This window comes from Bacillus rossius, chromosome 1 (assembly GCF_032445375.1).
Source record: "Bacillus rossius redtenbacheri isolate Brsri chromosome 1, Brsri_v3, whole genome shotgun sequence".
NCBI lineage: Eukaryota > Metazoa > Arthropoda > Insecta > Phasmatodea > Bacillidae > Bacillus > Bacillus rossius.
Genome location: NC_086330.1, coordinates 269,320,842 through 269,381,789, shown reverse-complemented (window position 1 = coordinate 269,381,789; position 60,948 = coordinate 269,320,842). Strand labels below are relative to the sequence as shown.

General features: G+C 36.9%; 1 protein-coding gene and 1 long non-coding RNA gene across 2 annotated transcripts; both read left to right on the top strand.

Moving 5' to 3' along the window:
* The first annotated feature begins 1,041 nt into the window (after window positions 1-1,041).
* On the top strand, window positions 1,042-4,029 carry LOC134527591 (uncharacterized). Its single transcript, XM_063360407.1, has 2 exons — window positions 1,042-1,172; window positions 3,677-4,029. The coding sequence occupies exons 1-2, from the start codon at window positions 1,057-1,059 to the stop codon at window positions 3,885-3,887; spliced, it is 327 nt and encodes a 108-aa protein (XP_063216477.1). The 5' UTR covers window positions 1,042-1,056; the 3' UTR covers window positions 3,888-4,029.
* Window positions 4,030-17,375: 13,346 nt separating this feature from the next.
* LOC134527590 (uncharacterized) lies at window positions 17,376-22,047 on the top strand. The gene is made up of 2 exons (XR_010074225.1): window positions 17,376-17,466; window positions 21,695-22,047. It is a non-coding gene; the product is annotated as an uncharacterized LOC134527590 (long non-coding RNA).
* The last annotated feature ends 38,901 nt before the right edge of the window (window positions 22,048-60,948 follow it).

The following is a 60,948-nucleotide window of genomic DNA, read 5'->3' as shown; positions in this document are numbered from 1 at the left end:
GAGAAGAAATATAACCGAATTGATTTAACACTAAAGAGACATGTAAACACTTTCATGAGAATCGAATATAAGGTGATACCTATCATACTTTACATAAATTATCAGGTTTCACATTAATTAATTGTAATGAAGGTTATTTCTTAATGGTTCTCTGTTTTGTTCATAATTTCGTAATTTTAAAGTAAAATTGTGTTATTTAAACAGTTTTAAAGTACTCTCAAGTGAATTAAAAAAGTATTTGTTTGAAAGTGTTTTACGTGAGAAAATTAGATCGATGTAGGAATAAAAGATTTAGAGGCAAACACTACGGTTATGCGTCACTAAAAGCAATTTTATTTGGAATTGGTTTATTTCAGCAACTGGTTACTCGCATTCTGAACATATTCTGATATGGGTAATTGTTGTATTTGATTTGAGATTTCCGAAGAATCGTTGAAAAGATAATCGCAATTAGACGAATACAACTCACACAAAGCAAGGAAATCGTGTTTGATACTCGCACCGAGTTCAAGCGTTGCAGCATTTAATAATCACATTAACAATTTTTGTTTTTTGTTTTGGTGCCGATATTTTGCAATCACGCTGGCCTAGCACTGTAGCGCAATCAAAATGGAAATAAACAACCCAGATCGATAAAAAAAAGTATCATTACCTGATCCCTTTTTTTTGAGATAATTTAAAGTTTTCAGTTTATATACCATTATAGAACATACCTAATTAACATCTATTTGGAACTTACACAACACAATAAATATTGTTTTTTCAGCTACAAAAGGCAATTTTCCCCCCCAAAAGATATAAGATGTAAAGATGTTCTCTATGGTATTGATTGTAAAATTAAAATAAATAATTTAGTTATAAATATTAAACAATCACTGACAAAGTACTGAGTTTAGCAAGCGATAAGAGACCCTTGTCATACTGCACTTTTCCTTGAAGTTGTTATTCGACCTTAGAAACACACGCCTATGGTGTGCCATTGTGAAAGAGTCCACCTGGGGCGGCTATCGCCAAGTAGGTACTGACTGTAAAGTCCCGAGGCGGGGTGTCACAGACATGAGGTACCTGATAGTGGCTTGCTATAAGTACCTGCCTTCAGTCGGCCAACCGAGTAGCTCGAAGAGGAACCTTTGCGGTTGGCAGGTCTGGTCCCTTTCCCGAGCTAAAATAAGGTAAACTTATCATCGACATTCTCATTTTAATCTGACATTGGCTCACATTTAATGCCAATTGTAACAATTAGAATCACGTTATAATGTAATCATGTAAACAGTGAGACGTGTATTTTTTTGTAGAACTCTAGTTGTAAAATTTATAACATTGCAAGTCACATTAAATAAACAACTTACTGTCAAGTTTCCTTTTCAATATTTAAATCGCTAACTGTAGAATGGCAACCATTTCAATAAAAATATAAAAACAATTTGAGCGTGTCTTTCGGTAATCGCCAGTGATGTGTAAACATCTAACCTCGGTAACGAACAAACTGAAGTGATCTCATGTTGTTAATGTTGCAAAAAAAGACTTGGATTACGAAACTTGGACACAAAATTTAACGTAGAATTCTTTATAATAATGTTGAGTGTGATAAATGAATTTATATATAAAATAGTCGCTTTTTAAATACCAAAATTTCTCTATGCTAATCACACATATACTTTCTGGGGTAGCCGCTAGAATTCGCTGCCTGAATCGTAAATGTTGCTTGCTACCATCACGCGCAGGTAGCGGAGCAGCGCGAAACAACCGAATACTTTAAACTATTATAAATGGCTATGATGAAACCCCGGCTTTGGAACTAAATTTCGGCAAGGAATTTTATAAAATAGTGTTTATATTTTTAAAAATCACTAAATACTATTACGTTTCAGCATACGTAAGATGTTATACTTCTATGGCACTATTAAAATATTAATCTGAAACTTTTTAAAACATATATTTTAACAATAAGTATTTATTTATACTATTTTTTTGTTCAAACGACAGAAATAATTCCGTAAAAAATTCCTAAAAACAAAAAAAAATTTAACCGATTCAATAATATAATGCTACAATATTATTTCATTAATTAAAAGGTTAAAAAATTTATTGACTATATTTTAACCTAACACCTTGAAGTTACCAAGCGCACGCTCTATTTCTGTACCAGTAAGCCTCTTGGTTATTTAGAAGAAGAAAGTGAATTATGATAATTGCAATGATAGTTTTATTCGGTTTCGTCCGGTGTGCCGACATTGACTGAATAACTACGCCGTGCATCTTCTACACGCACTTGGATAGGTGATTGCAAAATAGCGACAAGGTCAATATGGAAAAATATATTTAAATATATAAATATGTTTTTCACAGACTTTACAAAAATGTGTTACGAGTGGAAATTCAGCAGATGCACCAATATAAATAGTAAACAAATCTGCATACAATATTTTTAAAATGTTTTCTTTTCTTCGGTAAAGTTGAAAAAAGTGGCGTGTTGTGTTTAGCGATTTACTTTAGTTTTATTTTAAAACCTCAGCCACTAATATATCGTGAAAAAATATTACGTATATTTAATGTTTATTATATGTCAGTCTAAATTTTTCTTATTTAAGATGTTTCTACTCCCCTAATCACCAGAAACAGGTGTATTGAATAAACTTATCACTCACTACCATGTATGATGACGACTAAGTACCATCTGGTGGTGGAAGGGCTGTCTTAGAATACATGTGGGACTCTCAAACACCAGATTAGCATGACCATTGTGCCGTTTCAATTCAATTTTAATCTTATTATAATTGTAACTTTTAATGACCTTGGTCTTATGAGCCTGGCCCACATTACAGGTGGATGTCAGGTTTCATCCGGTGTGCCGCCATTGACTGAACAACTACGCCGTGCATCTTCTACACTTACTCGAACCAGTACTCATGTTGCTTTATTTAGTTCCTGGCACACACGTAATATACCACTTGGAATTCTGTTTAGTTAGTTTTTCTCACTCAGTCAAAAAACATTATCAAACTACTAAAAATTCCTTTTATGGTACAATTAGCTTATGCAGGGTGACATTTGATGAGTGACTGTTGGAAAAACTCCTTCAATGTATTTCAAATGAAAATATGGCTATCATTTATCATTCAAACAACGTAACAACTCTAAAGGTGCGATTCCTATGCAGCGTCAGACGCAGAGCACTGCTACGTGGAACTGCTTCCCATTATGCGTCAGCCAGCCGCTAGGCCAATTGGAGTCGCGAGGTCACTCCAGTCGGAGTGCCGTACAGAATCAACCGCACTCCAACACGGTCCAAGGAAATTTGGGGGCAACATGGTAAACCGTCAGTTCTTGCAACTCCACGAGAGAATGGTTCCATCGTGTTTGGATGTAATCGAAATGTCTCGTCACATTGTCATATTTTACCAATAATGGATTGATTAGATGTTTAAAACAACCGTCTAAAGCTCTTATTTGGAAAATCAGCGTTGTTTCAGCATTCCCCTCTTTATCATCAACCTTTTTTCGAAACATTACGTTAAGCAACAACTCATCCTTTAAATACCAACCCCCCAAGGAGCATAACGCTTCATAGGAATCGCCAACTGTACGCCAGCCATGCTGCGACAGACTCTGCCTAGGAATCCCAAATTGTAGGAAAGCCAGGAGCTCAGGGGTGGACACCACAACTGTTTTCCAGAGCAGTTGGCGAGCCGCACAGCTCGATGGCGTTTCCCGGGAAGATGCTTCGCTCGCAGCTCTGCTGGCTCCTCATGGCCCTGATGTGCTGTCTCACCCTCTACGGGGTTTCTGCCGCGTCGTTCGGAACCTGCGTCGAGTTGTGCCCGAGCGGCGGCTGTCCCTCCGGCCAGCGGTGCGTCAGCAACGGCTGCGGCCACTACTGTGCCTGAGCACGCACCATCCTCTTCATGTAGTGCCCCGGACTCTGTTAACCTGGTGCTGCAACAGGCCTGCGTGTTTGCTTTGCCCATTTCACCGCATAATGTACTGGTATAGAGCTGTCAATTAAAGGTTTCCATTTCTTTAACTTTAGCACCGTGTTACTTTGTCTCTGACAGTTCTGATGGCAAATAACCATTCGACTTGTAAAACAGAGTTTGTTTAAGGGGGTAGTATAATACATTATTTTGCATATATTATTTTGTGCTTTAAGACATAAATTTAAGTTATTTCTTACTGTAACAATTTGTAATTGATTATTTAATTATTTTTCTACTAAACAATCATTTAATTGTTTTTATAAATTGAAAGGCAAATTTTGCATGTACTGGAAGAGTAAAATTTGGTGGTATGCAATTTTTGAATAACTGTTCGTTATAGCTGTGGCCTTAAATCGTTATAATTTATAAGCCAATACGTATTAAGATATTTACAAATAGAAAAAACTTAAGGTTTCTATGGTTTCAAGAAAGACCTTTTTTTATTGATTACATGAGTTATATATTTAAATTTTTTAATTTTTATATGAAGTCTGCATACGAACGGTGAATTCAAAACTGTATACAACATTAGTTCATGTTTTAGTACATGCTAAGACTGGCATAAAAATTTGCCTCTGTGTTCATAAGAACACTTCAATAACAACTTTTTTAAGGTTAACTATATTAAAAGTATTAAATAGTTTTATAAGAAGTTTATTTAAAATCATGTTTAAACACACGAAATAACAGAATAATATAATTTAATTACTACCCCTTTAAGCACAGCTATATTGTATCGTATAACCATTTCTTGCTCCACTGATTATCTCTGAGATGTGTTGCTTCTGTGCTGTCTCGCCAAAAAGGGTCCTGTTTCAGTCGCACAGGCGCATAGGCCATGCCCCTTGAGTGAGTTCCGCACCACCGGTCTGTGCTATTTATTGCTGGATGCTCAGTCTGTTCTCGAACTAGTGCGTTAGATTATTCCAATGAGATGTGGAGTGTATATATGCATAAAATACTGAAAAAAATTCAATATACACAAATATTATTATTTAAACTCCTGAAGAAAATAAATCTTAAGTTCTATTATCTATTTTAGCACTATTAATAATTACAAGGTCAGTGGTCCCGATGGAAAACAAGAGCCAGTTAAAAATCTAACATGGTTAGATTCACTTCCTGCGAGACCATAATGCAGTAAGTTAGACAGAACAGCAATACAAAAGCTGGTTCAAAACCTAACACTCGCACATTAAACTTAGAGGTAAATATTAAAGGCAAAACTATCAGTGCATAATTTATGGTAATTAAACATGGTAAACATCAACTTGGAGATTACAAGAAAAATAAATAAACATGATTTAAAAGAATGCAATATGTTAACAATCAAATCTTAAGGGTATGAATATTTAAAAAAAAATTATTCTGTGCCCAAGAACACAAGGTGAAGAGTCACTAACCGGATGGAGGTACACAGGTATGATTAAGGTCTTGCGTAAAATACAAAAAAATGTATACAGAATTTAATGTGGATGACGAGGTTTTCAAGAAATAACATTCCTACGAAAATATTTCTTAAATGCCTCCTTAAGAAGATTCGGGAAACATCATGGCCGTCGAAACAGCACGCATCCAAACTCGCCAGCAAAACATAAAATCTTGACAGCAGTGGCCGGAAACTTATTTTAAAAAAAAACTACTAAGTTTAACTTACACTTTTAAGGTGCAGACACTACCCACCAACGAAAATCATTACAAATTTACTTGCCATGGCTCACCTGAACACTCGCTGGAACACTCGGTGAGTTAAGCACCTGGTTTAAGACGCCCAAATACAGGTTGATGCAGTTACGCCATAAGCTTTTATAGGAGAAAATTACACAAGTGCGCGTGCGTGAATCTCAAAGGAGGAGCAATAGAGGAAGTATTCAAGAGGAAGCAAGGGATGCCGAAGTTTTAGGCAGAAGGAAAGTTAGGGGAGAGTAGGAAGGGAGAAGGGAAGGAGAAGTGATGAACCCAGATCCACGATGTCTTCCCAAAGTTACGAACCACAACTTTTCAACGCTAATGAGTCCTTTGATATCAGTAATATTCCGCAAATATTCATAGAAAAAAACAACAATTTAAACAGTAATAAATAATTAAGTTGAATACTCCAGGCCAAAAGTAGATTCAATAAGGTCAGCAGAAGCAACGGGAAGAGCAACTCGATGGCACCTCATAAGGCTGAGCCAGGAGAGGATGAAGTATACGGACGCAACGTGGCAACTCCGAGGGCAACTCCGACAGAAGAGCTAATTAGTGAGTTTGCAATCAGAGCCTGATGAGCAGAAATGCCACCAAGTGCCTCTGGAAAGCGAGCTGCCAACTTTCAGACACACTCGTATGCCACAAAAAACGAACAAGTTCAGTGACGAGTCACACAACACCAAGAGTGAATTCTCACGAAACATGCCCCCACTGTAGACTCCCAGCAACATGAGCCGGGCTGACACTTGGCCATCCAAGGCAGCAGTTGGCAAGGTATGCTGGCATGCTGGTACAGGATGCGCCAAAAGACGATCTATATGGTGACTTACTTTCAGGTGAGCTCGAGGGTAGAAATATTCTTACTCGTTTGCCCCCAGCCCAGAAAACAAAGACGTCGCAAGAAGCCCAACAGCTGTCCCAGCCGAAGGTTCCACAGGATGTCTCACCAGTCTTGACCAGTGGCAGTGACACTTCAAACGTTGGTCACTTGATGGGCGGAAAGGCAAATAGCCACAAAATGTAGCGCAAAGTTCCGGCATCCTGAGAGGCAGCACGATGACAGCTCCAGTGACAGCCTCAGTCCTTATCCTCAGGAGAGAGGTGTAGGGAGGAATCGGTTTCATGGATAAGTTGAGTAAAACTGAGAGCAGTTCCCAAAAAATAAAACACACCAAGAAAGCACTGTATAAAGCACTCACGAAATGATTTCAATTATTGGAAATGGGCTTCTTTTATCTTTTAGAGCGTTGATCCCAGCTCATGAGAACAGTATTAATATCAAGTGAGAGAACTTTAAAGAATGGTCCTACATAAGATGAGGTCAAATTAGAATTTAACTTGTCAACTAGTGAGGGGAGGGTAAAGTTACGACCAAGTAAGCTATCTCCGACCTGAAACTCATGGTGCTGACTGTTCTTATTATATTTATTTGCAACAGAGGATTGTGCTATCTTGAGATTTCAATCGACCTTTGACAAAACATTTTCAATGGCGGTGCTGTCAAGATACGAATCCAGTGGGGGCAGCTCCTACTCATTAAGCAGAGACAGAGAAATTTCTCGCCCCAGGAAGGGGACAGAAGGTAGGAAAATTGTTGCAGAGTGCATAGAGGAGTTAAGCCCTACATTTATGAAAACCAATTGTTAGTCTCTCAGGGTTTAATTAGAGTGTTTGTAGGTCAGAATGGCCTTCAACACCTTGTTAACATGTTCGGATTGATTTCCTCGTGGGAAATAGCCAATTCTATATATGGACTTAATTACCGACTCAAGGTAAAGGTAAAGGTAAAGGTAAAGTCATTTATTGACTGGAAAGACTTGGCATTTTCAGAAACTATCATTGTGGGAGCATTAAAAACCTTCCACACCTGCTCCTTCAGTCTTCTGATGATAGTTTGAGATTTAATTGTGCCTAAGGGCAACAGGATGATAAAATTAGTACAGATGTCAAAAATACTTGAATACAACTATTTCCCTCTCATGAGCGAGAAAGAAGCCCAACTATGTCTTTATGTAGGGCTTCCACTGTGCCACTGGTAAATCCTTACAGTACTTACCTACCTTAACATACTGCGTAGGTTTATAAACCTGACAATCTAGACAGCCAAGCACAAACTTGCGCATATGCTTCCGCAGCGAGAGCCATGCTAAGTGCGCAGCTATGTGCTTGAACATCTTGTCCATGCCCAGGTAACATATCATAAAGGATGCGTGAAAATAATGCAATGTAACAGGGCATTACTCCGCTGGGTTGAAAACCATATAGACTCGCGCACTTTGCTAATGAAATACACGTGTCCTCAATCAATCTGGTAGGAAATATTCTACCCCTCTTATAGATTATTTTAAGGAGGGATGCTCAAGATGCTCACCTGCCTGAAATTTATGTAAATCTAGAGATGATTCAGGAAAAACCGTGATTACAGTTATTTATCAGATTATTAAACAGGCTCCATCACACAGAACTCGTTAATGTTAAATAAGTGAGAGAGGGAGTTGGCCACTACAGTCTTACATTTCTTCCTGTGATAAATCTTGGAATAACAAAAATACATGGTTATGTAAGTTATCCCGTGAGTCCATAATGCAGCAAGGTAGATAAAACATTTCTACAAAAAAGTGTTCAAAAATTAACACACTTACACAAAATAAAAGGTAAAGCCCAAAACGTAAAACTATCAAAGAACAATTTAGAGTAGTTATGCATATTAACAATTAACTAAGAGATTAAAAGGAACAATATTAAACGTGAATAATTATGATCCAAAAATTAAATTTATATTTATAAAAAGGATTACACATTTTACCCGAGCACTCAAGGTGAAATTTCATAAACAGGAACGATTTTTCTATTCTTGCTAAAGTTTTGCGTCAACCACAAAAACTAGACACCAAATATAAAAGTGGATAGCGAACCTGTCAAGGAAAAAACATTTTTTGGGAATATAAATATTTTGTATAGTGTCTCCAGAAGGAGCTTTGGCAAACGCCATGGCAATCTTATACGCGTGCAGACAAACTCCCAAGTTAACCGAAAATAAATTCTAACAGTACCGGCCAAAAATTAAATTTGAAAGAAAATATGACTAAGTTCTTCATAGGTAATCAATATACAGTAACTACGCGTCAATCACAAACACCAAAAAGTTACTTTGCCATGGACCACCAGAAACCTCGGTTGGACACTCGTTGACATGCTAAGACCTTTTCAAGTCTTACAATTGCAGCTCGAAGCAGTTATGCCCATACTTTTATAACAGAAAATTACACATGCGTGAATGTGCAAATTACCGGGGAGAGGGGAAACAAGGTCTTAGTTAGTGGTGAAGGGGTTGGAATGGAAGAGGGTGAAAAGGGGCGAAGGAAAGTCAATGACAGAATATCCACTTTGTCTTCCGAAAGTAGCGAAGCACAAGTGTTTCAAAATATGTGTGCTTTTCTTTGGAAATTTAAACTTTCTCTTGTTTTCAATTTCATGTCGAGTTTTATTTAATATTTGATTATAAAGATGTGAAATCCTGTATTTTCCATTAAAAAACATGAAATTTTGACAGATTAACAATGTTCTAATTATGTGCCTACCCCGAATACCTCGTGTTCGGCAGTTATATTGGTTTACGAGTTGATCAGTAGGGACAACTACATATAAATTTTAGCCGCGAGCAAATGGTAGTACCATCTCCTGAAATCCTACACAAAATATGGTAGTTTGATGTTCATAGTGTTTTCGAGATATAATCTTAGTTTCTCGGCATTTGATATTTAATGAATAGTGATTTTTTGTTTTGAGAATTAAACATTTTTTAAACCATTTTATTCAGTGTACGACTATAGAAAAGTTTACAACTGGAACAGTGTTCCAAGTGTATGCTTACACTACAGCATGCTTTATAGAGTTAAGTTTTTTTACAATCCATTCAATGATGGAAAACTGAAGTTCGTGTAAGCGCAAGTGGCTGCTACTCAGACATTGTTTACCCATGCCTCTGGTTTCTCATAATGGTGCTGCATTCCCATGGTGTGCTTGTGCTGCTTCGCTATGATACTGTCTCAACTTGGAGCTATATCATTACTGTACATGGCTCTGATTTTGATGCCTCACCCTGGTGCTGCTTCACCAAAATGCATATTTTTATGGATGAGCGTGGCCGCGACGTGGCGTGGTCGACCCCTAAATATGCTTAAAACACTTTTTTGACAGCTTTCTAGTTTAAATGAATTTAGAACACACTTTAAACACGTGTTATATCGGTTTCATGCAGTTTTTTTTGGACATACGCCATTGCAGTTTTGCACTGTTTGTCAAGGAAAAATCCCAAAAATTTAAAATAAACAAAAATATGAAGATAAAAAATAATTCAGAGACATCAAGACTGAAACAGCTGATGTCGGAATTCATGGTCCTATTGTAAGTGTAAGACATGCTTAGTAAGTTGGTATTTATGATTGTAATCGTTTATATCTATATATATATATAGGTACTTTATTTCGTATAGTCTTGTCTGGTTAGCTTTAATGTGTAATAATTGTTTTGAAAATATGGCATGTGTCGACGAAGGTCTCAAGTCTTGGTCTATATTACTCGCATTGCTCATAGCTAGTTTGAAATGACAAATATAGAAGAAATCGGACTGAGGTTTGTATATGCTTTGTCTATACTACTTACATTGTTTCATGACTTGGCTTCGAGATTCGGATACATTTAGTCTATATGATTTTATTTTAAATTCTAGTAGTTATAAGGTCAGTCGAATACATTCATCATTGTAGACATACTGATATCGTTTAATATATAAATTTAGTCTGTATGAGTCCTTGTTTCATCACGATGGTTAATTAAATTTTTAAGAGCTTTAATTAATTTATTCTTCAGTCAAGGTACAAAACAAAGACGAAATCGTCCATTCAATCAATATATTAATAGGTAAATTTTTAGTTATTTTAAGTGTTTTTATCGCAGATTTAGGTTAATTATTACAGAATTTCAAGACCGTGGCCGAGACGAACGACCAAATGGTGGATGTCATGGAAAATAATATTACTGCACTCCAGCGGGTAATAATTAAACCAATATTTTTATGGCGCACTCTAGCGGACGATGTGTAGGTATACACTAACACTCCCTGTAGCTGGCATTGAAATCAAATGTGTTGGACATTACATTAATCAAGAGTTTGATCTCAAGCAGACGAAAGCAGTATGGGGACCATGATGTCGTAATCATAGAAAGTTACTATGATGCCGGTATTCAGTATGATGGACTCCAGCAAACGAAAATAATGTGGTGGCTGTGACATCGTAATCCTAAATTATAACCTACAGTAGACGAAAGCAATGTGGTTGTTATTATAAAATAATTTTAAATGTCGAATTCCAAGATGTCGGAATCTTCTACCATACCGTAAAGTACCACATAATTTTTTTTGGCTGTTGATGGGTACTTAAATGTAGCGAAACATTCAATGTAAAGAAGTGGCATAATCGATGGTGATGTTAAAATAAGAAAAGTGCAACATTATGCTGTAGGACATTCAATGTCGTGATGGTAGAATTCAAAATGGCCGAACACACTATGGTAATGGTCAAATTTCAAGGTAATGTTCTAGTTCAAATTTCAAGGTCAACTACTCTGGAATATATTTGGCAAACTAAAATAATAATAGTAAATAGTATTTAAAATTTTAAAAAACCTAAGGACACTGGTATTACACGAATTATTCACAGGCCAATAATAGTTTTGGCGTTGGGGTATTTGGAGTTCATTTGATATTTGCTTTGTGCCCTGAATTCACTAATGGTATAAATTTTGCCTAGGATGTCAAATTTTGGAGATTATATTCAAATGTACATTTCGCGTTATTTTATGTTAAATCCACGAATAAAATCTAAAATTAAACTTAAAATTATTATTATTAAAATAAACAAATATTATGATGTTATACAAATATCACTATATTATACAAATATAATTTTACTATACATATATTATTAGTGTAAACTAATATTATTATACTGTTGCGGAGTGTACGACCGGGACGTCGGAGCCTCGTGCGGCCTCGCCTAGTGTAAGTGGTACCGCAGTACGTCAGTGGACTGCCGCGGTTACGTAACACGTGACGTCACTCGGCTGCCAGGTATATTAGCCCGCGCACGCGCCGGCTCGCGAGCTTATTGCCGGGCTGCACACCTGAGTCTTCTTCCATGTCGAGCGGCCCAGCGGTCGCTACAGGACTTCGCCGCCATTTGTGGTAGAGCCCATTTTCGGTCTCTACAGCTACCACACGAGTGGTATCCTGTTTACCACGGACTCCGACGGCTGCGATTATAAAGGCAAGCACTGGGAAGTCTGAGGGGCAGAATCGGCCCGTGTCCACCGTTGTGTTTTGACGTCTAAAACTATACGCGCGCTTAATGAACTGGGACGGTTTTCGCTGGTCTCCCCTTCCCCCCTCCTTGTATGCGGTTTGGCTTGAGGGTGAAAGAAATTCAGTTCAGGTTTCAGCAAGAAAACCAGTGACGTTAATGAATCGTATACAGGGAATTACTGCGAAAGTATTGATACCTCATGAGGACAATGTACAGTGACGTATTAGGTTAAGTAATAGAGACTCGATAGTAACTTGTAGGAGTCAGTAATTAATATGTTAAGTGTTTGTGCCAGCTCCCGTTTCCGCAATAAATGTAGCGTTTTGGAAAGTGACTTTGTATCATCTGCCTATCTGCCACCTCCTTTTTCCTTAATTCAATGTTGCCGGTTAGCTCAGGCTAACCCCCCACAACAATACTTACAAAGATAGTACCAAATCATCGATGGAAACAACTAGTCATTCAACATTTCGGATGCTTCTTTTTTGTGAACTTCGTGAATATATCTTGGAATAGTTCATTTTTAAACTCCAGCAATAATCTGCCAATATGTGTTTATCCCATCTTCCTTGATAGCATTCCTCCATAATTTTTATATCTTCATAAAATTATCAACTTACTCCAACTGCTGTCTCCTAAATTTTCAGGAAAACTTTCCAGGTGGTGGTGTAAATAGTGCATCTTAAAACTCATGGTAAACCCAAGGGATTTTAATATTTTATGCTTATCGTTTACTAGTTCAACATAGTTTACTGCTCTTCGTTAGACCAAAAATTTCCGACAACTTCAACAAATTAAGTCCAGGATTTTCGCTTAGCTTCTTTCATGGAATTTACGAACGTTTGGTCCATAACGAATTTTCTTATTTCTGGGCCGTTAAATATTTCTGCTTTATTTTTTTGATTACTCAAGTGATGCATTTTTTACCCTATGAATGCAAAGCATTATCCGTCCTTATCAAGAGCCTTTACAAACTGCTTCATAAAACCCAGCTTGATATGCAGTGGAGAAAACATAATTTTCTCTCTTTCAACGCAGGGTTCCTTAATAAAGTTTTTTCTCCAACGACCATGTATTCTCTCTTAGGCCACGCTTCTCAAACATAAGTGGTGTGTTATGTCTCTGATTACCCAGAGGCACAAGAAACAAGAATATTTGGTGTGGCCAATTTGCTATCCGAGAAGAAAGTTTACCATTTTTAAGGCTACACAAATCACTCATTGATATTCACGATACCTTACCTTCTCTATGATTAGATCTATGGTGCTATACGTTTCTTTCTTTGAACATATTTGTTACCATTGTGAAGAGGAACAAATTTTTAGCTTCGCTTTGAGCTATCAATAAATAGGCGCCAATCATCTGAAAAATATTCCGGAATTCTTATCTCTTCCATAAGTCCTCTAAAATCATGACAAAATACATAGTTTTCTTTTTGAGAGAAGAATGGTAGCAGCCCATTTTCTCTTGTACGGTAAAAAGTAATTTTGATTCCTTGTTGCAGTAATTTTTTTTCCCCTTCAACCTGGAAGCCAATAACTCAGAAGCTTCTTTGACAAGTTAAGATCTCTGACGAGGTCATTTAACTCATCCTGGTTAAAACGTTTAGAAATTGTTAACACCTCCCTCTTAATCACTGTCACCTTTATTATTATCAGAAGGGTGGTTATAGGGGTAACACTCGTCCTCAGAAAGCTTTAGAAGCTAGTGAAATTCTGGGATCGGTACTTCCTCTGAGTGAGGTACCAGGCGTCTTTCAGAGACTAAGTAGGATAAGTCCACTTGCTACGGTTGTTTCGATTGATTCCTGTAATTATTACTAGACGGGAATATTAGTCATCTATGTGGATTTGGTTTCTCCAAATCTTCGATACGCCCAATTTCGAAAGTTTTCTTTTCCCACTAGTCCACTGGTGTAAATGTTTTGTATAAGTTTTACAACCTGATGCTGTGCCCAAACTTTATCCTGATAACCTAGCTTAACACCAAAGTATCCATGATAAGCTCTCTTTACAAGGTCACTAACAGTCTTTCTGTTATCTGTTAATGTTTATTCTCCACACATGTATAAAAACACATCAGGATGTTTTACACAACTTCTTCTACTGGAACTCATTTTTTATCAACTTCGATCAATCCTGCACGGCTAAAACTCACAAACAGACCTCAAATTTAGTTGAAGCGTTGAAATGAAGAATGGGATTCCCATTTTGGGGTATCCCAGTGACGAAGTGGTTTTGAGTCAAGCAGACGGTTTTACTTCTTTTTTCACACTTATCTCAAAAATTAGAGCTGATATAAAAAAAAACTAAAAAAAAAATATTTTTGTATTTATATTCAGCGCTCCAAATATAGCTAAAATCAGTTCTGAATTCATAGAGATAAAATAAAAAAATTTTGTAGGCCCGCGTTATAATACATATTTTCCTCACAGTATTCTCTCTGGCTTTGTATCGCAGTGGGCATAGTGCTCAGTTAATAATCTACTGGACCAAAGTTCTAAACACTGTACTAGGAAATATTTCACTTTTTTTAAAATTACAGAATACTGGATGATACAAATTGTGCTTTATGCCAATGTATAACTAAATAAATGAATAAATTGTATTTGTTTATCGTATTGCTATAGTATTAGTTAACTCACATTTTAAGAATATTTAAGACTGAGTAATTATTTAGTTAATTTTGGTTACAGCTAATTTCAAAATAGTTCAGTGTCTTAAAGAAAATGAAGTAAGTACCTATATCTTCTAACGCGCATACACAACTGTAAGACACTTTTATATTTGAAATTGTGTTGATTATAACCAAAAAATAATGGAATTTTATTCATTTTTATTTGATATCAAAGGTTGTATTTTTTTTACATCAAAGCAAAACTATCATATTTTGCATTGGAAATATTCACGTCACCCTTTCTTCCTGAAAAAAATATCACTAAATGTCATTTAGAAACACCTTTTACTATTGCTGATATAGCCTACTAACAAATCTGCACACTTTATCCTACACTCTATCATATTAACCAGTCACTATATCGAAAACCCAAATCCAAATACCCGAGCGCTATATAAATAATCATATATATATATATATATATATATATATATATATATATATATATATATATTAAATACACTTTTCCCTTTCTCACTTTGTATGCAGATTCTTTCACATATCTAATCATTATTATTTTTAGCTAAAGATAATTCTACAAAACATATTTTTTTTTACATTTGGCTGTAGGTAGTATGTTGAAAAATATAATGCACTATAAAATTATGTCTTTACGCTCCTGCATCGCCATCCTTAAAGGGATGATGCAATTAGTGTGCCCAAATTTCTGAATGCAAACCTGAAAGATTATAAAGGGAAATGGCTTCAAATTTAGACTGTACAAAATTTAAAAAAACTATAACAAAATTATTTATTTAACACTAATGAGACATATAAACATTTAAATGACAGTTAAATCTAAGGTGATGCCTATCATAATTTACATTAATTATCAGGTTTCACACTAACCAATTTTATTGAAGGTTATTTTCTTAATGGTTCTCTTTTTGTTCATAATTTCGCAATTTGAAAGTAAAAATTGGTTAGTTCAACAGTAATAAAGTACTCCCAAATGAATTTACAAAGTATTTGTTTGATAGTGTTTTACGGGAGAAAATTAGGTTGATGTAGGAATAAAATATTTAGAGGCTGAGACTACGGTTATGCGTTAATTATAGCAATTTTATATTGAACTAGCTGCAGTACCCAGAGTTGCCCGGGCTGAACACAGGGTGAAGGGGAACTGTTTAGAGATCAGATGTAGTTAGTACTTGTCTTCTTAATTTGAATGTCAAGTGTGCAAAATAATTTATATCACTTTCAGATCCCGACAGACGTTGTTCTGCCAGTTTATAGTTATTTGCCTGGTATGTATGTAATCTAGACTATAAAGCAATATAGAAAAAAAAACTGAAAAATAAGGGATTACTAACATTGAAAAGATTCCATTATCTAGCTAATGCTCGGCATGCATTGCAATGCCTCATTCAGTTTTGTTTTGTAATATGTTTGAAGTAGTTACACATATAAAAATAATCTATCCTTGTCTCTTAATATATATTTATCTCTATCTACATCTATAGTCCTATATAGCTATGTATCTCTCGATCTGTATTTATCTCTTTATATCTACATATATACCTCACACAATCTCTATGTATTCTATATGAGGGTACTGATTGCTTCGTTGTTAATATCACACAGTTGTTTTTTACTTGTATGGGAAAATTAAGAATGATAAGGCATCTAGTGCGTGGCAACAATGTTAATAGGCAATAGGAAATAAACTTCTAGCGCCTGCGGCATTGTCAACACACACTTCGTACGTGTACTGCATGTTGTATCTAACCCCCTCCAACGCATTTGATTCTAAATTGGACTTTTAGTAAGGATCCCTAATGTTATTGATAATATAATATAGTCTATAGCCTTCCTCGATAAATGTACTATCCAACACTGAAAGAATTTTTCAAATCGGACCAGTGGTTCCTGAGATTAGAGCGTTAAAACAAACAAACAAACAAACTCTTCAGCTTTATAATATTAGTATAGATATGTTTATTTCAACAACTGGTTACTTGCATCCTGAACATGTTCCCATCGAGATTATTGCTGTAATTGATTTGAGATTTTCGAATATTCGTCGACTGAAAGATCATCGCAAATGAACGCAACTCACACAAAGCAAGGAAATATTGTTTGATAATCGCACCGAGCTCAGGCGTTGTAGCATTTAATAATTACGATATCTATTTTTTTTGTTTTGGTGCCGATATTTTGGTATAATGCTGGCGTAGCGCTGTAGCACAATCAAAATGGAAATAAATAACACAGGTTGATAAAAAATGTATCATCACCTGATCCCCTTTTTAATAAAAATTATAATAGAAACTTTTTTGTTTACCTGTCATAATATAACATACTTGATAAACATTTATTTTGAACCTACACAACACAATAAATATTTTTTTCAGCTTCAAAAAACAATTTTTTTGTTCCCAAAAGATATAAGATATTATGTTCTCTAGGGTATTAATTGAAAATTTTAAATAAATAAACTAGTTATAATAATTTAGCCCTTACTGACGACGTACTGAGTTTAGCGAGCGATATGAGTCACTTGCCATTCTGCGCTTTTCCTTTTTGTTATCATTCGGCCTTGGCAACATACGTCCTCGATAGTCTCACACGCCAATGATGTGCCATTGTGAAAGAGTCGAGAAGGGGCGGTTATCGCCCAGGAGCTGATGTCAAGCCCCGAGGCGGGGTGCCACAGACGTGCGGTACCTGATAGTGGCTTGCTATAAGTACCCGCCTGCAGTCTGCCCACCGAGTAACACGAAGGGGAACTTTTGCTGTTGGCAGCCTGAAATAAGGTGAACTTATAATCGATATACTCATTTTTATCTGACATTGGCTCACATTTGATGCCAATTGTAACAATTAGAATCGGTTTATAATGTAATCATGTGACAGTGTGACCTGTGTTTTTTGTAGACGTCTAGATGTAATATTTATAAAACTGCAAGTCACATTAAATAAACACGTTACTGTCACCAAGTTGGTAAAACATTTAGTACCTGATTCTTTTTCAATCTTTGAATCGCTAACTGTACATTTCAATACACATATAAAAAAATTTGAGCGTGTCTTTCAGTACTCGCCAGTAATGTGTAAACATCTAAATTCGATAACGAGAAATCTCAAGACTTCTCATGTTGTTCACGTTGCAAAATAAAACTTACAATACGAAACTCGGACACAAAAGTTTATGTAGAATTCTTTATAATAATGCTGAGCGTGATAAATAAATTGATATATAAAATAGTTGCTTTTTAAATACCAAAATTTTTTTCTATGTGTATCACACCTATACTTTCTTCGGTGACCGTTGCTTGCTACCATCACGCGCAGGTAGCGGAGCAGCACGAAACAACCGAATATTTTAAACGATTAGAAATGGCTATGATGAAACCCTGACTTAGGACTTAAATTGCAAAAAGGAATTTTTATAAAATAATTTTATATAGCTAAAATTTACTAAATACATAATACTATTAGGATTCCGCATACGTTAGATGTTATACTTATATGGCATTACTAAAATATTAATCTGAAAAATTTTAAAACAATTATTTTAACACTAAGTAGATGTCTTTGTACATTTGTTTTTTTGACTGAAATCAGTCTGTAAATACTTCCTAAAAACAAACTTAACATTGTTTGAGCTGATTCAATATTATTATGCTATTTTATTATTTTATTATTATTTAAAAAGTAAAAAAAAAATCAATTTACGATATTTGAACCTCGCGCAATGATGCTACAAAGCGCGCGCGCTCTATTTCTGTACTAGTGAGCCTCTTGGTTATTTAGAAGGAGAGAGTAAATTATAATCATTGTAATGGTAGTTTTATTAAAACTTGAAAATAATTTTCTTTTTTAACATTTTAGTTGTTCCAGGGTAATGTCACTGTCATTAAGTTTCATTCGGTAAAACAATACGTTTGGTATGTCCTTTACTATTTACGAAAGTGACTATATACAGGTTTATATTTCTACATGTGATACGCCACATTTGTGAGACATTTACGTTCATCAACTTCCGTTCCATTTTCACGTTATTACTCCAACCAAATGCCGTACACCGAAAGACAAGATATTTACACATGAAAATTATTTATAAATACGCTTTTCACGAACTTAACAGAAAAGTGTTTCAAGTGTGCTGTGTAGTACACATGGAACACAGACGTCCGAAATGAAGTTCTATTCAATACTTTTATAATTCTCATTGGGATGTAGTTCATTTTGAACTGATATGAAAACATAAACAGTCGCTGCAGAGACGTTATGTTCGACTTTATACTGTTGTACCTACCATGGAAGGAAGTTGGTTGTTATAAAAATTATTTTTCAAGTGAATATGATAACTATATAATATATAATTAAGTGCATAATATTTGTTTTAAATCTGTAAGTGTTTGGACGGGAAAATCATAGTAATATTTACATGGTTGTGAATATGTTAGCTTAGTAAGTTATGACGCAATCGGCGGCAGGGAAGTTAAGTTTGACATTGTGAATCCTAACGATAATCAAGGAGTCCTTTCTGGTGAGCGTCCATTTTAAATGTTTGAACACGATGCTTCTTAAATATACGGCAATTACAAATATCTATCAAGGCATCCGTTGTTGTAAAACGGCCCAGAAATTTCTTGAAGAACCAGTTTTTATATATTCAGTGAGATATCTGACGATATCTTTGTCAGAAGTGTGTTAAAGTTAAAATATGAATGGGTGGCTTCGTAAGCCGTAACTTCTATTATTAACAGCAAATTTATGCTGCCGACATATAAATTGCAGATTATTTTTGCAGCCTTAAGTTTGCCTTGCTTAAGAATATTTAAGAATTTCTGTACTTAGGTAAATAAATACTTTTTTTTTTACCTTCAGCGTAAAATAAAAATTTATAACGATACCGTAAAATCAGCCCGTCTCTATTTGTTAACCCTGTGAGAGAATTTGCAAGTCACCACTCTGAAATATTATTCGAGAGTAAATTAAAAGTAATTTGATGGCTGGATTCTCGAATTACTAAGATATTTTTTACAATTGAAAATTGACATTTTAATTAAAATAATTGGATCCTCTGCGTGTTTTCAATATCTCTTACAAAAGAAAAAAAGAGTTTTAATTGGTTTCAATAAATACTGCTTTGTAACACGTGTTGTTGTGCTAAAGATATGTTTAGGGTTATAATGTGTTATTGTTTGTATCTATGTAAGAAATTTTCAACTTGCAAGCTTAAAATTATTAAAATTCTGCAAAGGGATTGCAAAAATTGTACACTAATTGTTGGATTGAATACTATCGCACACTCCGCAATTTGTGTTTTCAATATAAAGTAGATAGGTTTTACTTACACACTAACGGTATTTTGAAATGTTGTAAATCCATCTGTTGTTCGACATCATAAAATTAACGAGACGCAAGACTCTCGTTGTGTGCATTGTGTGTCTTGTAGCACACACTAAACGCAGTGCAATAACGTACATACTTTATTGGGTATCCCAAGGGGATTTGCCACTGTGCCACTACAAATCAATAGTAACAAGCGTATAGAACATGCACACTCAATATATTATTTAAGATCACGCACAAAATAATAAAAGTATTTTAGACACAGACTTTTTCAGCACTTGGATAGGTTATTGCAAAATAGCGACAAGTTTAATATGGAAAAATATATTTAAATATATACATATGCTTTTCACAGACTTTACAAAAATGTGTTACGAGTGGAAATTAAGCAGATGTACCAATATAAATAGTAAACAAATCTGCATACAATATTTTTAAAATGTTTTCTTTTCTTCGGTAAAATTGAAAAAAGTGGCGTGTTGTGTTTAGCGATTTACTTTAGTTTTATTTTAAACCCCGAGCCACTTATATATCGTGAAAAAATATTACGGATATTTAATGTTTATTATATGTCAGTCCAAAAGATTCTTATTAAAGATGTTTCTATTCCCCTGATCACCAGAAACAGGTGTATTGGATATACTAATCACTCACTACCATGTATGATGACGACTAAGTACCATCTGGTGGTGGAAGGGCTGTCTTAGAATACATGTGGGACTCTCAAACACCAGATTAGCATGACCATTGTGCCGTTTCAATTCAATTTTAATCTTATTATAATTGTAACTTTAAATGACCTTGGTCTTATGAGCCTGGCCCACATTACAGGTGGATGTCAGGTTTCATCCGGTGTGCCGCCATTGACTGAACAACTACGCCGTGCATCTTCTACACTTACTCGAACCAGTACTCATGTTGCTTTATTTAGTTCCTGGCACACACGTAATATACCACTTGGAATTCTGTTTAGTTAGTTTTTCTCACCCAGTCAAAAAACATTAACACACTCCTAAAGGTTCCATTTATGGTACAATTAGCTTATGTAGGGTGACATTTGATGAGTGACTGTTGGAAAAACATCTCCAATGTATTTCAAATGAGAATATGGCTACAATTTATGATTAAAACAACGTAACAACTCTAAAGGTGCGATTCCTATGCAGCGTCAGACGCAGATCACTGATACGTGGAACTGTTTCCCATGATGCGTCAGCCAGCCGCTAGGCCAATTGGAGTCGCGAGGTCACTCCAGTCGGAGTGCCGTACAGAATCAACCGCACTCCAACACGGTCCAAGGAAATTTGGGGGCAACATGGTAAACCGTCAGTTCTTGCAACTCCACGAGAGAATAGTTCCATCGTGTTTGGATGTAATCGAAATGTCTCGTCACATTGTCATATTTTACCAATAATGGATTGATTAGATGTTTAAAACAACCGTCTATAGCTCTTAATTGGAAAATCAGCGTAGTTTCAGCCTTCCCCTCTTTATCATCAATCTTTTTCTAAACATTACGTTAAGCAAAACTCATCCTTTCAATACCAACACCCGAAGGGGCATAACGCTTCATAGGAATCGCCAACTGTACGCCAGCCATGCTGCGACAGACTCTGCCTAGGAATCCCAAATTGTAGGAAAGCCAGGAGCTCAGGGGTGGACACCACAACTGTTTTCCAGAGCAGTTGGCGAGCCGCACAGCTCGATGGCGTTTCCCGGGAAGATGCTTCGCTCGCAGCTCTGCTGGCTCCTCATGGCCCTGATGTGCTGTCTCACCCTCTACGGGGTTTCTGCCGCGTCGTTCGGAACCTGCGTCGAGTTGTGCCCGAGCGGCGGCTGTCCCTCCGGCCAGCGGTGCGTCAGCAATGGCTGCGGCCACTACTGTGCCTGAGCACGCACCATCCTCTTCATGTAGTGCCCCGGACTCTGTTAACCTGGTGCTGCAACAGGCCTGCGTGTTTGCTTTGCCCATTTCACCGCATAATGTACTGGTATAGAGCTGTCAATTAAAGGTTTCCATTTCTTTAACTTTAGCACCGTGTTACTTTGTCTCTGACAGTTCTGATGGCAAATAACCATTCGACTTGTAAAACAGAGTTTGTTTAAGGGGGTAGTATAATACATTATTTTGCATATATTATTTTGTGCTTTAAGACATAAATTTAAGTTATTTCTTACTGTAACAATTTGTAATTGATTATTTAATTATTTTTCTACTAAACAATCATTTAATTGTTTTTATAAATTGAAAGGCAAATTTTGCATGTACTGGAAGAGTAAAATTTGGTGGTATGCAATTTTTGAATAACTGTTCGTTATAGCTGTGGCCTTAAATCGTTATAATTTATAAGCCAATACGTATTAAGATATTTACAAATAGAAAAAACTTAAGGTTTCTATGGTTTCAAGAAAGACCTTTTTTTATTGATTACATGAGTTATATATTTAAATTTTTTAATTTTTATATGAAGTCTGCATACGAACGGTGAATTCAAAACTGTATACAACATTAGTTCATGTTTTAGTACATGCTAAGACTGGCATAAAAATTTGCCTCTGTGTTCATAAGAACACTTCAATAACAACTTTTTTAAGGTTAACTATATTAAAAGTATTAAATAGTTTTATAAGAAGTTTATTTAAAATCATGTTTAAACACACGAAATAACAGAATAATATAATTTAATTACTACCCCTTTAAGCACAGCTATATTGTATCGTATAACCATTTCTTGCTCCACTGATTATCTCTGAGATGTGTTGCTTCTGTGCTGTCTCGCCAAAAAGGGTCCTGTTTCAGTCGGACAGGCGCACAGGGCATAACACTTGAGCGAGTTCCGCACCACCGGTCTGTGCTATTTATTGCTGGATGCTCAGTCTGTTCTCGAACTAGTGCCTTAGGTTATTCCAATGAGATGTGGAGTGTATATATATATAAAATACTGAAAAAAAATTCAATATACACAAATATTATTATTTAAACTCCTGGAGTAAATAAAACTTAAGTTCTATTATCTATTTTAGCACTATTAATAATTACAAGGTCAGTGGGCCCGATTGAAAACTAGATCCAGTTAAAAATCTAACATGGTTAGATTCACTTCCTGCGAGACCATAATGGAGTAAGTTAGACAGAACAGCAATACAAAAGCTGGTTCAAAACCTAACACTCGCACATTAAACTTAGAGGTAAATCTTAAAGGCAAAACTATCAATGCATAATTTATAGTAATTAAGCATGGTAAACATCAACTTGGAGATTACAAGAAAAATAAATAAACATGATTTAAAAGAATGCAATATGTTAACAATCAAAACTTAAGGGTATGAATATTTAAAAAAAAAATTATTCTGTGCCCAAGAACACAAGGTGAAGAGTCACTAACCGGATGGAGGTACACAGGTCTGATTAAGGTCTTGCGTAAAATACAAAAAAATGTATACAGAATTTAATGTGGATGACGAGGTTTTCAAGAAATAACATTCCTACGAAAATATTTCTTAAATGCCTCCTTAAGGAGATTCGGGAAACATCATGGCCGTCGAAACAACACGCATCCAAACTCGCCAGCAAAACATAAAATTTTGACAGCAGTGGCCGGAAACTTATTTTAAAAAAACTACTAAGTTTAACTTACACTTTTAAGGTGCAGACACTACCCACCAACGAAAATCATTACAAATTTACTTGCCATGGCTCACCTGAACACTCGCTGGAACACTCGGTGAGTTTAGCACCTGGTTTAAGACGCCCAAATGCAGGTTGATGCAGTTACGCCCTAAGCTTTTATAGGAGAAAATTACACAAGTACGCGTGCGTGAATCTCAAAGGAGGAGCAATAGAGGAAGTATTCAAGAGGAAGCAAGGGATGCCGAAGTTTTAGGCAGAAGGAAAGTTAGGGGAGAGTAGGAAGGGAGAAGGGAAGGAGAAGTGATGAACTCAGATCCACGATGTCTTCCCAAAGTTACGAACCACAACTTTTCAACGCTAATGAGTCCCTTGATATCAGCAATATTCCGCAAATATTCATAGAATAAAACAACAATTTAAACAGTAATAAATAATCAAGTTGAATACTCCAGGCCAAAAGTAGATTCAATAAGGTCAGCAGAAGCAACGGGAAGAGCAACTAGATGGCACCTCATAAGGCTGAGCCAGGAGAGGATGAAGTATACGGACGCAACGTGGCAACTCTTATCACTGATCAGTGAGCATGTAGCCCCGGTGTCCACCGATGCCTAAACATAGCTGTCATACTACGAGTTGTTCAAGAAATTCAAAAAAAGACTTCTGGGTGGGCTTTCGAAATTTTCTGACTGCACCAGCCACCGGGATGTGTAGTCAATGCTGGTTTTCTGGCTATGAGCCATGGTAATTTCCCGTCTGTTTGCAATAAAAACCAGTCTCTGGGTGTAATTAACTTGATGAAAATGGCATTACTGTATCTAGTTTCCAAAGCCTAATCATTTGGCAGACCTGAAATATTATCTTGGCATGGCCGAATAGTTAGTTCGCGTGTCCCTGCCTGCCATTTCACAAAGCAAAGTAGTGAGCATGCTTACATTAAGTGTTTCGCTAGAATGAGTAACATTACTCGCTTCGTGGATAGCCTTAGCTTGCGCACTGACGACTGTGCTGTAAACTTGCCTGTTCCCAAATCGCTTGGGAAAAATCCTCTTGGTATTTGCACAAGGCGAGTAATCGATTCTCGATTTCACTCCACGAACGAAGCATGTACAAACTAGAAGGGGCAACCAACATGCAACTGTGTTAAATAAACTGGGGCGAGAAATTGTCCCAAATAATCTGTACAAGTTCGATCTTGTTGAAACGCTAAACCAACACCTCCATAAAGGTAACAACCAAGTTCACGAACTCCAGCTGTAGCTCACCCAGGTGCTGAAAGCAAAACACGAATCCTCGACTACATCGTTCGAGCACTCGGGGCGGGCAGATGAAGTCTGAACATGTGTGTCTTAAAATGTGCAAAGGGCATATTTTGCACAATGGCATCAGTCAACATGTGGATTTACTTAGGAGGGCTTTCAGAAAGTCGTAGTTCAAGACTCGCTACTCGCGAGCACAGGCTCAGGCTCGTTACTTTCCCGGTGGGGAAGCAACATCAAACTACTAAAAAACTACTTCATTTTTAAAACCTGCACAACTAGACATGCCAGTGAGAGAAAGACTGTTGTTGTAAGGCTCTTGGCATTTCCCGGTTGTTCGTCTCTAGTGTCATCCATAATTGCTGTGCAAGACGAGCTTTAAGTTGCAGCACAGTCATCGGTTGATTCATAGACTATTTCATTTACCTCCTAATATGCTAAGAGATCGGTATGGTGGAGTTTATAAACCCGCGTAACCGGTGCAGATTATGAGGTCATAAAGAGCATGAAAAAAGAACAAAGAAAAATTATTATTCCTCTGTCATGCATGGTAGCGCAGGTTAAAGTGTAGAGGTGCCCACACAGTCAATACACTTCAAGTGTTGCCAACGAGATTGGTGCATAAACTTATAGTTGAAAGAAAACAATAATATGTAACTGAGATGTTTCGGGAGCGCATAAATTATAAAAATTATGATTTATTTTTAAAATATATTTTATTTCAAAAGACAATTTATTCCAAACAATGCTTATAAAATCACAAGACTGCTAGGTGGCTAAGAAATGTTTTAGCCATCACATAGACTGGAATAATTTTCAATACACACCAATCTTAAGCAGTTGAATCCCTTGAGGACAGCAATTTTAAGCTCTATTTACCATTTCAGTGTTATAAAAAATTACAAGGCCAGTGGGTCTGATAGCCAACGCGAGGGAATGCAAAAATGCATGGTTATGTAAGTTATTCCGCAAGTCCATAATAAAGCAAGGTAGATGGATCAGCTATACAAAAATGTGTTCAAAAATTAATGCAAACACACAAAATATAAGGTAAATCCCAAAACGCGAAACTATCAAAGAACAATTTAGAGTAGTTATACATATTGACAATTAACTAAAAGATTAAATGTAACAATATTAAACGTGAATAACTATGATGCAAAGAGAAAAAGTTATTTTAAAATTTGAATTATAAAAATTATTATACATTTCACCAGAGCTCTCAAGGTAAATTGTCATAAACAGGATGGAGATGTCTAGTGTTATTAAGGTTTTGCGTCAACCACAATAAATAGATACAAAATTTAGAGTAGATAACCTGCCTCTCAAGGAAAAAAATTTCTATGAAATATTCAATTTTTTTTTTAATGTTTGCAGAAGGAGCTTCGGAAAAACACCATGGCAATCTAAACAGCATGCATGCAAACTTGTAAGTTAACCAAAAATAAATTCTGACAGTAGCAGCCGAAAATTAAATTTGAAAGAAAACATGACTAAGTTCGTCATAGGTAATCAATATACAGTAACTACACGCCAACCACAGACACCAAAAAGTTCCTTTCCCATGACCCACCAAAAACCACGGTGGATCAAATTAAATTAAATTTGAAATAAAACATGACTAAGTTCGTCATAGGTAATCAATATACAGTAACTACACGCCAACCACAGACACCAAAAACTTCCTTTCCCAGGACCCACCAAAAACCACGGTGGATCAAATTAAATTAAATTTGAAAGAAAACATGACTAAGTTCATCATAGGTAATCAATATACAGTAACTACACGCCAACCACAGACACCAAAAAGTTCCTTTGTCATGACCCACCAGAAACCACGGTGGATCACTTGTCGACAATTCAAGTCTTAAAATTGCACCTTGAAGCAGTTATGCCCATGCTTTTATAACAGAAAATTACGCATGCATGAATATGCAAATTACCGAGGAGAGGGGAAACAAGGTATATCTTAGTTGGTGGTGAAGGGGTTGGAATGAAAGAGGGTGAAAATGGACGAAGGAAAGTCAATGACAGAATATCCACTTTGTCTTCCGAAAGTAGCGAAGCATAAGTTTTTCAAAAGATGTGTGCTTTTCTTTGGAAATTTAAACTTTCTCTTGTTTTCAATTTCATGTCGAGTTTTATTTAATATAAGATTATAAAGTTGTGAAATCCTATAGTTTCCATAAAAAATATAAAATTTTGACTGCTTAACAATGTTCTAATTGTGTGCCTACCCTGAATACCGCGAGCAAATGGTAGAGCCATCTCCTGAAATTCTACACAAAATATGGTAGTTTGATGTTGATTGTGTTTTCTAGTTATAATCTTAGTTAGTTTCTCGTCATTTTATATTTCATAAATCGTGTGCTTTTGTTTTGAGAATTAAACATTGGTTAAAGCATTTTATCCAGTGTAGTATTCATTGTACGACTATAGAAAAATTTCCCACTGAAACAGTGTTCCAAGTGTATGCTTACACTGGAACATGCTTTATGGAGTTATGTTATTTTACAATCCATTAAATGATTGAAAACTGATGTTCGTGTAAGTGCAAGTGGCGTGTGCCACATAGCTCACATCGACTGCTACTCAGACATAGGTTTCCCATGCCTCTGGGGTCTCATCATGGTTCCGCTTCACTATGGTGTTATCTCACCATGGCGCTGCTTGTGCTGCCTCACCATGGTACTGTCTCAACATGAAGCTGCAACACCACTGTACTGACTCACCATGGCTCTGATTTAGTTGCCTCACAGTGGGGCTGCCTCACCATGGTGCTGCCTGACCATGGTGTGGCTTAAGCTGCCTCACCAAAATGCATCTTCGTCGGGATGAATGTGGCAGCGACGTGGCGTGGTCAACCCTTAATGAGTGCTTGAAACATTTTCTTGACAGCTTTCCAGTTTAAATGAATTTAGAATACAGTTAAACACGTGTTATATCTGTCGGATTTGGCACCATTTTACTTGCAAAATTTAACAGAGGGTGTCAGCCAAACTTTAAAAGGATTTTCAGAGAAACCATCCCAGTTAAAATAGTTATTTTAGTGGCATCATGCATCAGCTGGGTAGTACACGTGTTTTATATTTACCGAAAATATAATGTGAATGAGGTAAAAAAAAAAACAAGATTTTGATTCGTAACCAAAAAAAAAATATTTTTTCAAAGCTTGTCAAACAAATTTAAAAATGTTGGGTATGCATAATTCATATTTAAGAATTTAAACTTTTATTCTTTTATTTCACATTTAATCGATTGAAAAAATAATCATATAGTCAAATATGTATTATGAAAATGCCATAATATTAAGACTTAAAAAGCGGTAAAGAATTTTAAAATAAAAATTGTTACTCGGATATTTTTTAAAGGTAAGTTAGAAACCTTACATTGAAAATATATTCAAAAGTTAATCGAGCACCTAACTTTTTCACGTCATGAAATTCCAACTCTAAATGGGTGTAACTGAATATTTTTTATATAGAAAATTTTAACCTTCTAATTTATTTACGGAAAACCTAGGACACTGGATTAATTACGTCTTCGAAAACGCTTAAATAGGAGCGGTACACGTAATCCTACTAATATTATAAAAGCGAAAGTTTGTGTGAATGTTTGTTACTCGTATACTCCTTGACGCCCAAACCACTGAAAGGAATTGAATGAGATTTGGCATACATCAAGCTCATAAGCTGCGATATATTACTGACATTCCATCCCTAATGGAGTGAAAAAGGGGTAAATTCATTTTTATAATAGAAATTCATAGGTCATAGACATACAAACAGTGAGTGTGTGTCATTTCTCTATGTCCGCCACACGGTCATACACATAGTAAGGTCTGGCAACTTCCTATCCTTCTCCTTGGTGAGACCCATCCGCTTAGTGGAGCGGTGCTAATAACAGTTTAGTTTTGAACTTCGTCAATAGATGGCGTTGCCTTGAATTTAAAACCTTGCTATCGTTTGGGGCGTGCGTCACGTCTTTAATTTTCGTTCTGTTGTCCCGTATGTGTTCCTATACCATTCATCCGATTGCGATGAAATTTTGGTGAGTTGTTATGCGCATGCCCGTGAAGGTTTCTGAGTTAGTATAACTGTTTTACAATAGGTGTCTCACGTACCGTTTCAACAAATGTGTGTATTTCACACAGATTAGTTTGAATTAAATTATAAACAAAAGACTAACAGAGAGAGAGCGATAGATATAGAGTGGGATAGAGAAAGAGACTGAGAGACAAAGGGAGTTAGAGCGAGATGTAGGGAATAAAATTAATTTAGGTAAACAGATATATACGAGGGTTGTCTGAAAAGTTTTCGACCTCAACATGAAGATGGCAGTACTCGTCAACGAAAATTGGGGAATGTGTTTAGTCATGTTTTGGAATAAACTGTCTGAAATTTCAGCCATTTTGGACGAGCAGTTGTATTTTTAACAAATGTTTGCGCGAGTCTCTGCATAATAGTTGTTTACGAACGGGATGGCCTCCTCATTTGACAAAAATGTCTGTCCTCTGAGTGCAGCTTTTAGCCTAGGGAACAAAAAAAAATGTCAATTGGGTTTAGATCTGATGAGTTAGGAGGGTGGTCAAGCAGTTCAAACCGCAGTTGGTAGATTTTCACCATGGCAAAAGCTGAGGTGTGAGCTGGTGCATTGTTCTGGTGAAACAATTTTTTTTTGTTTCTACAAATGTGTTATTTTTGTGCAATTTCTGCCTTCAGCTTGTCAAGTAATGATGCGTAGTTATGTTATTATTTTTACAAAATAATTTATTCAGACAATTCCATGACTAGCCTAGAAAACAGAATCTCTATTTTTTCTCCAGCCAAAGGAACAGTCTTTGCATTTTTTGGAGTTGATTCTCCATTCGCGGTTTTTGGTGTCGCAGACGTTTATCGCCACCCGAGCTGGTGTGGCCATGTTTGAATTGAGCTGCCCGAAATATCCCTGTGGTAAATGATGGCGCAGAGTCACCGTGCACACCGTCCAACTCGTCTTCAACTAGCGTAGGCGTATTGCCTTTCAAAAACAAATCTTTAATGACACTTCCATACGGATTTTTTCTAATTTCACAAAAATATGCGCATCGACTCACCAAAACAATGGTTAAAAACAACTGCTCGTCCAAAATTGCTGAAATTTAAGACAGTATATTCCAAAACATGACTAAACACATTCCCCAATTTTTGTTGAGTGCTGCCATCTTCATGTTGAGGTCGGAAACTTTTCAGACAACCCTCGTAGATATATAGAACTATATAGAGGTATAGAGATTGGTATATAGAGGAAAGGGTTATATAGTGGGAGATATAGATGTAGCCTATATATGTAGAGAAAGAGAGATAAATAGAGATAGAAGGATATATAGATATATATAGCTGTATATAGAGATGAAGCGAGCTATAGATATATATTTAGAGGGATGTAGATATGGTTTGTATATGTGTAGCTAATTCAAACAAATTACAAAACAAAATTAAATGAGGCATTGCAACACATGCCGAGCATTAGCTAGATAATGCAATCTTTTCAATATTAGTAATCTTTCATTTTTTCACTATTTTCTATAGTGCTTTATAAAGTCTATTTTACAAACAGACAATCCTATACACTGTCAGAACAATGTCTGCCGGGTTCTTCAAGTGATAGACATAATTTTGCACACTTGACATTCAAATTAAGAAGAAAATTATTGTCTACATCTGATTTCGAATAAAAAGTCCTTCTCACCCGTGTTCAGCCCAGGTACTGCAGTTAGTTTACAATCAAAATAAACAGGCTGATGCATAACCTGTTTTGAAATTCCTAATCCTGAATCAACTGTTGTTAGGAACTAATTTTTTATGAAGCTGTAAATTTATTACTTTTTAATTTAAGATGTTAAGAATTCATAATATTTTCAGTTGTGGTTAAAATATCAGTCCTTTTCCGAAATTTAAGCTATAATAGCTATGGGAGCTTAGCTAGATATTTTATAAAAATGTGATGATAAGATTTTTAATTTCAGTTTTGAGAGATAAAGCTATAAAATATTATATATATTTGTTTGATAAAAAAAATTCAAGTTTAATGAGCTACTACAGTTTGCAGTATTAATTTTACAGATAACCGTGTTGTAAAAGTGGAGGAATATAAAAGAGACGCCAAGCGAATGAGGGGTTGCGACGCAGAAGAAAACCACCAGAACAAGCCGGGCATAAATCACGCCGGCATGTGCTGGGGGTGAGCAAGGAGCTCGCCTGCCATGCGGCGGGGGTCGCGGCTGATTGGTTGTGAAGAGGGGTTGGGAGGAGGGGCGAAGTCTGGCGCCAGCTAAACACCCCCCCCCCCCCCCTTCAACCCCTCCGGACAACAGTGGGGCGCGAGCGTCTGGCTGCCTACGCTCCAGCCAGCGCACACACCCATACATGGACTGATAATGATGTACACACTGTCCAAAAACGAATATGCCAAATTCAACAGTTTGATTTAGACTGTTTACAACAAATCATGCATAAAATTGACGGTAAACTAACATAGTTTTTTTTTTACAAATGTTCAATATGTGCACCTTTAATTACACGGCACACATCCAACCTAAAGTTCAATTCTTCCCACACTTTGGTTAACACGTCCCGAGTAATGGAAGCAATAGCTTCTTCAATTATGCGTCTCAACTCTGGCAAATCATTAGGTAGCAGCGGAACATATACCGATCTTTTATAAAGCCCCCAAAAAAAATTGCATGGAGTTATGTCATGTGAGCGTGGTAGTCAGTGAAGAAGACTTCCACATTCAACCACTCTCGTACAGAGAGATACCCAATGGGGAACGCACGTTGAACTGAAATTACAGATTCACTTCAAGCAAATTGCAGAACACAAAACGTTTTACGCCATTTTTCGTAGGCGGCGCTGCAAGCGAGATACCAACAAAGCAGTAGGGGAGACCGGGGTAAGTTGATACATTTTTTTGTTTTTAATTTTTATCATTTTTTTGTGAACACGAAAATTAGAAAAAAATATTAATGTACAAGCAGTTGTTCCTTTACACATTTAGCATATTACAAGTTATGAAATATGATAACAAACTTAGTAAAAATTCATTTAGTTAGCAAATGCGTAGCGTCTCAATTTGACCCACACTGGGGCAAGTTGATACTGTCATTGGGGCATATTGATACAACCACAGCCAAACTATTCAAATCATGATTCATGATTGTTCACATAACTATAAATGAAAAATTACTGTTCTGAATTTTTATAAATAATACTAATTTTACATGTTGGCAGTGTGCTGCGAATAATTCACCATATTTGTTGTTGCTCTCGAAAAAACATATTGACTAAGAAATAATAAATTATAACAAAATATTTATCAAAACATTTAATCACTTCACTGTCATATAACTATTTTAACTCAATCACTTTCACTGTCTTCGGTCAAAACACAAGTGTCCGATTGGCAATGAATGCATGTGTAATCCAGAATGTCCTTTCCATATTTAAGGTGAGCCCATTTTTTGCAGGAAATGCACTGAATCCATTCCTCGCTTTGTTTGGATGATGAATATAGTTTGAAGCAAATTAAACATAGGGCATCTTCATCATCTTCTGATTCTGTATTTGATGAACTATCATCTTCCACGTCCCGGCGCCTCAGAATTTTTTTCTGGTTTTCTTTGAATTCCTTTTTAGACATTTTTAAACTTTTTCCTGTTTTTTCGTCATGAAGGTTTTTATTTTGCTTTCTCATCAGGCTTTCTTTTTTCACTGATGCTCTTATTTTTTTTTCTCGTACTTTTATTTCTTTTATCCGTGCTTCATTTTCCAGTCTCTCTTTCACTGGAGTGTCTGTAAGAATTGATGATGTCATTCGTCTTCTGTTTGTAAGCCTAGTCTGTTTTCGTTCACCAGCTCTGGGATATGGACGTACTACCTTGGGACTGACCACTGTACGAGGCATTTCTTGGTTAACACTGCTTGAGGATGGCGCAGTTTCAGCATTTTCTTAAGTTAATTCAGGCCTCGTTGTGGTAGATGGAGATTCAGGAGGAATAGATGTGTTGTCCCCAATTTCTGTAGGTCTTTCTTCTCTCAAAGGACGATCTGTCACTGACGATGGCAAAAAGTCTGCATCTGTAAAAATATCTGGATTGTAAGGCATGTTGCCAATGCTTTGAAACCCTGATGATATATTTGTTTGAGTTAATGTATGGGATAGAGCACGTGTGACAATGGAAGGAATGTCGTATATTGTTAACGTTTTCCCAGGGTAGCTAGTCATCCATTTGTCAACTCCAGAAAAATAATATCTCTTAAACGGTCCAAAAACTGACTTGTCTAGTGGCTGAAGATGGTGAGATGTATGAGGTGGGGAAGACAAAAGAATTATACCATTGTCTTTGCAGGATTTCAAGACAGGTAAAAACAAATGAGATTCATGACTGTCTAGTATAAGTAGACAAGGCTGCTCTTTGGTCGACTTGACATGGCTATGGAAGTGCTTGATGGAAAGTAAAAATGAAGGCCCGGTCATCCAGCCGGACGGAATGCCGTGCCCACACAACCAGGAGATCCGCCTTTGATTAAAAAGTCTTTAAAATGGACCCGGGGGAATATAAATAGTGGCGGAACTGAATTACCAACAGCATTTACAGCAACTGCCATGGTAACCGTGGTTCCCCTTTCAGCCGATGTCGCCTTTCCCACTTGGTGCATACCTTTCTCTGCAACAATTTTCGATGGTCGCTGCACAGTCTGGAGACCGGTTTCATCAGAATTCCACACGTCCTTAGGGGAAAGAGAGTATTTATCTAATACAACCTTTAAGTTTGTGAAAAACATTCCAACATTGTGCTTGTTGTAGCTAGTGGCGCGGCTCAAACTTGTTGATTCATGATATATGATGGAAAGTATAGGGTGCCTCTTCATATACCCGGTTAACCATTCTGCTGATGCAAGTTTCGATGCAGTCCAAGTCTCAGGAATTTCGACGTTGTTAGCTAAAGCAAAGTCATAAACCAATACTCGCCCATCTCTAGGAGTCAACCCTTAATATATTTTTGAGTAGTGAAGAATATATTCTTTCAGCTGTAGTTCTAAATCTTTACTTAACACCTGCCTGTGTTCAGCAAACCCCACTTCAACATCAGGTTGCTGTCCTTTTTTCTTGCAATATCTCGAAAGAGTCATTTTACCAATTCCATATTTTTTTGCAGCTCCTCTTAGTGATGTCATCCCTGTTTCAATGTCTGCATAAGCCGTTTAAAATGTAGCTCGTGGTGTTTCACCCCGACAGGTTTTCTTGACATACCTCCGAACCATATTCTGTAAACAGACAATAACAAACACTGCTTGAAAATAAATAATGTTATGCAAGTAAAAAAAAAACCTTAAATACATTTGCAAAGTCAGCTGATCCTCCCCAGTTCTTCACCAGCTAAACTATGAGTATATACACATGCAAATATGTATGTGATTTTTTAGAAAGAGAGTAGGCATGGCTATATATTAAAAGCAATACCTAAATATACCTAATCATACACTAACTAGCCAAAAAATGTTGATACAATTCCAGACACTGTGTTGAGTGAGCCATTTATGCGTTTTCTCATACATGCGCGTAGTTTAATCTTTACTACAGATGGCATTCAAAGTAGCCTACTAATATTTTCTTAGGCTAGAACGATAGCTATGAGCTTTATCTGCTGTACACGAAACTGTCACTATTTATTTGTTTACACAATGAAACAAAAGCATGTTTATTTATAAAGTATAACAGCTGTAATTTATATCTTTTCGAAACAAAAAGATCTAGTAAGCTTAATCGGAAACGTCAAGTGTAGTGACATTACGGAAACGTTACAAAACTATAATTTATTTCGAAAAAAAACAAGCGGGGCAAGTTGATACACCGTATCAATTTGCCCTTTTTCAAATGTATCAATTTGCCCCATACGACGCCATTTCATTTCAACACCGGTACATGGAAAGAGAGAACCCACTAAACAATTATCAATAATGGAATCAACTTACATTTTAGAGGCTAAACGACATATGAATCAAGACAGAAATAAAAGTGTTTATCCGTGCACGTTATGTAACTTCAAACAACAACCATAAAATTTACTTTTCACTTTAAAAAACAACTTTCTTGAATAACTTTTATACCGTTACACCCATACCACCAAGCGTACGCATGGACTGAAGGCTCCAAGGAGACACATGTGCGCATGCGCGTTTCCGCTCAGCACCAGCTGTACCAACGTGCCCCTGTCTCAATTTACCCCGGTCTCCCCTACTCGTACATGCGCTTATCTAAAACTGTTTGAGTTACTATTTAATTATGACCTTGAACCAACACTCTACAACGCTTACAGTTATACTATTAAAATGTATACTTGGAACATTATTAGTTTATGTAAGTACTCTGTAATAAACACACAGTGGATAAACAGATGATAACGTATCCCTAGTGAATAGACTAATGTTTTATTCTTGATGCAATAAGCACAGGTATTTATGATGTAGACCCGGTGGTATGAACTAATTAGAATATAGGTGAGGTGAACAAACTAATTATGAAGTTAACCGTTCAAAACACTGATGTTGAAAACTATGGGCGAGGATCCTTTAGGAGGAGGGGGAGGGGTTCTATGGAATTTAGAAGTCCCTCACTGTGGGCATCTGCTTGCGCTTTAAAAATAGTGACTGTGAAACGGGGATTGAGAAATGTAAATATAAAAACTATGTTTTATGTAATACTTCCTATAAAATTTAAAACTCTCTGACTATTGTGTGCATATAGGCTAAAATATGGGCAGTATACAACATAGAATCTCCTCTGTCCAGAGATGAAAACGCACTGTTTCCCCAGGGACGTACGTAAATAGGACAGGCCAACACTTACTTGTAAGTCCGTAGCCCGTTCAGGTGTGCTGAAACCACAGCACGCTACAGCAGCACAGAGAGTGTCCGACGACCAACAGCCACCCGGTGTTATAGGGCACAAATCCAGGCAATCGTATGTGTTAATCACCAACCACGTTAGCAGTAGTCGTTTGAAAACATAGTTACGCAGTTATATTGCGATACGTGCGACATTGTCAAAAAATACGTCACATTTGCGCGTAAGTTCACTCGCGGAGCGCAGGCAGTGGCTCTCGCTTCTCCCGTAGCAGTCATTTCACGTCACCTCCCCCCCTGCCTCGTCACGCGGAAGCACACGTGACAATCTTCCTTTCAACATACACACGGAAGAAAATAGTTATAGCACACATTTAGAGTAACCTACCTATTACTAACGAAGCCACACTAGAATATTAAGCTAAAAATCTACCTCTCTACAAATTAATATAATAATATTCTCTAAATGTACAACATACTAAAAATATAATGTTCTCCGACTTTCTAGATCATTGTAGCTCTTACTAACTTTAGAGTCATTTCCTATAGGCATGTTTCCAAAAAAAATTCACCGATTACAAAAAATAAATTGTGAACTAAATATATAAACAAATTTAACTAAACGAGCCAAAATGTGAGAACTAAACCACAAGTGTTCAAAAATACTAACATAACTAAAGAAAATAATTAATTTTTAACACCAGTACGAAACCAGGAGTTTCACAGTGAAAAGACTAATGCTGTTTGATCATTGAATAAATTACCTGTCATTTAGGTCCAGAACACAGACTTGCAATGATTTTTGCTCATTTAAAAGAATATTTATTTTGTATTTCCATTTAAAAACTGATTACAAATTATCCTAAGTAAATGGACAAATTTTTTATAAGTGGTATATTTACTAATTGTAATGCAGGAACAGTGCTTGAACTTATAATAATTGCAGGCCTGGCGCATAGACAAATTATAATTTTGGCTTGGAATGTAAACTAATTACATTATAGACCTGGTATTTAGAATATTTATTAATTATTCCTGGTGCATAAACTATTCATGATGAAGGCCCATTTGATATAGTTATAATGATGTAGGCCCCGAGATTTGACAAATTATAATCACTTGTGATAATGTCGATCCGGTAGTATTATAAAATAGTTCCTCTTGCTACTAATTCATAGTCTTAGAATGATGATTGTCAACCACTATCTTGAATTATGATCTCATGAATCCATCTTACATGAAATTGAATTTATACTTAGAACTTGACATTTTACCTTGGCCATGAACTTTTATTTTGATCATGACCTTTGACTTTGACCATCACCTTTTGTTTTGACATATTAACTTCAACTTTAACCTTGACTTTGATCTTGACCTTGAAATTTGATCTTGACCTTTGATCTGTTCCGCCATTTTAGATTCCACCATCTTGAAATCAAGTGAAACACTCACATCTATTGCAGTTTTCGTTATAGTATTACCTTCCACTATAGTGAATTCTAACATAACGTCCGAAATCTTGAATTATGACATCACAGCCACTTTTTCGATTCTGAAATCCAAACGCTATCTTGTTTTCGTCTGATGGAGGCCGCCATATTGGATGATGAAACAGTCGCCATAATTTTTGTAATATCTGCCATCTTTGTTTCCGCTGTATGTACCTAGAGTGCATCACTATCTCATGCATGTTAGGACAAAGTTTCATAGTGTTGTTATGATCGTTATTGACATATTACATTTGTTATTTTTTTACAAAATACATTGAAAGCTAGGTGATTCTAACCATGACCTTTCGGTTGGGAAACATACACTTTTGACCACATGGCCCTCAATACATTTACCAGACTAAGAATTAAATAAGATTTATAAAAAAAATAACACTAATTTTCTGAATTATAAATTTACTTAATATGAAGAAATAATAGTATTACCGGCAAGAGGACATTGTCACCATCTTTCTTTACAATACTCGCTAATAGAAGTACTAGTGTCATGTTAAGCACATATCATCTGATAGAGAGTGCTGCCGCTATCTGGTTTTCAGTAATCGATACCAGTGCTCTAGTGTCGCATGGTACACATATCGTCTGCTAGAGGGCGCTGCAACCATATTAGTTAGATTTATACCGGCTTGAGTGCAGTAGCATTGCGTCCTCCATATTTGTGTCAATCTAGGCAGCCATCTTTAGATCTAATTAATAATCTAGAAAATCGAAGAAAATTCCATCCAAAAATAATAATAAAATCTAGTAAAGTACTGATTGATTCAACCAATTCCGCTCCTTCCTAGTGAGTGTACACAAATTCAATATCTTATAAATTTAACATATTACCATTTAAGTGACAGGTTCATGAAATAAAAAAACTATTCTAACAAACAAAAACAATACTACCTGTTCAATAGCAGTAGTATTTATACCATTGCTTCCAATATCTTTCCATCTTGAAAATCTGTAACTAACGAAGAAATTTTAAAAATTTTTCTAAAATTAATAAAGAAAAAATGCCTATTAATATCCTGATTGACTCGATTGATTTTCGTTCTTGGTTCGTTCCTTGCTCGATGGAAAAAATATATCTACCAGCCTCTAGGAAGCTTCTGATGCCATAATGACCACCATCTTAAAAATAAATATTTTGTAACCTATATTCGAGAAAAATTCCAAAAATCCATCAAAAATCACCTTTTAATTGTAATTGGTGTGATATATTGCGCTCCTTCCTTGTAAGTATAAATTTTTGGTCAAAAAAATTTATTTAATAAAATAATAACTTCACTTTGAATGAAAGTGACAAGTTTGAGAATTAAAACAGCATATTTTAGCAAACCAACTTTAATACATAATTTTTCAAGTTTAAACAAGCAAATTACATATTAGCGTTGCTTGATTTTTACAGTTTTATAAGAGTGAGAAACTAGTCCTTTGCATGTCTTGGCATGTATTTTCATGGAAAATACGCATTACAGTCGATTATTATATTTTTTACACAGCTTGGATTTCTTAGTTTCGTTAAAGGGACAGTGATATATTTCATGATGACTTGCATTCAACATGTGCACAAACATCTTATTATCGTATATATTTTCTGGTCCTGATGAATTCGCAACCAGTTTGTTACAGTTCCTGAAAGTGTCATTTTAATTTTACGTAGCATATGATCTGGCTACAAAAACTGTTGCCCTAATATTTAACATTTTTATAGCTATTATTACAAAAGTGTATTACATATATGCGACTTTTCAAGTACTGATGCTGTCACAGTAGGCACAGTAGAGTGATCGAACATCGTCAGCTGTTTCTTCCACTGATATAGATTTCACTGCTGCAGAAGACACTACATATGTTAGTCTCCTCTATTGCTGTTGATGACCATGGAACACCTTCATATAAGATCGCTGGAGATATCAGCCTCGCTACCACCAGGATCTCTGCAGTTGTTGGTGTTGTTGCTGCAGTCAGGGTTCTCGTCGACGATATAGTGGAAATTGTTGTTGTAAATGATAGATCAGACTGGGTCGATGGTACGGATGTCATGGAAATCCTCAGCTTTCAAGTCAGACAAATCGATTTACTCTGTTGAGTAACTGTCGGAATAGAGAGTTAAGTAAATAATATTCACAAATTATCATCTAATTTTTTTACAGTCGCCTACAAAAGTAGCCAATCCCCATTGTTCCAAATGACTGATCTTTAACAAACACTTGCATATTATACAAGTCAGTATTGTATGTAGCCCGCAGCTTTTAGTTTACGAAAGATAGTCCATGTTTTTTTTGATAACAGGTTATTTTTCGCCATTATACGAAGCAATAAAAGTCTCAACCTATCCACTAATATGTTTGGATCCATCCATGATTTGTAAGCAATTTCGTCTGATGCCACCATCTTCTTTACCTGTACTGTCAATTTTCTGAAGATCTTGATAGTCTTCTGTTTTTTATTATTTTTTGACAGTATCCAGGCAATATTAGCTGGTATTTTCCAATCTTTGCCTGTTAATACCAGTAGCCTATATGACTGTTTTTGACTTGACAGGTTGTTAATTGCTAATACATGCCAGTTGTTTACCTGCTATATTTAGTACTGGCCTTAGATTGCTGGTAATTATAAGTTTTTGCTTATACTTGTAATATCTTGTCAGTATTTTCCCGGCTATAGCTTTTACTGGCAAAATATTGTCATTACTCTTTGGTAATAGCTTGTACATTGCTGGTATTTGCAAATATTCTTGAGACCTTTCAAATACTGGCAGGGTCTTGCTGCTATTTGGCAGGGTATTGCCACGACAAGCCAATATTTGCCGGGAATTAACAAGATTTTTAAGTAGCCCTACTACCTTGAAATTGACTGGATAGGCCAATACTTTCTGGCAGGACCTTGCCGATACTTGCAATTACTTGACATGATCGTACTGGTACATTAAAATACTAGCAGGATCTGGCTTCTACTTCCTGGTAATTCCCAGTGATAAATATTACTTGTCCTTATTTGCTGGTATTTGCCAGTAGTTAACAACTAAATATTTTTATTGGCAGGACCTAGATATTACTTGCTGGAATACCGCCAAATTTGTCAGTCTCTAACGATACTTGCTGAGCGAAACCGGTATTTGGCACGGTGTTTCCAGTACTTGCCAGTACTTTCTTGTAACAATTATAAATACTTGCATTTTACTAGTACTCGACATAATATTGAAGGTTATTGTCAGGATATTGTCATTACTTAAAATAATCTGGCCAGGATTTGGCAAAATATTATTAGCCCCTTGCTGAAACCTGTAGGTTCTTTCTGGCACATGTCAATAGTCTCCATTTTTTCTGGTACTTTACAGTTCTTTCTGGAACTTGTTGATAACCAAACAGCCTTCTAAGTTACTCGTCGCTAGTACTTGTTAGTTTCTGGTGGTAATTGTTAGCATTAGTCTGTATTTTTTGTAATTTGTCAGCATGTGACTGTGTTTTTCCTTTACTTTTCATTACTTGCTAAGATTTTCTGGTACTTTGCCAAGTCGTGAAGGTAATGGCAAGATCTTAATAGCGATGACCGGTACTTACAGTATTTGATGGTACCTGCTAGTAATTTCTGGTACTTGCTGTTACTGACTAGCTGTTGCCAGTGCTTAGCTGTATCTTACTGTGATTCCCAGGCCAATTGCGATTATTCCAAGAACTTCAAGTCACATTCTCTTACATGCAATCATTTGTCGTACTTAAAGGTAATTGAAAATACTTAATGGTCCCAGTAGTAGCGTGATGGAATTGGTCAGTACGTTGCCAGTTAAAGTCCGTACTTAAAAAATTCTCTCTAGTTCGTGCCAATACTTAACTGGCCATTCCTGGTATTGGCAGGTTCTTGGTGGTAATCATAGTTAAACAATGAATTTTGGCCAGATCTGGCGATGTTTGGCAGTATCCTACAGGAACTGGCTAACAATAGTCACTTCTTGCCAGCACTTGTAACGGTGTGTAGGTAGGTACTTGCTGGTACTGGCCAGATCTTGCTAGTGTTTGCGGTACTTGATAGTATTTTATTAGACTTTACATTATTCTCCATTAAAAAATATACATATATAATTTTCCCACCAAAATGTTTTCGCACCCCGGCAAAGCTTCATGGTACATTTATATACTGCGTCACATTGGTTGGGAAACTTTGCTACACAGGCCAAAACCTAATGTGTTGTCTCCAGACGAAACCAGACATCCTTTCTGACTGAATGGACTAAATTCCCTCGAATGCTTTCTTCCTGCTGGCTGCTTTGTTTGCCAGTCGCTTTTAAATCTTGCGTCATGGAAGACAGTTTCGAACCAAGTTAATTCATTGAGCAAAGGGGCCATTAAATTGTTTTTTCTTCCTTCTTCAATTTTGCTAAGTGTACAACGTAATAAAACTATTTTATAGGCCCTACGCAGCAGTTACGGAATGGGGGAAAACGTTTACGTGTTTTTCGATCATGCTTGCTTTCTTTCTAGTTGAAGCAGTGTGCGACGCATTCTATCGAGTCGTTTCCAAACCTGTCATCATGTAAGAAATTAAACCCCTCACAGCTTAGAAGACCATCAGCATGCTTTTATAAATAAATTCTTAATAGGTTTGTAATGTTTTTATGACATTGATTTTTTTTAATCCAGGGATATATTCTAGTCATAATTGGATTGTATGCATAAAATGTTGATAAAAAATGACCTAATAAAGTGTGGGTACTAGTTTGAGTAGCAATATTGTTTACCACATATAGTAATTTATATATTCCATGTAACTTGAAACTGTATCTACCGTTCCTATTTTCAGATGTGTTGGATAAGTTTTTATGACAATACGTATTTGACTACTTTCTATGTAATCTGTATGGATGACTATTGACGAAGTTTGACAGCTAATAATAGGCAGCAAACATGCTATAAATAAACCAAAGTAAGTTTGTGACGATTCGTAATTCTGGCATCAACAAAACCATTGTGAGCATTGATCTGGTAAATGCAGAAACCTTTTACTGTAAAATTAATTTTGTAATTTTGCACTAATTATGCGTGTTGCCTGAGAGTTATTTATCAATATTTATATAATTTTTCAACTAAAACGAGTTTTTTTATCTTGAGCTCAAGTAACAATAACGTTAAAAGTGTAGAAGTACAATTCAAATTAATACTATTGCTGTATGTGTTATTTTACTCTGTGTTAAATAAATTGGCATATGCAGGCACGTGTAAACATACCAGAGCTGCCAGTTAGTTTTAATGCACCATTTAGTATTATACACAAAAATAAGCATGTCAATTTTTACTACTTCCAAAAATATAATAATTTTTGGTTGTATGAAGCTGGTGATGTAAAATGTGTATTTCCAGGGTGAGTTTTTTTATCATATCACCTTTCAGTATCAAGTCAGCCTAATCATTTCTAAAAATTCAAGTGCGCTAGTTGGGCACCGAACCCATGACGTGTTGATGGACAGTATTTCATCTTAAACTCTCGACAGTTGTGAACACAAATAAGTCATGATGTAATGGGAGTACCACATTCATAACGACGTGTTAAGCCTGTCTTAATTTTTTTATTTAAGTTACAGTAAATGAAGTTATTCAACATTAATATGTCTTAAGGCAGATACTTTATGTTTGTGAACTTAATATGACAATTATTATATACATTTAAAATGCCTTAAATTGTATTGATAAAAATAGGAGAGTGATTTTTTTATTTGTTGCATTTGTTAATACATCATCGAAATGTGTAGTTTAACACTTTATTTATTGAAATAAAACATACAGTCTTTATTCGTATATTGTAATCAAAGCCTATAGCAAAATTTTGTTTTCTATAAAAAAGTTTCATTTTTAAATAACTCAAGACAAAAAATTTAAAATTTACTAACCTTTGTATATGAAGTTAACGAATCAATTTTACAGTGTGGGTCATTCTAATTTAATTTTTTTCTTCTAATTTTTCTATAGGAAATTGTGTATGGGAATTATAACTTCCAAACATTAAGTTTGAATAGTGTATACACTGATAGAATAAGTGGTGGTTAAAAATGGCAGCTTGATTTCGCTAAAATTTTGACACATTTGTGTAAATCATGGAGTACGGGAGAGGGCTTCTCGGCTGTATAAAAGTGTTGTACGTTCACGTGTTTTCTAGTGATTGCCGATTCGTAACTTCTTCTAAAAATTCATGGCGAATATAAGTTTAGGAGTGGGTGTATGCAATTATTACAATGTAAATTGCCACAGTCAAAATGATTACAACCACCCCATACCACCTTCTTTTTCCCATAAGGATATTAATTCAGTTGAGTGGTTTGGTTGAAGTTTATCGCTAAATACTTGCCTATGTTTTGCAAATATCATTGTTTAACAATATTCACTTCATGACGGCCTTTTTAATATTCTTCCTTGGGAGTTTCTTCCAAGATGTTGAACAAACTTCTGTCATTAGTCTATGTACAGCTGTGGTTTGTTTTGTTTGGAAATTGCTAACCAGAGTGACTAACTTTAAAAAAGACACACAACCAACAGTATCAATAATTCTAGCTTAAATATTCGTAGAAAATTTAAGTGTATGCAGCAGTTTCTTTCTGAATGTATAAATATTATTATTTTCATGTGTTATGTCATCGAAAAAAAACGAATAGCCAACTGTTTAAAACGGCTTTTAAAGAACTAATTTCCTTGATTCATACAAAATATTAATTATGGTAGGTTTTTAGAGGAATGTCGTTAAAAATCCGTGAGACGAGTGATTACAGCGATCCTGGTGGCTTGAGCTGCACCTAGCGATGTAAACAACGTTGTTGGTACGAGATCATTAATTTTTAATATCACTTTTATTTCTCTTAATTAGTAAATTGGTTTTAAACAAATAATTTTCATTATTTATGGCTTGTACTACAATATTTGGTGAAGTGTAGAAATCGGGAAGCCTATGATGTACATTCTATATTTCACAGACCCGAATACTCACTTTGGCAAGCCTTCTTTTCACAGACGAGAGAGCCAAACCTGAAGTTCCCCGAAGTTCATGCTCGCTTTTTTTTCCGTTCAATCTCATTGTATAAACCGGTGTGGCATTGAATTTTGCGGTCGATTAGGATAGGTTAGCTACATTATAAATACTTTAAAACATTGTGGAAGGTTGGTTATATTAGGTAAGTATAGCTACATTTAAAATACTGTAAAATCATTTTATGGTTGCTTAGCAAATATATTTTTAATATGTAGCTATCCAGGGCTAGAAAACAGTTTACATGATTTCACAGTATCTTTAATGTAGCTATCCTTACCAAATCAACCGTCCACAATGTTTTAAAGTATTTATAATGTAGCTAACCTAACCTAATTGACCATTAGTTATCATGAGTTGTATATTTATTTACAATGAACAAAAAAACCCGAAGAGGCACGATCGGGCGTTTGGCTCTCTCGTCTGTGAAAAGAAGGCTTGCCAACGTGAGTATTCGGGTCTGTGGAATATAGAATGTACATCATAGGCTTTCCGTAGAAATCTCAATTCAAGCTGACAATCCATGTATTAATGTATTAAATTTTTATTGTGTAGGTAAAAAATTATACCAATCCATTTATAATATACCATTTAAAATGTGTAAAAACACGTTTCTGTCCTTAAATATTTGCAATTTTTGTATTTTTTGTTCTATACTTTTGTAGCTATCACATACACTTTTATAAATTCAAATTATTGAAATCAGTTAATTAATATGAACAAATATAAAACTAAACCAGTTTTAAAAAAGAAGAATTTGTCACATTTTGTTATAAGGAAAACATTTTGCCACAATAATATTTATGGTATCTCATGGCCGTTTTCACCAACGCCTCCTAAACACACCCTCAGCAAAGGACTGCTTAAGTTTAGGCATTCCTTAAAGTCAGTTCTCACGAAATTGGTTTTCACCATCGTCACATTCACTTATGTAGGGGTTGCTTGGTTAGGGACTGGCTTGCCATAGAGCGAGGGTTCGTACAGATATAAGTACTAATAGTTTTCAGGTTGGTACTTCGAACTTGTTGTTACGTGACATACATAAGCCAATTAAATATTTTTACTAAACAATAACAAAATATCTGAATGTTTATTAATTTCGCGGTAATTGGATGGTACGATGTAAGTGTATTTTCACGGAAAGTAGTAGCTATATGGTCGTTGCAAAGTAGTGTGAAAATGTTTGAAACAAAGAGAATGAAAACGCAAAACTTTTCTTCTGATGAGAAAATGAAGGTGTTGAGCCGAGTTGAGAGGCATAAAAATATAATAGAAAATAAGAGGACGGATGCTGTTTCGAGCAAAGAAAAGAACGCAGCATGGGAGAATTTATTCGCTATTGTAATTTTGTCTAAGTTTAAACTAAGTTTTAATAGCAGATGAAAATAAAAAAAAAATATCAGTTTATTTCCTTTAGGACATACAAAATTCCTTGTAATAAATGTTCTTTTAAGACTTTTCAAAAGAAAAACCTTTAATTACTTCCTTATTAAATAAGTTCTTAAATAAAAGTGGAGTATGCGAACATTCTCGAATGTATTTATAATAAAGGATTTCACATTAAGTTCACCTTAAAAATGTTCCACAACTTCAGCAATAACATTTATATCAAAAATAAAATGTACATCTTCGGCTAGTTCTTCGTATTCCTCCACGGCGTCCATTTTATTTTTCTTGTTTTGTGACAGTAAGTGCCGCTTAAATAGTTAGGGGCCCGATTTCCACCACTTAAACTAAGGGATACTTAAGATTACTTAAGAGTTCCTTAACTGTTGGTGAAACGATTCAATGTGCTAGGCAGCCCTTACACATGCCTTAAGCAGCCCTTAAAAGAAAGGGGACATTGGTGAAACCGGCCATCAGTGTTTTAAGTTTTTAACACTACCTTGACTAATTAATTCTAAGAAAATATTAAAACAAATATGATCATAAATTCACATACAGCTCTTCTAAAATAAATTTAAGTAATTTTTCAATAAAAAATATATATAATATACCATAAAAACAGGCCAGTGAAACGTGGTTTTCAGTGTTTCCAGCTCAAAGAGCGCATTAAACCCCATTTTGTATTTATTTTTGTTGATAAAAATATAACTTTATCAATTTACGCTTAGTGTATAAAAACTTATTTTCTTCGAAAATTTTATATCAAAATTATTAAAAAATTACGCATGCAAATTTTCTTCTTCTCGAATTTAATTGTCTTTTGAAACATCTCTAGCGGTAATCTAAACCCATATTTAGTATAAAGATACCATAAATTATTGAGTCTCCAAATATTTTTTACATAATAAATGTACTAATGTACTTATTTTCAAAAATATGTTAAAAATATTAAAATGTAAATTAATGAACTTATTAAAATAATATAAATAAAAAAATATATATGTTAATGACAACAATAGTCGGAAAATATATTTAATAAGAGTGCACTAATACTTTTCATTACAAGAAAATATTTTTACTAAAATCTTAACAGTCCTTACAATTCTTAAGTACTGTATCCATCACAATCAAAAACCTAATTTTTAACACTAACAAAAATTTATTTTTATAACTGACGTAATTTTCAATTTCAATCCATCATCATTTGCCAGTATTAGTATTACAAAAATACATTCAGTGTAAAACTCATTATGCAATGTTGGAAGACATTTTTTCTTATTCATTTCCTGTTGATATTTCTCTTTCGGCCTTTAGCCATATCTTTATGTATTCAGACTTAATATTTTTATTAACTTAACTATAATTTTTTATTTTATAATGATTATTTAACTTATAAAAATAATTAATCTAGAAAAATAAATAAAAATTATAAAATCTAAAAGATTTTTTAATTTTTTTTAATTAGAGCTTAAATATAATATATTTCTGAGAACAGTTTTACAATGAAAAGATAAAATTAGGTAGTAAAAGTGAAATTCATTTTCATGTTTTTCCGTGCATTTCTGAGTTATTTCGCTACTCACCGGGTAAACTTCACTACAGTTACTACTCATTATCTAATGGTAAGATATTTAATATTTTTAATGGTGTGTATTTTCAGGAGTCGCAAAATGGTAAAGTGAATTTGGAAATTTCCTACTCGGGTCGCACCGTGCGCATCACAAGACAGCGCCGTAACGAACTGTTATTACGTATTTGTTCAATAAATTTGTTCCTGACAATTATTTCTTCTCCACCCATTCAATTTGTAATATTTGACGTTCATTCTGCCAAGGGAAAAAAAATCATGTATTAAAGTTGCTGGAATAAATAGTTGAAAATATTTTAACACATCTATCATTATAAGTTCTTTCACATTTTCCGATGCACTGAAAAATAAACTGTTTCGTGACCATTAAAATATAACAAATTAATTTGGTGACATCCGAGAAGTGGCTTATCATTAATGAAAAAAATACTGTCGTCAATAATAAATTGCCTTTGTTGAGGATTTATAATAATTTTATTGCCGAACTTAATTTGTTACGTGTTGGGTCCACAATTCAAATTCTCGCCAATCGCCACTCTCTTCGTAAAATAATACACTTTAAAAAACGATACTATATACCAATCATAAATATAGTGTATATAATTGTTATTTTTACATAAACCACTTTAGATACATTTTCATTACAAGCAGAAAGCTATTGTTTAGAAAAATTATTTCAACTTCATACTAAGTGATGTCTAATACAAAACCATTGAGTAGTACCAGGAATTATTGGTTCACATCCAACTTGTGTTGGCCCAGAACACTGTTATTTCCGCTGCACTTGGACTTCGGCGAGGCAGCATGGTCCCGGATGTACGGAGATATCAATCTTCATCGTCAGAACGAAACAAGCAACCACTCTGGATTAACAACGACGAGGCACTGATACGCCCACGCACAGCCGTGTTCAGTTCCTCGTATCGCACTCCGCCCTTATGGACAGGCTATTGTTAATTGCGATTGCTTGTTTCCAGAGCTCTAGTCCAGCGAGTCCTGCTTCGCGAACGGCTGTGGGTGGCAGAGCCTTGTAAATGGCGAGTAATTTATGAGCCATATGTCACCTGGGCACCTCGCACGAACATTATTAAAAAGCAAAGAGGCTAGGCGAATGTCACGGGTTGGTGGTGACGCAATGGCGGACAAGGTCAGATACGGCTCGTTAAAACATTTCTTCGAACTGCGGTAGAATCACGCTCGAATATAGACGGTAGTTGCCAAGGATACGTGCAGCTGGAATAAGTCAGCGGGTTGCGTCAGAGGATTGTAATGAAGTTCAACTTTGCTAGTTGAATATTTAATATCATGTGTGTGTTTGGCACTGCAATCTACAGTAACAACCAAGGTTTTGTTCGTATTTTATAATCGAAATCAAAAATGTGGTCTTCAGTAAAAAATAATTATATAGTATTTTAAAAACATGGAGTACCTAAGGAATTTTCGGGAGACAGCACAGTATGAAGCAGCTGAAGTCACATTTTACCTCCCTATCGCCGTACTGGCACGCCCAAATCATTGCGAAATCATTGCTTGACCAGGTCTGGAGATGGTTAGTAAACCCCATTGTAAATCACAGTCCCTTTCGTGAAATACAGTAATATAAAACTGTTTCAACAATGCAAGCACTACACTTCAACCAATTTTTTGGACGTCTTACCAACATGTCGCAGACCATGACCAAAAAAATAAACGTCTTCACAATGATACCATAGAAAAACGTAGAAAAAAGCATTTGTTTAAGCTTGTTTTCCGGATAAACAACTTCTATGTTTTAGGAAGGCAGTGCTGAAAAGTTCGCAAAAAATATTAGCAGGTAGTTTAATGTTTTTTTTTACTTTTTATACAGAGACAGAATGCAAACAAAAATAATAGTATTACGCAGTATCTTACAGAAGACACAAATTTTAGGAGCTTATTTTCATTTATTGACTCGTTTTCAAGATTAAAATTCAAATGATTGAAATTAAATTAAGACATATAGTCATTTTTAAAGAACTAGATGCATCTGTAAAATATAACTAAAAGCTCGTCAAAAGAGGTGCGTCATTAAAAATATTACTTTTAAAGTTGTATTATAATTAAAAGCAGGTAGAATTGAAAAAAAAAATTATAAGATAGCAAACCCCGAAGAATATCTTAATTAATATCATAAAATATCTTATTTCATATTAACACGATCAAACAATGATTTGTGTGCTAAATCTTTCATATGCATTATTTTCAAAATTCTAAACACTAGTTTTAATTTATTCCAGGTTTTATTTGATGGTGTATTACTTCCCAAAACATTAAGTAAAATCTTCCCCATTTATATCTTGTATTCACTAAGTGGTTTCCAAAAAAATTAAAAATAAATAAAAAAATACTTTATTAGTAGTAAGTACTTACATAACATAGAATTCAGCGGCAGGAGTAGCAGTGAAGTGACCGTATCAGTGTACGCCGTCATGGATTGTGACATGTGGCAGCCATCTTGGATTACCTTCACTTTAGACTTTGACCCCGACCGCCATCATGAATGATGTCACGGACGTCATCTTGGAATCCGCCATCTTTGATTTATCCATTTCGAACTATGATGTCACATCTGCCATTTAGTTTTCTAAAAAATTTCCACAGTGTTAAAATTCTAAAACTTAATGCCATTTTCAATTATGACGTAACTGTTACAGTCTTAAAGTGCTTCCTGTTTGTCGAATTTTTGTCCAAATGTGCATCCGTTTTTGTTAAATGTGCTTCCTTTTAGTCAGCTTTTCGTCCAAATGTTCGTCCTTTTCATTGAATTTGCTTCCTTTTTGTAGAATTTTCGTCCAAAACTGCGTCCTTTACATTAAATGTGCTTCTTTTTTGTAGAATTTTCGTCCAAATGTGCGTCCTTTTCGTTAAATATGTTTCCTTTTTTGTCGAATTATCAGCGAAATGTGCGTCATTTTTGTTAAATGTTTGTCCTGCGTTTACATTACGTTGTCGGTGTGTACACTGCGTGTCCATTCGTGTCCCGTGTGTGCATTGCGTGTTCATTGCGTGTTCAATACGTGTTCGGTGATTATATTACGTGTTAATTATGTGTTCGGTGAGTACATTGCGTATTTGGTGTGTACATTGCGTGGTCATTGCGTAGTCATTGCGTGGGTATTGCGTGTACATTGTGTGTCCAGTGAGTGTATTGTGTGCCCATTTCTTTTGTCAAATTTGCTTCTAAAGTGTTGTTTTGACATCGTGTTTTGACTTGATGTAAGTTTTTGGACATACGCCATTGATAAGAACTTTTTCTGTTGAAGAAAAACTAATAAATAAAATAAATAAATAAAAATACTAAAAAAAAAAGACAAAAAACACACAAAATTAAGCAAACAATTGCTGTTGTCAACAAGGGTATGAACACCACAAAATATTCCGAAACAGGAATATGGTCAGCAAACAAAGAAAAACAAAGAAAAATGTACTAAGAGAACGAAAAAATCCCCACAAATGATGACACCACAAAAATATTGAAACCCAAAATAATTCAGCACAACAGTTGAAGCGAGACAAAAAACATGACAAAACGAAAAGACAAACAAATACAATAGTTTTACCTAAACAGAAACAAGCGACGTTTCGGGAACTGCTATCTGCTCCCGTCCTCAGGCAGAGACGCACATGGTACGGAAACACAGGTGCGACTGAGAAGGGGCTGCCGCCGTTTCCTCATATGCTCGGCCGGGAGCGTGTGACAGCGATACCGGGAACTATTACGTTCCCATAACTCGCTATGTGGTCGCCAATATAAATAGTGCAACCCCGTCACTTTGATCGAATCATTGGAAACGTCGGCGGGGCGCGATGTGTGTGATTTTAAGATTAAAGGTGGCTCACGGTCCAGAAGAAGTAAAATAGCTGTCGCATGTTGCTTGGCTCTATTTTTAATAGTGTAGGTGTCAGGCGGGGGGAGGTCACCCTTTCCCCTCAGTTAGTTGGCTAACTGATGCATGAGAGTGTCGTGATGTCTGTATTTAGAGGCGTGTGGAGTGTGCGCAAAAATGGCCTAATTAATCTCGTTGTGTGAGTGTAGTGTATAGCTCCAAGGCCGCACATACCCGGCTGACCAAGCAGGCATATCATCGTGTAAGTTTACCGATGTGTAGGAGAAATTACATAGATTAGTAAACACCTGGCCGCCTTAAGGACCGAACTATTGCGTTCCAGTATAGTTCGGTCAAAGTTAGGCTAAACCAGTATTGCTGTAGTTAGCCCCCAGGCTGTTGTCGTCTAAACCTGAAAAATAGAGAGTGAAATTAGTAAATGAATGTCATCCTATTCTATTATTGTTCGAGCAGAGAGATGCCCTCGTCCAGTTTTTTTTTTTTTTTTTTTTTTTTTTGTCGCAATTCAAAAACCCATGCCTTCCGAAACGCGGCCGGCACTGGAGGTGAAGCCTGCCAGGCGGGTCTCGCCCTTCAGGCATACGGAGTCAGCCCTAACACACAGGCAGTGGACCGCTGCATGGGTCAAAACCTACACCTGCATGCTTCGGACCATTTCGAATTAGCAAGAAAATGAAAGTTACATTAATTAATTAATTAATAATGGCTGGGGAAAACAACTAGCAAGGACTAGTGGAGGAGGTGGGGGAAGGAAAGATTTGGTAATTAAAGGAATTTGGGCCTGCGGTCGAGTTGTCGCTGGTTTATAATTAGAGCCCCGTTGGGCCAAAGGTAGTGTTGACGCAATAAAATAGAGCCCCGCTGGGCCAAAAGTAGTGTTGACGCAATATTTACGAGTCCTGGGCATGTCAATCATTGGCTAGTCCAATGTTGATTATTTGCACCGCAGGACGTAGACAGGCACATCGGGGCCAGAGAGAAACGTCTGCTACGTTTGCTAAGTTGCCCTGCGTACATGGGATGTGTGGATTCTAGTATAACCTGGCTTAGGCAAGTCGCGGTTTTTTAAACTGTCGCTGTGCAGCTGGGTCGTAGTCCGGAAGTGAATTCATATAAGTATTGGCATGTTCAGGGAGCTGGCCATAAAAAGACCTGTTTTGCCGTTTTATATATTCCTCTACATATTCTACTTTGAGTAGCTGGTGTACTTCTAGTGTGCTGGTGTACCAGCCGCAATCTGCAATGGCTCTAAGAAATTTATTTTGAGTGACCTGTACTTTATCGATATGGCATTTTGCTGCATAGCCCCAGATTTCGCAAGCATATAATAATTGAGGGCGAACTATTTGTAAATACAGCTGTAATTTTTTCTTTCTAGGAAATTGGGGGGCCTTAAACATTGAGTATAGGCTGCGCAAAGTGCCTCGCGCAAACTGTGTCACCTTAGTGGTGTGAACTTTCCAGGTGAGCCTGGTATCTAGAGTTAAACCTAAATATCTAGCCGATTTAACAAATGGTATGGCTTGATTAAAAATTTTTAATTCGCGGTCGGGGGCGGTGTATTTTTTAGTTAAAATTAAAGTTGTGGACTTGGCTCCATTTATTTTAATGCGCCAGCGAGTGTACCATTGTTCGAGTGAGGTAAGCTGCCTCTGAACTTTGGTTAAAGCAAACTTCAAATTCGGGGATTGATATATTATTGCAGTGTCGTCTGCATATAATTGCACGTGGGCATGTTCCCGCGGGATGTCGGCTGTGTAAACATTATAGAAAAAGGGTGAGAGTGGGGACCCCTGCGGCACACCTGCTGTCAGCTCCCGAGTGGATGATTTCGCCCCCTCTATTGATACAAAAAATTTTCGACGCCATAAATAGTGGGCCACCAGATGAATATACGTGTCTGGAAAGTTAAATGTAATTAATTTTTGAATTAAGCCAGGTATCCAAACTTTGTCGAAAGCTTTTTCCGCGTCTAGCATCGTTGCGACAGTAAATTTCGCTCGTGAGTTAAAACCGTCAGTGGCCTCTTCAATGAGCTTAATTAGGGGGTGAGAGGTAGAGTGGCCCCTTCTAAAACCAAATTGGTTATCTGGAATGACTTCGTGTTCGTCCGAATGGTGTTGAAGTCGTTTGAGTAAAATTTTTTCGAAAATTTTACTCATGCTATTTAGGAGGCTAATAGGTCGCCTGTTTTGTGGTAGTGACGCATTTTTTCCCGGTTTCGGAATGGTGATAACTTTAGCTAGTTTCCATGACGCTGGGTAGGATTTAAGAATAAAAATAGCATTTATTATTTTAAGAAAGTATTGTATAGCCTGAAATGATAATTTCTTTAAAGTATCAAAATTTATTCCGTCAGGTCCGCCTGCTTTATTTTTTGGTCGCGAGTGAATAGCTTCTAAGAGCTCTTTAATTGTTACGAGTTCCGGCTCGGCTTGTGGAACGATTTGTAAATAGTTATTAACAGCTACTGTCGTGGTCCTAGTAAACTGAGGCTCGTTTATGTCCTCGTTTGGTGAAAATTGTTTTTCAAAAATGTCTGCTATAGCATTTGCTTTATCTATCGCGTCATATTTAATGCCCGCGTTTGTAACAATGGCCGGTGTGGAGATAAATTTATTTTTCCCTCGTAAATTGCGTGTGAGCCGCCACATTTGCCGAGGTTGAGTTGCGCACTCTGTTATTAAGTTTCCGTATTTTTCTATTTTTAAATCTTTAAGTTTTCGCGAGACTTGAGCTTTAAGGCGATTGTATTCAGTCCTAGCTTGCGGTGTTCTCGTTCGTTGATAAGTGTTGCGCGCCTGCCGTTTTAAAACGATTAGCATGTCTACATCTGGGTAATTTATTCGCGTAAATTCTCTTTTATTCACGATTGTCGTGTGTTTTTTGCGCACGTCTGTAATTGTGTCGGTGAAAAGTTTTACGTGAGTTTCGAGCTCATCTGCTGTGTCTATCGCTGGAGTTTCTGTAAAAGTTAATTCCAGGTCTTCGCGAAATTTGTCCCAGTCGGGAATACCAAAAGTGCGGCTAAATATCGCTGCGCAAAATTGAGCATTAAAAGTTAATTGAATTAGTACCGGAAAATGGTCTGAGTCAAGCTCATCTAATTTTTCTGAAATAACCTGCGCACCTGGTATGTTTGTAAGAGCTATATCTAATATGTCAGGCATGCCACCATTCGTTGGATAGCAAGTTGGCGAGCCTGGAGCAAAAATTTCGTAATTATTTGCTACCGAATGATCTAATAATTTTCTGCCTGCTGGGTTAGTATTTTTGCATCCCCAGTCTTCGTTTTTGCTGTTTAAATCGCCTGCGATGAAAAAGTGTTGCTGTGGATTAATTAATTTATTTAAATCCCTAGAAAGTAGTGGCTTATCTGGGGGTTTATATACTGCCGACATGCAAACATGCGCATTTTTATTACGAATATTTATGCTGGTGGCCTCTAGGTGCTCTAAGCCAGTTATTTCTATCGGATGGTGATGAATCCCGTGTTTAATTAATATGGCTGTGCCGCCCCCACGAGTGGCGCGGTCAGTGCGGTAAGTGGTGTAACCACAAATATTAAATCGATGATGCGGTGATAGGTGAGTCTCGGTAATGAATGCCACATCAATCCCATATATTACAAGGCACTGTTCCAACTCGTACGACCGAAGGCGGAGACCACATGCATTAAAGTTTAGGAGTTGTAGTGTTTTCCCCATGTTTACTGCCATTTACTGGAGCACTGTCGCAAGTGCTTCCAATAGAATGGTTTGGCGGTATTTAATGCTCTCGGTGGAGCGGATGCGTGCGTAATACGGTTCGAGTGCCTTCACTAAATTCCAATAATCGCACATGCGCAAGATCTCTGCGAGTTCCGCGAGGCTAGTGATATTATTATTTGGCTGTGCTTCTGGCGCGGTTTCTGTTCTATGCTGCTGGCTCTTCTCGACGCGAGCCTGCACGATTTCCGTTGCCGTGCGCCGTGGTGCGCTTACGCCTGACGTAGCTGCCGCGTATGACGTGGAAGCTACTGCCTGTGTTTGATTTATGCCCGGTTGGCTGGCCTGCTCGCTGGGCCGTGCGTTTCGCGGACTGCGCTCTGTTGTTGTTGTTGTTGCCCGGTGCACGTGTTCCCTGGTGGGCGCGGGGGGAGGGGGGAAACTTTCCCGCGTCGGTGCGGCCGGCTGTGCTCGCGAGGCTGTGCGCGCAGCTTTTTGTGCTGCCTGTTCCGCGGCGGCCTGTCTACGCGACTCTACAATCTTCAAAAACGCGGGGCACTGTCGCCAGGCCGCGGTGTGGCCTGTCTCTTTACAGTTCGAGCACACCTTTGGTGCCTCCTCTGGGACTGGGCATTCGCTGCGGGGATGCGAACCCGCGCACCTGATGCATTTAGGTACTTCTGAACAGTTTCCGGTGGTGTGTCCGAAGGAACTACACCTCTTACAGAGCGGGACGTCTTCCGCGCGAGTCGTGTACCGCTCAATCTTTATACCACTTGTGTAGTATAGTTGTTTGACGGCGTAGATGTCGTGCGCGCTAGGTGCCACGCACACCACGAATGACGGTGTTGGCTCGAAAAACTCTTGCCCTGAGTTGCGGTCTGTTAGCCGCCGACTGAGCTGTTTGATGAAATTTACTTTAAACCCGAGCGCGGTGAGCTCCTCAGAAATCGCATCAACCGGCGTGAATTTACTCAAATTCTTGATCACTACTTTTTCCCCTCGCTCGCTGGGCTGGGAGAAAGTGTGGAAAGGCACATCGTTTGCTTTAAACCAAGCGGTCGCTTTGTCTTGGTCCAATTTGCCATCAAATGTTATGCGCACTTCTTGACGCTTCGTCAGCGTCATTCGGTTTTTGATGCCGAGTCGCGCGAAGGCAGGGCCCAAGCTGCCGATTGCCTGACTGTTGCGGATTACGAATGGTACGCGTTTGTAGCGCGGAGCCTCGTCAGTCGGTGTCCGTTGTTGCGGTGTCGGTACCGCTTGTGACGCATCGCTATTACGCCTGCGTTGTCTACGCTCAACAGTGGTGAAGCCACTGTTGTCGTCCTCGGTTGTGGTGGGCTGGAGCCCTGACGGTTTTTTAGACTGAACAGAGTGTTCAGTCTCTGAGTCGCTGCCCTCATGCGTGCGCTTCGTCGCGGTGCCGACCTCCATCTCCTCGTCGCTACTACTCATCGCAAGTAGGTGCCCCGCCTTGAAAAAAGCAGGGCACACAACAGGCGTATCGTCCGACCTAACTAGCGTGGTATTCCTATCTGTTCGCCGCGTCCTAGCTACCTATCGAACCTAGCACCTTACGCACTGGCCACTGACCTGAGCTTCCTTTTTAGGAACGCCAGGCTAGGCAAAGAGAGAGGCTGACCCTTCTCCGACCAGCACGCGGTAAAGAATGAGGAGAAGGGGCTGCCGCCGTTTCCTCATATGCTCGGCCGGGAGCGTGTGACAGCGATACCGGGAACTATTACGTTCCCATAACTCGCTATGTGGTCGCCAATATAAATAGTGCAACCCCGTCACTTTGATCGAATCATTGGAAACGTCGGCGGGGCGCGATGTGTGTGATTTTAAGATTAAAGGTGGCTCACGGTCCAGAAGAAGTAAAATAGCTGTCGCATGTTGCTTGGCTCTATTTTTAATAGTGTAGGTGTCAGGCGGGGGGAGGTCACCCTTTCCCCTCAGTTAGTTGGCTAACTGATGCATGAGAGTGTCGTGATGTCTGTATTTAGAGGCGTGTGGAGTGTGCGCAAAAATGGCCTAATTAATTTCGTTGTGTGAGTGTAGTGTATAGCTCCAAGGCCGCACATACCCGGCTGACCAAGCAGGCATATCATCGTGTAAGTTTACCGATGTGTAGGAGAAATTACATAGATTAGTAAACACCTGGCCGCCTTAAGGACCGAACTATTGCGTTCCAGTATAGTTCGGTCAAAGTTAGGCTAAACCAGTATTGCTGTAGTTAGCCCCCAGGCTGTTGCCGTCTAAACCTGAAAAAATAGAGAGTGAAATTAGTAAATGAATGTCATCCTATTCTATTATTGTTCGAGCAGAGAGATGCCCTCGTCCAGTTTTTTTTTTTTTTTTTTTGTCGCAATTCAAAAACCCATGCCTTCCGAAACGCGGCCGGCACTGGAGGTGAAGCCTGCCAGGCGGGTCTCGCCCTTCAGGCATACGGAGTCAGCCCTAACACACAGGCAGTGGACCGCTGCATGGGTCAAAACCTACACCTGCATGCTTCGGACCATTTCGAATTAGCAAGAAATGAAAGTTACATTAATGAATTAATTAATAATGGCTGGGGAAAACAACTAGCAAGGACTAGTGGAGGAGGTGGGGGAAGGAAAGATTTGGTAATTAAAGGAATTTGGGCCTGCGGTCGAGTTGTCGCTGGTTTATAATTAGAGCCCCGCTGGGTCAAAGGTAGTGTTTTGGCTAGTCCAATGTTGATTATTTGCACCGCAGGACGTAGACAGGCACATCGGGGCCAGAGAGAAACGTCTGCTATGTTTGCTAAGTTGCCCTGCGTACATGGGATGTGTGGATTCTAGTATAACCTGGCTTAGGCAAGTCGCGGTTTTTTAAACTGTCGCTGTGCAGCTGGGTCGTAGTCCGGAAGTGAATTCATATAAGTATTGGCATGTTCAGGGAGCTGGCCATAAAAAGACCTGTTTTGCCGTTTTATATATTCCTCTACATATTCTACTTTGAGTAGCTGGTGTACTTCTAGTGTGCTGGTGTACCAGCCGCAATCTGCAATGGCTCTAAGAAATTTATTTTGAGTGACCTGTACTTTATCTGTGGCTTACAAACTCACAACTGTGTGTATCAAATCCCCTGTGAATGTGGCCACATGTACATAGGTGAAACTGGCAGAGCTCTATCCACCCGAATCAAAGAACACAAAAACAACTGCAAAAAGGGTGAAACCCTAAAATCCAGACTTGCTGAACATACATGGGAAAATAGCCACAAAATTATCTGGGAAGACTCCACACCACTCATACAGGAATCCGATAAAATAAAAAGGAAAATCAAAGAATCAGCCTTCATTATTAGCAATAAAAATATTTTCAGCCATCAGAGCATTGATTAAAAAAATATGTGGATCCCTTTGATAAAGAGAGAAACATCCCTGCAGCACAAAACAATAGCCAATACTCAACCCACCATAACCAATCCGCTTTAACTACATGGTGCACAGCCAATGGGGAGACAGCTCGTCTGTCATTGGCTGAGCAAGATGTAGCCCTTTCTCTGATAAATACCCTCATTTTCCAGCCCCTTCTCAGTCGCACCTGTGTTTCCGTACCATGTGCGTCTCTGCCTGAGGACGGGAGCAGATAGCAGTTCCCGAAACGTCGCTTGTTTCTGTTTAGGTAAAACTATTGTATTTGTTTGTCTTTTCGTTTTGTCATGTTTTTTGTCTCGCTTCAACTGTTGTGCTGAATTATTTTGGGTTTCAATATTTTTGTGGTGTCATCATTTGTGGGGATTTTTTCGTTCTCTTAGTACATTTTTCTTTGTTTTTCTTTGTTTGCTGACCATATTCCTGTTTCGGAATATTTTGTGGTGTTCATATCCTTGTTGACAACAGCAATTGTTTGCTTAATTTTGTGTGTTTTTTGTCTTTTTTTTTAGTATTTTTATTTATTTATTTTATTTATTAGTTTTTCTTCAACAGAAAAAGTTCTTAGCAATGGCGTATGTCCAAAAACTTACATCAAGTCATGCACTCCCATTGCACAAATCTTTTAAAGATAACATCGTGTTTTGACTTACATATTATTCGACCGGTTGTGTGTATCTAAACGAGTCCCCAGATGGCAGGACTTTCAGTAATTACTGGATCACCTAGTTTGTCTCATCTGGTCCATAAGTCATTTCTTGTAAACTCGATTGCATCTTTACCGTCTTTAACGTCGTACTTGACGGGAGTTGTACCATCGTCTACAGGAACCCTTACGTCAGCGTCGACGATGATGGCGCAGATCCCGTTGGAAATGTTGACGGCAACACTAGAGAAGACTTCAACAGTCGCGGTACCACCAGCAGAAGAGAGCTTAATGACATTAGTGCTGGCTTCAGAGGAAACCACAATGAACAACGTTTCACCCTCGATGGAGACTTCAAGGACTGGTGATTCTTCAACAAATATGGAGCATCGATGTCGTTACTGTGACAACATTTTCTCAAACAACAGTAATGCTTGGTGACATGAAAAGACAGCATGTGCTAAGAATCAACCTCGCAAAAAATTTGGCTGTAACCAATGTCGCAAGAAATTTGCAAGGCATAATAAGTTGAAAAGACACATGAAGACATGTAAAGGTCTTGCTGCGTGGCAGAAAGTAAAGTTTTCGCTAAACCATCGATTGTTTTATTTGCTTAAGAGTACATCGGGAATTCGTATGACTAAAGAAACATCATCTGGTTCAGGTCTGAAAGGATCGTCTTCATCAACTAGAAATCCTTGCAGGTACTGTGATGTGACGTTCGAATTTTCCCATGATGCAAGAATACATGAGAGGAGGAAATGTGTAAGGAGTCCTTCTCGTACGAAGTTTCACTGTGATGAGTGCCATATTTGGTGTACATGTATTGACAGTTTGTGACGGCATGCGAAAAAATGTAAAGGTGACGTCCATGTGCCTACTGATGAACTACCTGCAGACATTACGACTTCTCGCTTTATATTGGAGACTCGTGTGCGTACAAGCACACAAACAGATGTTCAGCAACCAAATGTGATGAGGCCTGGACATGAATCAAAGTCTCCAACTGTGCTCGGGGCATTACAGGTAAATAATAACGTATTCTACTTGGCGAAATCTTTATTTCGTGGAACGCTTAAAGACTACTATTATATTAATACTTTTAGTGAGTCGAAAGACATTTGTACTTTTCTTGACGATATCAGGCAGAACATTATTAATCATATTAATAATAAAGTAGCTACATATGGACATTTAAAATATAACTTTTGGCTGGACTGTGGATATGCCAAACCATACCCGTTCGAGGACAAAGTGAATAAGTAGTGTGCATTCAAAACAGTGATTACTCTAATTTACAATTCCGATGATGTGAAGCGATCTGTTAAACACAGTATCGAGTAACTCTGTCGGGAAGAAAAAGACTATGTAGGCAAAGGATTTTGCTGGTCTCTGTCTTCAGTAAACCGATTGGAGCTAATAATTATTTACTTCAAGCCAATGCACAACTAAATGTTCATTGAATTACTAACTTTAGCCAGTTTTCCTGTAGTAGTATAAAATCAATTTAGTAAATTTCTAAAAAAAGTTTTTCTTTTTCTAACCTTTAACTTTTATGTTACAGTAATGTGATATTTAATTAAATTTAATTTTTTTTGTAATGACCGAGGATCGATCCGAGGACAGGATTCGAACCAATCAATCAGTATATTAATTGCATATTTTTAAAAATACATTTTGGGATTATGTCCGAAAATAAATACAAATTTCCAAGATGGCGGTTTTAACTACTTAAGCCTCTTTCTGGATTTTGAACTGTATTTATTGAATAAAAGTGTTTTTTTTTTTTACATAAAATGATTTTTTTTGCATCGCCTAGGGATTGAACCATGTACAGGAATTAATCGAATCAAACAGTCCATTAATTAAAAATGTATTTAATGAATTTTGGAATTTTTCCGATTTTCTAGCTAAATATTTACCAATTTCCAAGATGGCGCCTAAATGACAAGATGGCGCCTAAATGACAAGATGGCTGGTGCCACAGTAATAATAAACAATTACTGCACCTTAGCGGGTAAAAATTAAATTTGCATGGCGACAGTGCACTCTAGC

Bases quoted from the DNA above. Each gene is read 5' to 3' on its own strand.
- LOC134527591 (XM_063360407.1), top strand. From the start codon at position 1,057: ATGAGGTACCTGATAGTGGCTTGCTATAAGTACCTGCCTTCAGTCGGC. The intron at 1,173-3,676 runs GTAAACTTATCA...ACTGTTTTCCAG, and splicing joins CTTTCCCGAGCTAAAATAAG to AGCAGTTGGCGAGCCGCACA.